Genomic DNA, 60,948 nt, shown 5'->3' with positions numbered 1-60,948 from the left:
TCACAACCATCCACTAACGGTTGGTGTGCTTATATTTGTTGATTGCAAGATCTAGTAAGGCTTACATGATTGGACAGGAGGATAGATTATGCACACAGTTGTAGATAAGTCACCAGGCTACATTATGAAGTCTATACCTCTCACTAATAATTTATCTCAAGGAAGAATAGATACAATGGCTGAAATCGCTTGCAGTTAGATGAGTCCATTTTAATAGGAAATTAATATTTTGTTACATTTTGTTGCGATCCAAATTTTTATGGGGGTGTTTTAGCAAATAGTCAACAATATCATCATATTTTTCCAATTTTAATGCAATTTTCATGATGTTATGATTCGTAAAATGAAGATCGAGGCAATCGAAGGAAGATACTTCTAACATAATCATCCATCTCTAGAGATGTTCGGATTCCAAATTCCACAAGGGACAACGGGAGGAGAATTCATGCAAGGAAAACTACCAGACCTAATAAGGAAGTAAAGTGGACTCCTTCCTTGGGAATGAGATACTAGGATCGTAACAATAAAGTGATCCATTCACAATAAGTAGAGAATTTTAATATTTCAAAATGGGGTCACTTAAAAAATACAAAATGGATCAAAAATCCTTGAAGATGCATATATTTTAAATAGATCGGTATTTTTAACTATACATTGAATATTTTTCTATAATATAACTTATAAGTTATGATATTCCTCATCACTATATATGATGAATAAGTTATACGCGTCTAAAGAAGAGTGTCGTTTTTCATCATTTTCAGCCTAAAAACGGAAATATATTGAGTTCAGAACAAGAAACAGAATCTATTAAAGCATTTGTTTATTATAAAAAACACTTTTACATAAGTTTTATAAATCCTAATTTTAATTTGGAGATTGTTTTAAGGATAAAAATGAGAGAAAAACTGAGATCGGTTTTGGATTTTGCACTCAAAAATAAATTCCTTTTTTGGCTTTAATTCATTTGTATGAAATGAATGTTCCCCTCTGGAATTTTTTCCAAGAGAAAAATAACCCACTTGCTAACATTTTTGCTGTAAAATAGATGGTGAACCATCCATGATAGGTCGTCATCGTTGCTTCATCAGTTTCTTGAAAAGCCGTACCTGGTTTATTTGCAGTACTTTGTGCAATCCACACGCCGCATCTAGTAGCATTCAAATCTTATTATTCGGTTTCCCAAATCAGTTAATACTGTTATCATAGCAGTAAATAAGATCCATGGACATTCTCTCAATTTCAAACTGTTTCAACAGCTTAGTGATGATAATGATTAACAGTTTTAAAATTTATTCCTACAGACAGAAGTTACATGGTAATCAAAGGGAAACTTCCTCAAACTTTTTTATTCTTTTTTCGACTCTAAAACTGAGCTTATTGATGATTTAAAAATATCAAGGACGACATTGTTTATTGTAAGATATATTCACAAAATACAATGAAATTAATTTGCCGTTGCAAGGAAGTTATAACAATCATTTGAAAGTTAGATCTGTTACCTCCTGATTCCCATCTAAGTATAAGTTATTGAAACGAAATTTAGGCCACCGTGAACTTTACCAGTTTGGAAGACGCTGTGAATTGGATAAAGACAATAACATATCAGATTATCACCTACAAGTGTATTGTAATCTCCTGAAAAAATAGCAAAGGTACATGTCTGAACAATATCAGGATTTTCTTAGTACCAGACTGGGTTGTCGATCCATTCTTCGAAGTCAGCAGTGAGGAAATAATAGGGAAATAATTATTTTTAATCATGAATGATGGGTACAGTCTATAAGTTTGCCCGCACGTCATACTTTCTCTTTCTATTTTGAAATGGGAGACAATGACAATGGATAGTTGACATTTAATTACTGCAACCTTTTAATAATAAGGAAATAACTCCGGATATTTTTATTCGCCGTCCCTTTTAAACGAACAAAGCAAAATAAATATTATAGTTTAAAGTTATTGTTTCATATAAGATTTCAAAAAAATTTATCAAAGAGGCCAGTTGAAAAATAAAAACACAAAATAGCCTATTTCATACAGTGTATTCTAGTCGGGGAAGTTAAGTGTCATTGTTTCAAATTTTTTGACCTATAACATCATGACAACACCGTGAATCCTTGATGGATCCATGATTTGACTAAATAATAACTTAAAGCAATTTTTGTAAATGTTTGAATTCAATTCAAACTGTTGAATACATCTCTCTTAAATGAGTACAAGAAGAAACTTTTTTAAATGAGATCTCTAAGGTCCTTCCTTTTAAAACGATTATAAATGTTTGACCATATTAATCCAAGAAGAAGTTCAGTTAAAGCCATTTTTTTATGTGACTCTGTGACAGGATCAGACAAAATAAAGAATAAATCCCTTACAACCCGTTCGAGTAGATTGAATTCCTCTAGACTTGTTTTAAAACATGATGGTTTTTATTAACATGCTCCGAATGAATGGGACTATATATGTAAAGTACCAGATTAATAAACTTAAAAAATATTTCGAGATTATTTATACATTTTTGATGAGTCAAGAGGAGAATTCCATGATTATTATATTTTTTTGAATCAAATAATATTGAATAAAAATCCTAGTCATTCGATATTCGATATTATATCAACACTATGAGTGACGGAGATAAAGTTAAAAATTGGATAAAATGTATACAAGATGGGGAATTTCATCGATTTCAAGAGGAAATGAGTCAGGATCTAAATAGGTGAATGCAAATAATCCTTGGGCTTAAAAGTTGTCCGATATTTCTGATTATTAATTGTTCAATTTGCATCCGTTTCAGAAATCTTTCCATACAAGATGAGTCTGGTCGAAAGATATTGCATTGGGCTTCATCCCTTGGGTCTTTTGAACTTGTAGAATGGCTTCTTCAGAAAGGTGCTGACGTGGATCCCGTGGATGAAGCACTGTAATGTAGCTCCTCCGACAATTTTCATTAGTATATTATTTTTAAGGGCTTCTATTTTAATAGTTGGACTCCGTTAATTATTGCAAGCTCTGCTGGAAATGAAAAGATTGTAAGAATTCTTCTTTCCTTTGGAGCTTTAGTGGATGCTAAAACGGATCAGGGAAGAACTGCCTTATTCTATGCTTGCTCCAGAAATAGAATCTCTATTGTGAAATTGCTAGAAAATGTCAATGCGGATGTAAATGTACAGGATAAATTGGGAGCTACTTCTTTACATAGAGCAACAGGAGTTGGTCATGTAGAGTATGTACATATATATTTGATTCTTTTCTGAATATAGAAAGAGCTTATCTTAATTCTAATTTCAGGTTGATGAACTATTTACTAAACCATTTCTCCAATAAAATAAATGCCAATTTACAGGATAACATTGGAAATACTCCCCTACACATTGCATGTGAAGAAATAAATTTTCAATGTGTTGAAGTACTTTTGAAAATAGGATGTGATCCATCTATAACTAACAAGGAAGGAAAAAAGCCATAGAATTGGCCCCAATCGATATGCAGAGGAAGTTGCAGTCTTATATTGATCGTTTTGTAATACCAAAATAAAAATAGTTGGATTCAATTTTCTTATAATTCTTTTTTATATAACCTTCATATTATTAAGTCATATATTATAAAACATTTACAATTACAAACTGTATGATTTCATTAACATAATGAAATGTCTTGGTTAACATGGAACCTGCGAATACCTTAAATTGAATCCAGCTAAACCATCGGCATCTGCAGCAGTTTTTGCTCGAAAATCAAATCTAAAGGGAGTTGTAGTACCTAATTACGGGAGAAATGAAGACAAGATTAAAATTGGTATTATATTAAATATTTCAACTCACTCCTTGCAACACCATGTTCAGTTTGAAGGGACTGTGTATTGAATTTTCCACCGCAGAACTCTAATAAAGTAGGGGGAGCAGCTGGAACAAGAACAGTTGGGATAACAACTGAAGTCTCTTGCTGAAATGATAAAATCATTGTTTGTAAAAATCCTCTTCTAATTTAATAGAGGAGTACTTACACAATCAATCGCTATCGCTGCGTCCTGTGATTTTATTGCTGTAGCTGCTTTAAGTAAAAAGTCATTATCTCCAACTGCAGAATAATCAATGCTACAAAAGCCCTCTTCCTGTCGAATGCAGTTGGAGTACAAATGCCCATCGTTGATTTGACCACCATCAAAGTTATAGGACTTAATAGAGCCAGAAGGCCCTGTAAAATATTGAGTACATCCTTGAGGGGGTCTGTTCATATCATCACAGGCTATTTGGGTAACTTTAATGTTCCACGCACGATTTGCAATGGCCGCTGTTCCTGCATCGACATTAAACGTGACGGCACCAGCTAAAGTTGTATCGACATACACTAAGAAATAAAAAGATGAGAATAAGAAGCATTCGATTTACACTATGTATTGACTTACTATGCTGTCCTGATAAACCATCTCCACAAAGACCCCCGGGGCCAGGAGGACTAAAACCACTTGGGCTGGTAATTGTAATTTTATCGAAGTTGTTTGCTCCACAGGCTCCGTCAGCAGGCTCGGAGGTAATAAGGTTTTCAAAGTCTAATCGTATGGAACATATGTCTGTAAAAAAAAAAAAAAAGATTATAGCCTCATTAAACCTTGGTGATTCCAAGATAAGACATACTTGACTGACAACGTTGAATTGTGAATGCACAAGCCGTTGCTGCTGTTACAGTAAAGGCAGTTGGAAATCCAGGACTTCTAAAGTAACTGTTATTGCGACTGATGGTTGAACCACACGTATCAACTCTGTGTATAATAAAAATTAGATTATTTTTAATCCAATAATTATGTACTTACATGAATAGACAACAAACTCCAAATCCAGCAGCACAGTTTCCAGCCGCTCTTCCTCCTTTTTCAGCGCATTCAGAGCTGGAATAGCATGTTCCCTACAAACATATTACAAAGAATTAAACAAAAAATCCCTGTATTACTATGTAACTCAACGTACACATCTCGCCGAAGTATCTGATGATGTACACTCTGTGTTATCGAAAGAAACTACGCTGAAGAGAGACAAGCCTTGAGATCAAAAGAGTTGAGAGTTAATCCCGAGTAGAATATAGGGGTAAATAAACTTAAAAAAACTTACGTCCATCACGATCCTTTGACTCACCCCATACCAGAATGATATTCAAAAGAAAGAGTACAAAAATTAATTGAAGTCTTGTCATCTTCAGGACAAAATAGCTACTTCCTTATGGGTTTCTTAAATTATCAAGTACTACTAAAAATATATTTCCCCTTTCGTATAAAAATGTTAAGTAAATTGTTATCCCCCACCCCTTTACTTACTCGTCGTTTTCCCGATGGGTGAGGGTCACAAAAAAAAAAAAAAAAAAAAATGTGCTTTGTAAGGATCAAAGGTACTTTTTGAGGTTTCTTAAAAGGTCTATGAGTGTTTGATTAGTATTTCCTAATCATTTAAACTGAATATGTGTAGGTTAAAAACTATTTTCGATTACTGAAATATATATATTTTTTAACTTGTATTTCTTGCATAGATTCCCCTTGTTCATTTATATCACTGTTGATTCTCTTGTGTACAATCAATGAGCTGGATGCGACAGCAAATGATGTAGTGGAGGATAAGAAAGATGAGAAGCTTCTCTCCATATTCAATGTCGTCACATTCCCGGTTAGTTAATTTTGTGTATATATATATTTCTCTCCTGATATTGATGGATTAATATATGTACGATTCTAGAACACTTTTTGTACAGGTAGTGCAAGTAAAAACGGAACTTGCTACACTGCTGATGAATGTGAAACTAGAGGTAAGTTTCGGATTTTGAATTCAGAAAAGGAAAGTCCTGATATTTTCCATCTAATATCTCATCTCTAGGTGGAACCGCCTCCGGATCTTGTGCATCAGGCTATGGAGTATGCTGCGTCATTACATTGTCCTGTGGTGGAACCTCATCTGACAACTGCACCTATATCGAGCAATCCTCATTTACGAGTACAAGCTCACTTAACTCGAATCCATGCACTTACACCATATGCAAAAACAGTAATATGATTTGTAGGATTAGATTGGACTTTACGGTGTGTATTTATATTAAATACAACTAATATTTTGACTATATTTTACTTCATCTCCAGACCTTTACCATTGCAAATCCATTCACTACACCTGTAGGAGCTGATGCAGCTGGAACTACGATCACAAATGCTGGAGCTACAGGGGATTGTGTAACAGACAGTTTCAGTTTCACATCTCCAGGAAGTAGAGGATCTCCAGTTATTTGTGGTGCTAATAGTGGACAACACAGTAAAAATATCTTCTAATATCAATTCCAGCATTCTTTGCTAGTATTATTTCTACTTACTTTCATTTTGAACAGTGATTTTGGATGCAAGTGACGAGTGCAATGTCTTAAACTTCAACATTGGCTCCTCCGCAGCCACATCCCGTTCATGGATCATTAAGGCAACACAATATACATGTGGAGATTATGACTCTCTTGGTGGACCTCCGGGCTGTCTTCAATACTTTACGGGAACCACTGGTAAAATTTCCTCCTTTAATTATCCCACGTCGGAGACAACAACAACTACATCCTCCTCTCACCTTTCGAATCAATGCTACAGTATATGTTTCAGACAAGAGGCAACTAAATGCTCCATTTGCTTTGCAAGTGCAATAGCAGGACAAAATACATTTGGATTGAGTGTAAGCCCCAATGCCGCCTCAAAAGTGCCGTGGATTCTGAATGTACCTCTGATTACCTTCAAGTAAGTTATTATCTATCCGACTTTTTAGTTCATTATTCCTAATAATTCCCATTTTTTAAAGATTCCAAACGGAGTAGCTAAAGGTGCAGCTGCTGCAGCAGTGGCAACTACTCAAAAGTTCTGTGGTCGTATTCTTAATCTTGAAGGGAATTTGGCAGCAGAAACATCTGTGTGCAGTAAGAGAAACCTTCCGCTCCTTTAACAGGGTCATAATTAACATCCTCTTGTTTCTCACTATTTTTAGGCTTCAGTCTTCCTTTCAGAGTTGATTTCAAAACAGACGCCGATGAGGTTTGTACGGCCAATACGGATGCAAGTACATGTGAAGCTAGTCTTCCTCCAGGTGGCTCAATTGGATTTTTCTTGGCCTTTGAGCAAATACCTTGTGCATGAAGAAATACAAATTCCTTTCCCTTCTTGTTATTGTATTCATATTTTGTTATACAAAATATATTTTAGTAGTAATTTCAATAAATGAATTAAGTAAAAAAAAGAATTCAAAATGCTGGACAATATTAATTTTATTCACATGTTTAGTCAGGGAGCACTATATATCCTTGAGACAATTCCTCTACATATACTTGTTGATATGTGTCTAAAATAGATATTCATTACTCCTAACCGTCTGAGCATACTCTTGAAATGACTCCAGAAAGATTCAACCGTCTGAATATGAGCTCTAGTTAATGGATCCACCAATTTATAGTTATATACAACAGTAACGTGTGCCATATATAAATCATTCCCAAGGTTGCAATAGGCTGCTCAATGGTCAGAAATGACGTTTGTTCCAAGTAAAACGTAAGAACTTTTTCGAACAATTTCGATCGATAAAATTATAACACAATAGTTAATTATAGACCGTAAACTAAGCTTCAATATGATAAAATTGGATTTGTTAATATATCTTTTAAATAAGTAATTTAATTGAAATTACATTATTAATAATAGACATGTTTATTTTTTAGTTATTGCTTATTCACTATCATTGTATAGTTGTTAGGGATAGAAATATACAGTTAAAGCTCCTATGATTGCATAATCCTACCTGTCAACTTATTCCACCAATTAGGCTCGATAAAATCATCACAATAACAAATGATAATTAATATAAGTCATATTATTAGGTACCAAATAATTAAGTTTGAATAAGGATCATGATTATAGACTGTAAACTAAGGGTAAAAATACTTCAATTAGGCATTGAATTCACTCTTATCCAAGTTCATCAATGTCCAAGAAGAAAACGACAGTACGAATTTCCACACTACGACTCTTGAGCCAAGTATTCCGTAAAGTAATCTTACTGTCATGATTCTTGGTATCCATAAGAAAAAGTCGTATTGTCTTACAATGGTCTCATTCCTGGGTCAACAGATGGACTCTGAGAGAACTACATCGGATTTAGTGGATTTTCCGTTGGCGAACTTTCCTAGATATCTAAGAAAGCCGGCCAAAAAACGCACTTGATATATGAATATGAAAAATTTAATGCTTAACTCCACATTGTACTGCCATTGGATATCGACAGTGACAATATATGTGTTTTTAAATCAGTACATTGGCATCCGATTAATCCATCCAACCCCAAAATGTACGTAGAAAAACCCAAATTGAAGTCCCAAGCTTTGACTTCAAAATTATCCTTGCGCATGTTAATTGTACAAATGACATCTAACTTGGACGAAAATACTCTATCATTAATGTCCAATTCATCGAATTTGTCTCATTGCGTTCGAGGCTGGAGACAGCAAGTAAATCAAGTACCTCCAATCTCTGTTGGAAGATGTGGATATTCAATTCCCAATGACTACAGATTCTTGAAAAACGGAAAACAATTAATACAATATGATAGTGGTCCACATGATCCTGAAATAATATTGGTTTTTGGATCTGAGGGTGCATTAGAGAATCTTGCTTCATGTAAAGATTGGGCCCGTGACGGAACATTAAAATGTTTACCATCATTTTATATTACACATAACTCTTGGATATGTATCGGGTCCAAGATTATTTATCTTACTCCCAAATAAGTATACTGTTATAATGTTCTTAAATCCTGTTATTGATCTCCTAGAACACATACATTTTAGTCAGGGTTCTATTTACTAAATGTATGTATATTTTTTTTTTTTTTTCAACATCGTTTATTTGGTTTATATATTATATAGAACATACATAAATATTAAAAAACTGGAGCAATTGTGTACAAAATTACATAAATAAACATTATAGTTTAAACTTAATGCTCTGGGGTAGAATTTCAACTTAATATCAATCATTGAAAAAACAACAGTAAACATGCAAACTAAAAATTATGATAAATATTTGTTAAATTTTTTTTTAAATACTTGGATGATTCCGTGAAGTTGATGGAAGGTACTGGATTTCTTCCTCTGCAAAATTCCATGACTCACATCCTGATTTAGGAATTTTCAAGAGATTTATAATATTTTGTTGTAGGTCTCTCGACTAGGTTCAAAAGGTTTTTTTTTTCGATAAAGCTATGTTTTGATAATTTTGTATATAAATATATAGTTTAAGCCATGTTGATGAAGGCTTAGAGGATGCACTTAGCCTTTTAAGGTATAGATTTCACATTTGTACGTAACAAACATATCTCGTACATAAAATTGTCAAAATAGATAAATTTATAATGCATATTTAATTTAGATGAATAAACAAAAAAATAAAAGAGTTAAAAAGAATTATTTCCTATAAGAAAAATGTATTCGTTTGGAGAAGTTACATACATAAATGAACATTTTAGTGTACATTTTGATTTAAATCCCCAAACAAAAGTAGGTAAGTTAATCAGCACTGTGAGTCAAACGATAGTAAAAATACGCTGTAGTAGTTTATCTCATTTAATAAGAATCTGAAATAAAATAAGATAAGGGAAACGGTAGAAAAGAAATGAATAAAAATAATTAAAATATAGATGTCTAAATACGACTAAAAAAATTAGGATGGACACAAAAAGAACAATTAAATATTGGATGCAGACGAAGGATATTAGTGTATCAGGAATACAATGCTTTGTTGATCCCTTGTCGCTTATATAATAATTTAATAAATATATTGTTCAGCGTATTATTTATATGAATATATTTTGGGTAGTATTATTACTATTAATACTTTTTTATTGCTCTAAACTGAATATGAGCGTCGTCGTTTACACTCAAAAGTTTAATGAATTTTAAATTATAAATACTCTGAGAAATATCTACTCTATATTGAATTTGTTCATTTAGATGGGGATTGTCTGTAAATTGTGCAAATTAATAATAGCCACTCAAAAGCTACAATAGACCTCCTTGAAAAGTTTTTTTATCTTGAAAATATTTAAAATTTTAAGAAGATGAGCTTTTTGTCTTCTCGAAACTTTTCCCTTTCAAAATGAAAGAAAACCTGGATAAATATATTGGTAGCTATCTGAAGTTTTGGTATCTAACGAATGAAGATATAATATACTTATCTATATCAATGAAGTAAATTTTTTTTGTTTATTTGCATGTTTAAAACTCTATAGTTTAAAAATATATATATTTCTATTTTTGAATAATAAAGTTTGTTTAGTTTATTTTGAATAAACTATTTGGCCATCAATATCTGTAGTTTACTTCATCTATAGGTTATAAAAAGAAAAAATAGAATAAGATACTGTACTTGTATTAAATTTCTAACATTCAATAAATTTTTGTGCATTATTTCATTTACAAACGAAAACATTCGTACAAACTTTAAACTGGGGATTCTTCAATTTGTTAAATTTTACTTTTAGTTTAATGAATAATATCTAATAAAATGAAACTAATATTATATAATAATTATTACTGGAATTTATTTTTCTAGAAAAATCTCGTTAGAGAGACCTAGTGATAACGTTATCTGACTTTTTAGTGGTGGAAGATCCCTTGGTAAAAAAAATTAGTGGAACGGCGTTGATAAAGGGACTACGCGCCTGAGTAAAATTATTCTCTCGAACTCAATGTAGGTTAGGTTCGATTTCTTAGGTCAGAAATATATAAGATTTGTGATGAAAATAGGGGGCATTTTTAGCAGGCCTATTTTTTTTATTTTCGAAGTTGGCAAACTGAAAAGGGAATTTTCTTTTGCGAAGCGACTGTCAATATAATTGAATTCCTGAGAGGTCCTCTTTTAATACCTACAACTTATCATTGTTATAAAAGAACCCGTATTGAACATTTGTATGAGCTTATAAAAGACGGATTATAATCCTAAGCATTTGTTGTGAAGTTATTAATCTAAGTCTTTTTTTACTCAAAGGAGAGTTGATGATCGACATCCTAGTAATTTTATCACACTATCTTTATTTATTTAGTTAGTGATAAAAGTACCGTTTTTTTATAATTGGTAATAAAAAAAATGAATTTACTTTTCCTCAGCTGTTGTTCTTATTATGTAACTCCTGAGTAGGGAACATCATTTTCCACTACGTTCAATTATATTCTAAACCTAATGGAACATTTGTATTCATAATCTTGTCATATATGTACTTCATGGTAATTATCAAAATTACTCGACCACTTTGAGGAAAATAGAGTGGATGAAGTAAATACAATTTGATGCTTCATGTTGTTTCTTAGGTGGGATAGACATACTTACGAAAAATTATCAAAATCGGCGATGGTGATGGCAGAAGGGTGTGTACACCCGAGATGGAATGCCCCTCGATACGGAATTTGTGATGGTTTTGAGTAAAGAATGGCATCTTTTCAAATCTTTTTGACTTTCGTCACGCAGCCTTGACCACCATTGACATGGTATTATTACTATTTTTATAAAAATCTAGGTACTAAGCGAAAAAAAATCGCCCAAATGCTGGCAAACTTGGCTAAATATAGCTTGAAATAAGCTAATTTAGAAATACTGGTAGAAGAATCAACAGCAGAGGGTTCATGCAAGAGATCTTGGGGTTTCACACCAGACTGTCGAGAGAGATAAGTGGCTGTCAATGTAAAACCAATTTTGAACCAAAATCAAGAAAATGACAATGTTCTAATTTTTTATCAAATAGTTTTATTTAAAGCCCAATATTTGCTTTAGTCAAATGTAGCCTATGTACTTTTCTGTAGTATTTGATTATCTGTTATATATTGTCCCCAATATGTTCATTCAAATCTAATATCTCAATTTCTTATTCTTTGATTGAGCTTATCAATTTTGGCTGCTTCAAGTGCAATTTGCAGTTCTTCCAAGGGGGTCATAAGAATTATTCGTCAAAAAATACAAATATAATTGAGACTTAATTTTGAGAAAAATTATTCAGACTTGATTTTGTGTATTTGTGTCTGAGCCAAGATATTAGTAATTTTTTCTGCCAAGCCAGGTAGTTGACTTAAATTATGATGGGATGGCAATATTAACTAAATTGCAGTGATTGTAAATAAAAAATAAAAGTATATGATGGTAAAAATTATAAGTGGGGGGGGGGGAATTAAAAAAAAATATTGAAAATATATTGTCATTCACAAAAAATATCAAAAATCCACAGCAATTCATTCACAGAAAATTATTATTATTATTATTTTTTTATTATTATTTGGGGTAGGGGCTACAGCCCCTCTACCCCACCCCTTGCGGACGCCCCTGATCCTTTGACAAGGAGCATTATAGTTTATAGTGATATCCGTCAAGCTTAGGTAACAAAAAATCGAAGGACATACATAGTACAATTATTAATTAACTTTCTCTCTCTCTCTCTTTATTTCTAGCGACGTCATTTGGAACCATAGATAACTATAGATTGCTAAAGTCAGCTATTGTCGGGGGCAGTAAATCAATCAAATTTTTTATTATAAGGAATGAAAACATGAAGTGATCCAAGGAAGTGTTTCTAGGCTTCCTTGAGTGATCCTACAATAATTTATACTTTTATAATAATCCAACGACTTTATATTTTGAATTTATATTTCTACAATTCTAATGCAAAGTATCTTCTATTTTGGAAGACTTGCTGGATAATTTTGCAGCTTTTCTTTGACAATAAGACTTTGATTCTTTGTTCCACTTCAAGCTTAAACAAATTTCTTTTTGTTTTTACCTTAACAGGCAGGGAACACTTTGCATGAAATATTTATGTATAAATCTTGGTACTTTTGACTCGATTCACATTTTGTATCCTAAAGTAGGAATGTTTATTAATGTTTCTTTATTAATTCTTTGAAATCCGCACGATTTTAAATATGGGCAGAAGATGAAGCGTAGAAAAACTTTTCTCTTAAATCTGGTCTCTTCAAAATAATATTTAGAAATTTGTTTATGTAGCAAATTGTCGAAAAGAACACATTTGAAGGTGTAACAAGTCCTCTTCTATGAATAAGTTCAATTAAACTTTATTTGCTCAGCTTTTTCTTCTGCTGCAGCTTGGATATTAGTTATGTCGAAAGATTTCTCTTCAATTAAAATATTTTTGCAGCTGATTTTTTTTAGAGACCGACCTTATAATGAGCACAACGAAGAAGTAAAGTGGAGCATTGAGAGTGGTATCTTCATTTGTTACAGTATTCGTTGTAGATGTTCAAATCAAAATCTTAGTCTCCTTCACATTCCAATTCATTGGCTTCTTCAAATATTCTGAGCAACTCTGTTATTGGAACTTTGTTATATTTTAAAAAGCTCTCAAGCCAAGATATTTTTCTGCTTTAAGAAGTTGTCTTATTGAGATTTCATAGTTCGCCTCTGCCATCATTAGTTATCGTCCAAATATCTGTTCAACGTAATCCAATTGGAATTTTCCAATGAGTACAAAATAAAAACACCAGATATTTATCAGATAAAGTGCCAAAGATGAAATTACTTCCATGGCTCAGTGCGTTTGATGTGTCAGTAAAAAGACTTCTCATCTAGAGACTTTTTCTTTTATTTGGACCATGGTCAATGTGATTTCCCGCTCCCTCCTTGCCTTGAGCAACTCCAGGTAAACTTTTGCTAGTATGTCCAGGGTGAGGACTCAAAAATTAGAGAAAAAATGTATGCTTATGTATGGTATATTCGTGCCCATTGGACTGTGGAACCCTTTTTAAGGTCGAAGAGTTGCTTCCTGTGAAATATAAAGTCAGATTGAAATCTTGGGTATCGTTTGGAATTGAAACAGTGAGGATGAAAAAAACTGGAAGGGCAATTGCTCAATTTGTTCTTCCATGATTATGTAAATAGAGATCCTTTAATCTTCCGAAACGAATAGATCTGTATAATACATTCGTGGTAACTAGAGTTTTATACCAAGCCACATCTTGCCCTTTTATAGGTGAATTAAAAAAATGGTTCAGCACTCTATTTCATAAAATATATATTCCTGTGATTAAAAGACCGAAAAGTCAACATGGAGGGGGCATTTCCATTGGCATTCCTAAAATTTGTATTCGAATTTTAATAGATCTAACAAGAATGTCGCCGAACGTGACACATACTAAGATCTATTGGAGGATCATATTTGGGTCGGACTAGACAAATGATACCACTTCCAGGATATCTCAAGTTTGGGGAGCAGGGTAAAGAATCCTATCCAATTTTGTTCCAGTTTATGAGAACGATACCACCATTGATATGATTAAAAAAATGTTGGGAATAAGTTTTTTTTTTTAGAATTTTACCAAATCCAAAAGATCTAGAAGATACTGACGCCGGGAAAAAAGTTTTCACCTTACACGATTTTAAACAACCTGTACCTTTTCTTGATGGTAGATTCAGATACCCTCTATTATTGTCTCTGAAAGAGCAAAAGTTGCCAGAACTGTTGCATCTTTAAATGTCCAGGCCCTACAACAGTTTCGAAGCTGATAGGATATGCAAAAAATACCAAAAAATACGGAGCATTACTTAGTATCGCTCAAAATTGAAAAAAAAAAAAGGATTGTTGTCTCCTTAGCAAAGATCAATGACAGAAGGAAGTTTACGGCCCAACTCCAGATCTTTGCGGACTGTATCAAATTCACAAGAACGTGTAAAGACTATGGCAAAATTTTCAATTCGACAGTCTATGTTTTTGTGGAATGCTAAGCGGTCAGCATTTTATAGTATATAATCTGAAAGACATCTCAAAATGTGCACCGAATGCTTGGAAGGGTATGATCCTTTTTGGATACTACGGAACACGCTATTATGTTATGATTGACATAAATCAATGAATATTAGCTGCAAATTAATGTGTCTTTTGCTGTTCCCTTTCAGAAAAAAGTTCAGAAATGCGTGGTTTCACCTTGGCAAGTGCCACTCTCATTTCGATTTTATGTTAACCATCCTCGAAAAGGGTTTCTCATAAAGATATGTTGTTACAAGCGGTATGTGTATATCCAGGGCCTTCATTGCAATAAGAGGATACGATTAGCTGACACCAAAACGTTGACTGTATTGTTGTTCTGAAGAGTTGCTGTTGAAGCTGGCTCTACTGAAGTTCAATGATTTCATCATGATATTCCTCGTTCCCATCTGCTGTCGTAACACTAAATGTGAAAGGCTGTCTGACCCATGCTGGATAGGACCCTGGGGGGGAGTATCCCTTGAGAGACTTTGCAAGCTCTTCTAAGTGCATGGCAATTGCTTGATTCAGCTCTCCTGGTACAGAAATATCTCCAATTCAAACCATATCTTCGATCTTACCAATACAGTCGTCCAGCAGGGGAAAGTTTGCGAAGATATCATTCTCTATTCGTCGTTCCCATAAACGTGGTTTTTTTTATTTTAAATGCCTCCAGGTTTTCTTCTGCTTCAATAATGTTTACTCCACCAACCTGCATCTGTTGATTGAGATGATTGAGAGCATCAAAAATATCTGCTATGTACACCAAAGGGAAAATGAACTCAGAATTTGTCTGCGTGACAATGTCTGTACTCTCTCAAAAACAGGGATAATTCCATAAGCATGGCAAAAACACGATGCAGATCCATATACAGGTTGCTTGGACAAAATCTGTCACATTTTAAAGACGACATTGCTCCATCAGCTGATGTCTGATCCGTCTGTTTTTGGTGTTAAAATTTTAAGTGCCCAAGAAAAGTCATTATGTTCAATGAGAGAGATCGTAAGTGCGCTGCTATTCAGGTTATGCTTAGTGATCACATGAAATTAAGCAATGCTGACATCTCTGGCCTTTCTTACATGCCAGTTAGAACGGTCAGAAGTCTCAGGAAGCAGCTGGAGGAGTCATCGGACCCGATGGACGTTATTGACAGGAAGAAGAAGGAGGAGAAGAGCACCAGGATTGTCCGGGACGTCGCCTTCATCAACAAGGTCAGGGACATCATCGATGAGGACCCCCAGCGTTCCATGAAAGCCATGGCGAGGGACCTGGGCGTGGCCGAGTGGATCATGAGGACTTGTGTGAAGGAGGACTTGAGGTGCCAGTCCTACAGGCGTCAGGTAGCCCAACTTCTGACTGAAAAGACTCAAGGGTTGCGGCTGCTCAAAAGCTTCAGGCTGCTCAACATCTTGAAGAACCCAAAGTCGCCCAACTTGCTCAGGTTCTTCTCTGATGGGAAGAATTTTATTCATGATCAAATCCACAACTCCCAGAATCATCGCTGGATTGCTGTGAACAACAGAGACGTCCCCAGGGTCATGAAGACCAATTTTCCGGCCACTGTCATGGTCTTTGGGGCCTTGTCAAGTGAGGGGCATGTCGTTGTGTGGCGGTGGATCAAGTCTGTTGTCAGCGACGGACCGTGAATGTGGCAGCAGGACTCGGCTCCGGCCCACAGCTAAGCGAATGCAAGAATGGCTGAAAAGCAATACTTTTGCATTCGTACCCTTCTCCTCTTGGACTCCCTCATCACCGGATTTGAACCCGTTGGACTACTTTGTCTGATCCTACGTGGAGAACATGGCCAACTGCTCCTCCCATAACACCAAGCAGTCTCTCATCACCTGCATCAAGGAGAAATCCAGTGAGAACGAAGCAGCGCAGATCCAAAATGCCTGTTCTCGGTTTCGTAGGCGTATTGAGCAGGTTTTGGCAGCAGACGGTGGCTACATTGAATAGATAGCTGCTTTATATGCTAATGAAGATATTTGTTTTTATTTTATCCATAAATATTATAAAATAAGCCTGTAGTTGTTGTTCTTAAAAGCAGGTGATTTTGTCCTCGCGCCCTGTATCTGATTAAGAGAGATCCATCCAAATGACTATGAATGAAATGTCTTCTCTTCTCTTTCCTTCAGCTGACTGCTGTGTAACGGAATTCAAAGTCGTACCTACTAGGGTATATAGGTTTTGTAAGTCAAAAGTAAGTTGCAAGTACCCCTTTATATAGTGCCAGTCTGCTGGTACTACACAAGTAGACGAGAGGGGGGGAATAAAAAAGTAATGGCAATTCCAGTTAAGTATTATTCATTGTTGACAACCTCAACAATATGTTTTATTTCTCAAACTGTTATCATTACCATTTCAATCATGAGTAGAAAACATCATAGTATTGAGGAGTAACTGTGTGCGAGTTTGCTCATGAAAAGAGAACTAATCTCTTGCAGATTCACAAGATATACTTTTATATGTAGGCTTACGAGGGTGTGGACAATTTCCATATCTTTAATAATTGTAACGCTTGACCCCCAAGCAACTCAATATAGCTTTAATTCAATTTCCACTGATGTAAAAGAGACCCCTTCAACGTTTGTATCCATATTCAATCTGAGGTATATCCCGCATAAGATGATTGAAGGTAGTCTGAATCATATATCACGATGAGGAAAGTTGAATACTGAAGAGTAAGAGATCGATGGAAGAAAGAATATCTTTTGGATCTTCAGAAGAGAAGCAAACGGAGGACAGAAAAAGGAGATATTGCCGTTGATGATATTGTGGTCCTTTTAAATGAAGGTTAAGATCAGTGATGACCAATTGGCCGAATTGTTGTAGTTTACTTAAGAAAAGATAACTTCATGAGGAGTGTGAGAATACAAATGCCTAATGATGCTTGTTAGTTACAACCGGTTTGTTTTAAAAATGGTCAAAATAGTAAAAGGAAAACCTAAATTTTGCTAATATCTCAATATATTGTTTTGTTCTACAATATGTTCCGTGATTGGTATTGGTCTGTAAGTTCTGTAAATAGTATCATTCCATATATCTTAAGTAAATAGGGAAATGGCTGAACTTTAGATTGTATCTACAGGGGAGGTAGGTTAGTCTGAGTTGATACAACAATTTTTAGTATTTATGGACTCAGAAAGAATGTCTCCATTTCCCCCACTCCTCCCTGTTGCGCTTTTTGAAGAATCTAGGACTAATGGATTCTGAATAATGTATTTATTGATATCTTACAAAGATAAATAGAAACAGGTTTTTTTTTAAATCGTTATCATTCAATCTCATTAACATAATGAAATGTCTTGGTTAACATGGAACCTGCGAATACCTTAAATTGAATCCAGCTAAACCATCGGCATTTGCAGCAGTTTTTGCTCGAAAATCAAATCTAAAGGGAGTTGTAGTACCTAATTACGGGAGAAATGAAGACAAGATTAAAATTGGTATTATATTAAATATTTCAACTCACTCCTTGCAACACCATGTTCAGTTTGAAGGGACTGTGTATTGAATTTTCCACCGCAGAACTCTAATAAAGTAGGGGGAGCAGCTGGAACAAGAACAGTTGGGATAACAACTGAAGTCTCTTGCTGAAATGATAAAATCATTGTTTGTAAAAATCCTCTTCTAATTTAATAGAGGAGTACTTACACAATCAATCGCTATCGCTGCGTCCTGTGATTTTATTGCTGTGGCTGCTTTAAGTAAAAAGTCATTATCTCCAACTGCAGAATAATCAATGCTACAAAAGCCCTCTTCCTGTCGAATGCAGTTGGAGTACAAATGCCCATCGTTGATTTGACCACCATCAAAGTTATAGGACTTAATAGAGCCAGAAGGCCCTGTAAAATATTGAGTACATCCTTGAGGGGGTCTGTTCATATCATCACAGGCTATTTGGGTAACTTTAATGTTCCACGCACGATTTGCAATGGCCGCTGTTCCTGCTTGCACATTAAATGTGACGGCACCAGCTAAAGTTGTATCCACATACACTAAGAAATAGAAAGATTAGAATAAGAAGCATTCGATTTACACTATGTATTGACTTACTATGCTGTCCTGATAAACCATCTCCACAAAGACCCCCGGGGCCAGGAGGACTAAAACCACTTGGGCTGGTAATTGTAATTTTATCAAAGTTGTTTGCTCCACAGGCTCCGTCAGCAGGCTCGGAGGTAATAAGGTTTTCAAAGTCTAATCGTATGGAACATATGTCTGTAAAAAAAAAAAAAGATTATAGACTCATTAAACCTCGGTGATTCCAAGATAAGACATACTTGACTGACAACGTTGAATTGTGAATGCACAAGCCGTTGCTGCTGTTACAGTAAAGGCAGTTGGAAATCCAGGACTTCTAAAGTAACTGTTATTGCGACTGATGGTTGAACCACACGTATCAACTCTGTGTATAATAAAAATTAGATTATTTTTAATCCAATAATTATGTACTTACATGAATAGACAACAAACTCCAAATCCAGCAGCACAGTTTCCAGCCGCTCTTCCTCCTTTTTCAGCGCATTCAGAGCTGGAATAGCATGTTCCCTACAAACATATTACAAAGAATTAAACAAAAAATCCCTGTATTACTATGTAACTCAACGTACACATCTCGCCGAAGTATCTGATGATGTACACTCTGTGTTATCGAAAGAAACTACGCTGAAGAGAGACAAGCCTTGGGATCAAAAGAGTTGAGAGTTAATCCCGAGTAGAATATAGGGGTAAATAAACTTAAAAAAACTTACGTCCATCACGATCCTTTGACTCACCCCATACCAGAATGATATTCAAAAGAAAGAGTACAAAAATTAATTGAAGTCTTGTCATCTTCAGGACAAAATAGCTACTTCCTTATAATATTCTTAAATTATTTAGTATTATCAAGTAAAAATAATGAAAATATATGGTTGACCAATGACCAGTGTTTATGATAACTAATTCAATGAATTAAAAAAAATCTACTATCAAAAATGTGAAGTTTATTTTATTTTTTGCAGGTAAATAAAATTGCAATGTAATATTTAAATTTTGTAAATTAGAAAACCTGTATTACAAAAAAAACTATTTGTATTGGTTTGATATAACATTTTTGCTACATTATTTTAGTACTAAACGTCTTCTTGGCCGGGTATATCTATTTATCCATCATGTGTAAGCTAAATCCCTTTTTTAAAGACAGAAATATATTTATTTTTTAACTTGTATTTCTTGCATAGATTCCCCTTGTTCATTTATATCACTGTTGATTCTCTTGTGTACAATCAATGAGCTGGATGCGACAGCAAATGATGTAGTGGAGGATAAGAAAGATGAGAAGCTTCTCTCCATATTCAATGTCGTCACATTCCCGGTTAGTTAATTTTGTGTATATATTTATTTCTCTCCTGATATTGATGGATTAATATATGTACGATTCTAGAACACTTTTTGTACAGGTAGTGCAAGTAAAAACGGAACTTGCTACACTGCTGATGAATGTGAAACCAGAGGTAAGTTTCGGATTTTGAATTCAGAAAAGGAAAGTCCTGATATTTTCCATCTAATATCTCATCTCTAGGTGGAACCGCCTCCGGATCTTGTGCATCAGGCTATGGAGTATGCTGCATCATTACATTATCCTGTGGTGGAACCTCATCTGACAACTGCACCTATATTGAGCAATCCTCATTTACGAGTACAAGCTCACTTAACTCGAATCCATGCACTTACACCATATGCAAAAACAGTAATATGATTTGTAGGATTAGATTGGACTTTACGGTTTGTATTTATATTAAATAAAACTAATATTTTGACTATATTTTACTTCATCTCCAGACCTTTACCATTGCAAATCCATTCACTACACCTGTAGGAGCTGATGCAGCCGGAACCACGATCACAAATGCTGGAGCCACAGGGGATTGTGTAACAGACAGTTTCAGTTTCACATCTCCAGGAAGTAGAGGATCTCCAGTTATTTGTGGTGCTAATAGTGGACAACACAGTAAAAATATCTTCTTATATCAATTCCAGCATTCTTTGCTAGTATTATTTCTACTTACTTTCATTTTGAACAGTGATTTTGGATGCAAGTGACGAGTGCAATGTCTTAAACTTCAACATTGGCTCCTCCGCAGCCACATCCCGTTCATGGATCATTAAGGCAACACAATATACATGTGGAGATTATGACTCTCTTGGTGGACCTCCGGGCTGTCTTCAATACTTTACGGGAGCCACTGGTAAAATTTCCTCCTTTAATTATCCCACGTCGGAGACAACAACAACTACATCCTCCTCTCACCTTTCGAATCAATGCTACAGTATATGTTTCAGACAAGAGGCAACTAAATGCTCCATTTGCTTTGCAAGTGCAATAGCAGGACAAAATACATTTGGATTGAGTGTAAGCCCCAATGCCGCTGCAAAAAAGTGCCGTGGATTCTGAATGTACCTCTGATTACCTTCAAGTAAGTTATTATCTATCCGACTTTTTAGTTCATTGTTCCTAATAATTCCCATTTTTTAAAGATTCCAAACGGAGTAGCTAAAGGTGCAGCTGCTGCAGCAGGGGCAACTACTCAAAAGTTCTGTGGTCGTATTCTTAATCTTGCAAGGAATTTGGCAGCAGAAACATCTGTGTGCAGTAAGAGAAACCTTCTGCTCCTTTAACAGGGTCATAATTAACATCCTCTTGTTTCTCACTATTTTTAGGCTTCAGTGTTCCCTTCAGAGTTGATTTCAAAACAGATACTGATGAGGTTTGTACGGCCAAAATGGATGCAACTACATGTGAAGCTAGTCTTCCTCCAGGTGGCTCAATTGGATTTTTCTTGGCCTTTGAGCAATTACCTTGTGCATGAAGAAATACAAATTCCTTTCCCTTCTTGTTATTGTATTCATATTTTGTTATACAAAATATACTTTAGTGGTAATTTCAATAAATAAATTAAGTAAAAAAAAGAATTCAAAATGCTGGACAATATTAATTCAATTCATATGTTTAGTCGATTACTTGATTCAGACATGAACTTAAATAACCTAAGACTTTGCTGGAACCAATCCTTTTTGACTTTGTTAAATTTGTGATAGGGTAACTCCAGGAAAAAAAAAGATCAGGAGGGTTCAGCCCATGTCTCAGAATTAGAAAAAAAAAAAAAAATAACAGAATGTAGATACTTTATGTATATATATGAAAATTTTGGAAATTATGTGATCAATTGTTTCATTACGTTTATCTAAAGTAAGCAAAATTGGCTATGGTATATCTTTCTCAGACGGGTTCTTTGAACAAGGATGTTGGAGAGGGAATGAATGATAGATATCTACATATTAACGATTTCGAAATGTTAGCAGTAGAGAAAGCGTTTAGTTTGATTACATATCATTCACATTTATTAGTACATCTTGATAATACAACGGCTTTGTTCTATTTTTTAAAAGAAGAGCGGTACCAAAGTGAAACGCCTGAACGATACTACTCTAAGAACTTGGAGACGATTGATGAAAAATGGTATTCAAGTTATGAAAATCATAATGAGTGACTTATAGGCTCTTTGAACAAACTTTTATGTGTATTTTTCTAGGATGATACAATGACATTTCAATATGTCACTACGTTTGCAATAAATAATAATGGTCTTCAGTGATATTTATCAAAGAATATGAATATTATAACTCTATATGCATATTCCTTTCAATTTAAAATGGGAATCCGTTTTACACTTTATTAAAATGTAAAACAAATATTTAAGTCAATTCCTTTGTCAATGTTTAATTCCATCAATTTATTTATTTATTGAATAAATATATATATACATATTTAATGACGACCAAAACGGCTCTAAAAAAAATTATTCGACACTTATGTAATTATTTAAATTAGTTAATTTAGGTACGTTGGTTGAGGCCAACTCTATGGGAAGGTTTCAGGCCCTCAAAGATTTCAGGTGCCTTATATTTCTCTTAACCGTTTTGCATTATAAAAGTTTGAGATTTGTGAAACTGTTTTGTCTATTTAACTCTAAATTTACCTAATAATTAAACAGAAGTTAATTTTTTCTTTTGCTCAAAGTGGGTATTAGTCCATTTCTGGTGATCTTAAATTCACTAATAATTTTTCAAAGACCCTTAAAATGTTCGTTTTATGAATACAATATATATCATCTAATAGTAATTTTCCTTAGTTTTAAACTGATTATACCATCAAATTCAAATCCAAAATCATACTTCTATCGTTAGAATGACCTCTAAAATCAGTGATTAAAGTTATTCGATAAGTTAGCACCACCTAGTGGTTAAAATTATAAAAATGGCCATATACTGTTAATTAGTTGTTCGATTTTAAAATTATTTTTATGGAAGTGTAAGTTTAATTGCAACCATACCATTTTTAAATATTTGTTTACATAATTCAACCATGGGTATAGTGCATTTGTTGACATATACATGGAAATACCCTTATGGATGTTTAAAAAATGCTTAAATTTCAACTAATTTAGATCAAAAATATTTCCATTGGAAAAAATCAAAAAAATCGTTAAAGAGAATTTAGATAATCATACAAGTTATATCTTTCAACTTATTATAAAATCGATATATTTACTTGGGATTATCACAGTATGAATATGATACGTGTGTTATTATTTTAATGTTGAAGCATAGCAAACATAATTCACACAAACAATTGGATAAATGGAGCGACAAATTTCTAATTTAGATGTGCTTTTTATATGCTTAGACTGATCTTCATTAATTAAAGACATAAATACTTCCATGTTCTATAAGAATTAAGATAAAAGAAAGGATCCGAGATACTTTATGCTCAACAAGAGATGCTCGAATTCCAATATCTAGTTTCAATTATGGCCAATTGAAACTTTATCCGAAGAAGACAACCGAACCTACCTAAGCCAGCCTCAAAAGATTGGAGTCAATCTATATATAAAAATTGAGTAGATTCAAGAATTGTTTAGTGATCCCTTCATGGAGAACTTGAAATTTAAATATTTCAGGTTACATAAAATCTAGAGGATCCCTGTTCCACATCGCACCTGCAATCATGGGCAATGGTCAATAAATCTGTAATTAGTACTGATCACGTGATTCAAGTCTCGGTATTGACCACAGATAAAGTCCAACGACCATACGATAAGTTGTTGTAAAGTGTGAGTGTATACTAAAAACACTTGTCAGACAGTATTGCACTTGGCAGGTTCAGTCGTGAATTATCGTGCGTGTAGTATGGAGGTATCAAAGGAAGAAATTCGCCATATTTTATATTTTTACGAAATAGAAGGAAAAACGCGTCGAAGCCACAGAGATAATTAGCCATGTATATGGGACCAATACTCTTTTGCTTCGTGTTGAACAATAGTGGTTTTAGCGAATTTATTTTCACCTCAATTCTTCCCTGTACTGTGAACAACTCGACTGTTTGAAGCTGTCGATCGAACAGAAGCGGTCAAAATTGGGGAATAGGAGACAACCAGACAACACAAGGCCGCACACATCTTTAACAACGTACCAGAAGCTACGGGAGCTCGAACAGGAAGTTCTTATGCCTCCAACCTAGTCTGGATCTGGTACCCAGTGACAACCACATATTTTGGTCTATGACCAACGCACTTGGGGGTACAAATTTGTTCTCAATAGAGGCCTCTAAAAATTGGTTTTTCAATTTTTTTGCCAATAGGAACAAGGACTTCTACGTGAAGTCATTATGAATTTGGATTCTAGATAATAATAAGTTATCAATCAGAACGGGGCATACTTGGCTTAAATCGGATTTATTTTTCCAAACCATAGTTCATTTATATTTTTTGCTTACAATAGCAGTTGTCGTTTCTGACTTATTTAATGTCTCAGTCATGGAACTCTTGATATCTGGAATCATTTTCTTTTCAATTGTGTTGAGCTTCTTTTTCAATATATAAATTTCAGCAAAGATTAATCTTCCTCCCATTTTTATTACAAATCTAATCTTGAAAATTATTTTTACAAAATTTGAAATTTTACAATTTTAAACAGAAAACTCATTTCCACATCGTTGCCAACAAAAATGTAACTTAAATACAAATTATGCAGTAAACACTATTAGAAGTATAGAGTAGTGATGTGACAATTTTAGAAAAACAAAAAACCGATGCCAATTCCGCTGCGATTCTCGTAAAAATTCCCATGCAGATTCGGATTCCGATTCTTTAATATTTTAAAAAATAGATAAAGAATACAATTTTGTTATCAGGGGCGTCCACAGGATTATATTTCTTCAGGGGGTGGGGGAGAGCTTGGTTTTTGGATTTTTTTTGAAAAAAAATCCAGATTTTCAATTTTTTTTTGGGAATAAATTTGAAAAATTAAGTTTTTTCGAGAAAATTTTCCAAAATCCACATAGAAGGGGTCACTCTGTATTTCTTAAGCAATATTTACTAAATGCAATCCCAAAAATAAGTTTTTAAATTTAATACATTATCAAACAACAAGGATCTAAATGATGATTTAAAATTCTGGCTTCACCAGAATTTTAAATCATTTTTTCTTCAACGAGCTAAACTTCAAACCATCCCTGTACCAAGATCTTTCGGGAATCGGTGGTATTTAACACCTATTGGGTTTTACAAATAGCCACGGCGAAAATTATGTTAGTTTTATTTACTTCATTAAATTAAACATATGAAGAATCAGAAATATTATAATATATTATTTTTAACATGTGTTACATCAATGTCTTAATAATTTATGAAATTTAAAAACTTACTTTTGGCCTTTTATTTAATAAAATATCACTTAAGAAATATCGAATAAGCACAAATTTTTACTTTTTAAATTTATGTAGTATTAATAACCAAGACCGTCCCAATGACGTCACAAGAAATAGAAAGAGAAAGATTTATTTTATAAGTCTGCTGTGCTTTCCCAACCATCTTCTTGTTGCTTAATCTTGTTCTAGTAAGATTGTATCAATCACTCAATAAGGAAAAAAGTAAAAATAAATGACGTTGATGGACTTTTATGTATAGAATTCCATGAATAAGCTTCGTTTTTTATATAGTTGTGCCTGTGTCTTGACCCTTCAAAGTCTTGCAAGGGCGTCCGCGGGGAGAGCATGTAGCTACGCCCCAAAATTAGGGAATTTTTGCTTTTTACTAAAAAATTTAAAATATGGATTTTGTTTCAAAATATTTAAAATTTGAAATTTAATTTAATTTTTTCCCAAGAAAATTTAATTTTTCTATCTTTTTGTTAATAGCTATAGATTTATGAAAAAAATTCTGAAAAATTTAAAATTTCATTTTTGTGTGAACTGCTGTAGATTTTTGAAATTTATTTCCAAAAAATTTAATATTTGAAATTTAATTTTAACAGTATACTATTATCATGAAGGACACGCACAATTGCTAATTATAATTATATAACCTAATATAACTACCCCCGTAGTTGTGATCATTTAAGCAGTTGTTTTTGCCTTTTATGAGTTTTCTGAATACCTTTTCTTGGAGCTTATCAACCACAGCTAATCCTTAAGTGATAAAAAAGTAATATTTATTGACTATGTAATATTGGAAAACCTAATGATCATACCCAAGTGAAGAAACTAATACTAGACAAAGTAGTTGCGAATCATCCAAAGCTACTACCCCCGTTGTTGTGACCATTTAAGCACTTGTTTTTGCCATTTAATGAGTTGTGTATCATCATTCTTGATAATTTTAGCAAAAATAGAATCATATTTTATGATTAGATTTAAAAAAATGAATACTTACTGTACGATGGTACAAAATTCAGAGTTCCATTTCGTAATTTGGTGTGGATGGCTCTAAACATGCTGAAAATTATCTTAACTTCACAGTTTACAATGGGGGTATTTCTATAAATGACATCATTTCCAACATCCTCCATTAATTTAATGATGGTTCCTCGGGAAGGAAAGAATTTACCGGTGTATTTCTCTATAAATTTTTTGAACGTAGGATGATTAGCAATGGATAAGGTTATATTACATGCAATAAGCATCTTTGTGAGATCAAAGTTAAAGTCTGACTTGATGTATTCATCGTTAACTTGATTTTATAGATGAATATCCATACTCTTGTTGTGAGATGAGGATAATGAATAGAGTGTAATTCTAGACAGGGGATTAAGGGATATTTATATCGATAAATCCAACAAGCCATCTGTTTCTCATCCGGTAAGTATTTTCCAAATTCCTGGGCCTCCACTGTCAGAAATCCAGACAAAAGGAAATGTTATTTTAGGCATTTTATTCAGTTCTCTTTCGACTATCAGCATCAAATATTATATTAATATTGAATAATAAAGGCGGGAATGATAACGTTCTTGATAGAAGAAGATATATGTCATTTAATCAATGAAACCATAAGTATTTCTTCCCTTCTCCTCGCACACTTTTGTATTCTTACCAAAATTATCAACCTTACGGCTATACTGCATCTCGTAACATCTCCTCCGAAAAAAAAAAATATATATATATATGTTGGTAGTTAACCATGTCTTCCAACTATGGAGTTATTATCCAATAATAATTGATAATTGTTCACAACATAATAAGAACTCATTCAAATCCAATTAATCTATTTTAAGGACACTGATTAGAGGTAAAAAAGAAGAAACAACGACAGCTAACTACGAATTACAGTTTACATTTTTGTGGGAGGGAGGTAACACCATAGATAATTATAGATTGCTTAAGGCCACTTTCGTTGCAGCATTCCATGTCAGCTATTTTTGGGGGCAGTAAATTAATCAAATTTATTATTATAAGGAAAGAAAACATGAAGTGATCCAAGGAAGACTAGGAAGTGTTTCTAGGCTTCCTTGAGTGATCATACAATAATTTATACCTTTATAATAATACAATAACTTTATGTATGACGTATATATGAATTATGACGTATTATAATTTTGAATGAAGAAGTCGTGGAGGCCATTTTCCTTTATGTTTACCACAATTATCTATTCACTTATTTAATTTTGTATTGTCAGATATTAAAAAGGAAGTCCTTTATCCATCTATGATTGAATTAAATAATTCAAATTAGTGTCCAAAATGGCTCATAGTTGTACCGCTTTTGGCTTTTTTTTTCCCAAAATAAGGCTGATATTTTTTAAAGATTAAAATAACTAATAACTATAAAATTAACTTCTTTTTTTTTATTTTGTTATTATTTTTTAAACATAAATTGTTCAACCAAAATATTATAGCAGGTTATAGCATCTTTTTTCATTCAAAGAAATCATAAATTTTTGCCAAGGACTGGGTAAAAATATTTTTGTTTATTTTAAACTGTAGTTATCTTACTTATGATGTCGCTCAAACCACTATTCAAGATAAATAGAGAAAGTTCGAGTACCCGAAGCTGGTTGAGGTGTCAATTTTTTTGGGTAATAAAAGTTTACTCATACTCTACCGATTACTTCGGATCCGAGTCCATGACCAAATTTCTAAATTTATAGCATGTTTATTGTTTAGTTGTCAAGATAAGGGTTAAATCAGATAATCCAGGTATATTTGAAACTAAAAAGTTATTGACTAAAAAATTTCATGTTTTAATGATAATAATTCAATTATAATCTTTAAATGAAGTAATAAAAAATTAGAAATGTTTATATAGGGCCGTAAACCCTAAGCATTTTTAAAGTGTTTTTTTTTTTTTTTTTTTTGGTTCTTGGTATCCTGAACAGTGTTTTTACTTTCTAAAGCTGTTATCATTAGGTATGTGAAAGTTGTCTAAAGTAAAAAGAAATGCAGATGGTGACAACTTTGTCAAACGCAATATCTGCTGAAAGAAATCATTTTTAAAACCATATTACAGGGGCGTCTGCAAGCCCCCATCCAAAAAAAAATGAATTTTTGGTTTATACTAGAAAATTTAATATTTGTATTTATTTCCAAAAAAAAATTAATTATTGAAATTAAATTTTTAAAATTTTATTCCAAAAAATTAATTTTTTGATTAATGATTAGATTTAAAACAAAAAAAATTCTGAAAAATGTACCATTTTTATTTATTTTTTTTCAAAACATTGTATATTTGAAATTTTTTGGAAAAAAATTAAATTTTTTGTTTAAACTATGGATTTTTGAAATATTTTCCAAAAAATTGAAAATTAGAAAGAAAAAAAAATTCCGAAAAATTTACTTTTTTGGAATTTTTTATGAAAAACGTTAGTTTTTGCCAACCATGCCCCCACCCCCAAAAAAAAAAATTATATATATAATCTTGCAGACACTCCTGTATTGATCCTTGCTCGCTAATGTATTTAAATTTTCAAAATAAGGATAAATAACTCATAAGAGCACTAATATTTTGTAGATTACCAAATATACTTCTTTTTTTTTTCAATGTAAGCCCACAAGGATTTCCACAATTTTCATATCCCTAGTTTTCATTATTACTGAATTATTTTTGAGAAGGGAACATGTAAGTAAAGTTGTATAAAATATGACCAGCCAGAAAGTAAAAATTCAAAAAGAAAAACGACAACCCAGACAATTTGATGAATGTTTGAGAAGGGGGCAGATTAGCTGCCAGCAGCAATGGCAGGATGACAATAATAATCACAAATCCCATTTCTTATCTACAAGCTGAACTTAGACATAAATCAGAGCCATATGAATCCTCAATCCTACTCTGAATCCATCTAGGAATTACGCTTATAATTCCCCAATCAATGCTCAATGTGACTCTCCGTCTATCAAGAGTATTTCACAATTAGGATTTATTTAAATTTAGATGTTCTGTCTTCAAGAATTAAACAATAATATTAATCAGGGGTGGCCTGGACGGGATCCCCTCTAAATTCAGGAACTTGTGATATTTAGTAAAAAAGTTTTTATTCGGCCAAATTATGCAATAGATGAAAAAATATAATATTTGAAATTTTTTTTAAAATAACAATTTTCTGTGAATGTCTAAGGATTTTTGATTTTTTTTTTCAAAAAAAAAATAGTTATCTGTGAGAGTTTAAGGATTTTTTGAAATTTTTTCCAATTTTATATTTTTTCCAAAAAAATAATTTTTTGTGTTTAGCTGTAGATTTTTGAAATTTTTTTCAAGCAATTTTAATTTTTGGATTTTTTTTTTAAAGATCCAAAATCCAAGCCCCTGCCCCCCACTTCCCCCCAAAAAGTATATATATATATAATCATGTGGACGCCGCACCTGTTTGGAAAGCTATGGAAAATTTTAAAAAAAAATTCTTTTTTTTTACATAGAGAAAATGCTTAGAATTTGATACCCTGCCTATATGTACATTTGATGACGCATGTGTTTAAAAATTTCACTCCAAAAGAACTCAACAACTCTTTACTTTTTGTTATCATTTTACTTTATATAAATCTATTATATAAAAAAATCACCTGGATTTACTTGTCACATTTCAGCTCAAAATTAAAATGCTGAGTAACAACTCAAAGTGGAGTCATGACATTTTGATAAATTGTCAAAGAGTGGAAGAAAAAAAGGAAAGAAACCAGATAGATTTAACATATTTTATGCTTATGTAATCTCGTACCAAAAAGATTGAAACACAAAAATAATTATTTAGATGCATCAACATTTTTTTTTAAATTGTCTATCATTTTAAGGCCAAAAAAATTAGCATAATAATGGGGAAATTGATTTAATCACTTAGGAAGATCATTTTTCTATGATGTGGATTCACGTTTTATTATGTAAATACGAATACATAAAAAATACCTAGTCTCGCTTGATACGTCTGGCTATTTTGTAATTTATTCTTTTTGATACATAAAAAAACTATTCACTTATTCCATTTAGTACGGAATAACTCATTACTTCGTCCATGGACCATACATATGCTCCGTTTCCAAAATGACATGAATACAATTTCTTGATGATCTCTCCTCCTTTATAAAATATATATATTGGTCATTTTATTATTTATATGAATAAATTTTGATTATCATACAAAAATACTAATATATAGAAATAAATAGCAGTTGGTATGATTGACTTATTTGGCTAACTACCAGAAGATTCCGGCCTTTTTCTGTTTCTGTATGAATTAAAGGTTGCCTGGTACAATAAACATGACATAGGGACAATCCTTAGTTCAAAGAAGACGATAGCCATCAGGGTAATGACGTTTTTACAATCTCATATTCCTAAATAAATTTTTTGGGATAAATTTAGAGTGGAACTTGAACAAAATTGAATTTTCAAAGTGTTATGAGCAAAAAAAGTCACATATAAAATAATTTTGAATTTATCATATACATACAAAAAGAAATATAGGATCTATCTTCCTCCTCTGTTTTTTCTGCCTAGCAACAGTTTTTGTCTTCTTCTAGCTCTATCTACTATTAAAAATAAGAAGTGAAGGGAAGATTGTATTAGCAAGTTAGTTCGTCTTGGATGAACACTTTTTAGAATTCAATCTGTTCAATAATTTTTTAGGTAGTCACATAAAGGGATATTGTATTAGCCAGTTAATTCGTCTTGAATTGCTGCAATTCAAATTAACACGTATTGCCGTAATTCAAATAAACACTTATGAGCATTCTATTGAAGCATTGCATATTACGCAGGATACCAATTTATTTGGAGGTAAAGTAATTTTAAAGTTTTATGTAGTTGGTGCATGTATTAAGCGATATTTACTTTAGGCAAGTTAAGAGTAGGTTAGTTTATTGACATGGGGTTCAACAGGGTTTAATTTATAAAGGTTATTATAATAAACTTTTTATTTGTGATAAAATACATCAACAAAAAATTTGGTTTAGCTACATTCTGAGAGGGTAGTTACGTAGCTACTGATTATTTGGTATTTTTACAATTTGTTGGGTTGTCTTCAAAGCATGCGTAATGGTGGGAGTATCACCGTACACAATAGTCAATACCTGTTTAAGCGTAATTCTGAAGAACAAAACCTCTTTTTAATCAACCCGGGAGGGTACCAATTGTTTTTTTTTTTTCGTTCTTGGGTTTTTTTAATTATTGTTCTAGAATAAATTAGATACTTTAACATTTGATTCAAATGGACAAACATAAGTTATGAATAATATTATTATTATTATTTAAACTATTTGATCATAGCCATTGTGTCCAAAAACATCCCCGCCCCATTCGTCCGTGGAACGGGCAGGTTCATAGTAGTATTATTAGCTTATATACATATTTTAAAATCTACAAATCTTATTTCAATTATTTTAGTACAAACTTTAGAATCACACATATACAAAATAAAGTCAAATGCTTTTAGAATCTGCATATCTGCATGTATTTTGCATATCTGGCCATATAATAAATAACCTATTCGCAATCATGATTATATTCAACTTTTTTTCCCTTCCAAAAAAGAAAGGCTGGTTTTTTCTGTTCTTGTAATTATATTATTCATTGGAAAAATAGAACTCTACACCAATGCACGTGGGTTATTATTGTCCCGTATTTTATTATAAAGTAAGTAATACAGTCCATTAATTTTATTATCCTTGGTTATTGAGAGAGGCCTAAATCCTCGCGTGGTCCTTCGGCCAACTTAAAACTTAAGTTGGATCGTGGTTTCAATATTTATTTCATAATATACGATTTCGATGTATTTAAGAAGAATTGATTGAAAAACATGGGCCTTGAGGCTTAAAAGGTTCATTATAAAACCATACCGGTTGTATTTGAAGCTTAAAGGTCTCATTATAAAACCAAACGCTGAGGTATTCGAAACTTAAATGACTCATTGTAACACAATACACAGTCAATCGGGCTTCCTTGAGTATAATGAGTAGATTCATTTGATATTATACGATTTTGATATATTTTCGGAGGATTGATTGAAAAACGTGGACTTTCAGGTTTAAAAGACTCATTATAAAACTATATCGGTGGTATTTGAAGCTTAAAGGGCTCATTATAAAACCATACAAGGGTGTACCAATATATATATTTTTTAAATTATATCGAGAGTTGTGTTGAACACAGACGAATTAATATAAATTATTGAACGCCATTTTGAAAGTAGTCAATCTATACGATTCAAATACCGTCAATCTGATAAAATATATTTATTATAAAAATTAATTTGTTTGAAAGTTGAAATAACAATTCAGGCTTTAATTTTTCTTCATATATTATAGAAAATATTAAAAAACAAAAAATGGATAAAGAAAATCATTCTTTTTTTAAATATTAAACAAGATTCAATATCAGTAAAATACATTTTCTTAAGAACCTTAGAAATTTGATAATTGCAACCATTAGAAAAGTAGATTTTATTTGAGACTTTAAAAAAACCTTTTTTTGTTCAAATTTCCAAGTAATTTCTGGATGAATCCCTTCAAATGCTTTAAAAATGATGCAAATAACATTTGTCTGGGTGTGTTCGATCTTGAATGGCAAATTCGGGAAACACTTGAGGATATGTTATATTTTGAGATTTTGCAAATATTGTTGCGTAGATACACTTAGATTCATTACACACAAATATTATTAAAGATGAACTCGTACCTGCAATTTGTACTTGAGTCACATTAAAGTCCCATTAAACTCAAAGTGTAAAGTATACCTCTAATATGATTTAATTATAAATATAGCATATAATGTATATAATTCTTCAACTGCCTTGGTTTTGAATTCTACAGTTTTTATGTATTTAAATACTTAATTCTCTGCGTTTTCTACCTATAATATCTACAACTTTGCTCCAAATTCGTATTCTCATTGTCAATTTTAAGATAAGTTTAAATCATTTTAAAAATCATTAAAACATTTTAAGATCTCTTTTCAAAGAAAATTATTTATAAAAGTGTATAATTAAATAATAATCCTAATTTTATGTTAAAATGGTTTTTACGTATAAATGTCCGGGTCAAAGAACTATTTATAATGCTTTTGAGTCTAATTTAAGGAATGAGTGATTGTTTCGATGAATAAGGGATACTATTTGATGCAGAAATGAAGGAGGTAACCTAACTTTTTTAAAGTCCTGACTTATTAAATGTATACAAGTATCAAGGCAAAATATAAAACTTTATATTTTCAATGTAATTGTGACGTTTATTTTTAGGATCAAAACTTAAACAACAATATAAATCTACCAAAGACCCAAGAAAGCCTCATCACAAGTATCTGTGAAGAAGGAGATGAAGAAATTAGTCTTTGTGACATCCAATTACGCAAAATGGTGGAAGAGAGGAACCGTCAAGAATTGGATTTTAAAAGTTGCGCCAATGAATTCAAAAAAAAGAAAGTCGAAATGAAAAAAAAAGAAATTGAGATTCTTAGAAAAAAAGAGGAAAAGAAAATCCTGGAGAACATGAAAAAACTTAATGAAATTAAAAAAAGTGAAGAAGATAAATTAAACTTGGAGTTTGAGACTCGGCAAAAACAACTTCAGGATCAACATTCAAAAAAAGTTTTATCATTAGAGCGAAAAGAAAAGGAGCTGGAAAATCTACAGAGACAAAATTTACAAACAAAAGAGACTCAGACAGAAAATGATGATGATTATTCAATAGAGATGGATCATTGTTTTGATTCCATCATTCGAGATGATTTTCTACTTGATAAAGTCCCTCCCTGTTTTCCATCTCTGAGATCTAGTGAAGTAAATAACCAAACTTCTTTCAAAGACAACAAAATATTGGGAAATATAAGTAAAATAAAATCAGATATCAATGAACTTTATATTCAAAAAAAAATTAAGAGTGTCCCTAATGATCCAACGAAGGAGGATTCGAATGAGCTTTTGAAATATTTACCTAATTTAAAGACAGAAGTACATTTCCCTCAGAAGGATTCGTGCAATAATCTACAATGCTCAAAAGAAGAAATAATTAATTCTGAGAGTAAGTTTGGGTCTATAACTGAAACAGTCTCTGTTGGAAGTGTAAAGAAGTCAATTGAAAGATGGAACAATATTCTTAATTCAAAGACAGCTAAAGGTTCTCTAAATTATAATAACAAATTGCCGTGTTTGAATGTTGAAAAAGAAAAGAAAACATCCCAGACTCCCACTGAATGTGATCATAGACTTACAAAAGAAAAGGAAACAGATGATGCATTATTTATAAGCTCTGCAAACAAATCAAAGACTCCACTCAATAAACAATACGGAAAATCCAACAATTGGAAGTGTTATCTAGATCCCCCCTTTCCGACATCTTCTTGCTACAAAGAACAATCATCTATGTCCACACTAACTCCAATTGATAAATCATTTTCAAATAAATCAACGTGTGAAACAAAATTGATTTCACCTAACAAGACACGATATATCGAAGAATCGAAAAACAAATCACCTACTAACAATGCCATGGAACTTAAAATATCTTGTGGATGCCAAATTTCAACTCTAAAGATATTAACTCCAAAAAATTCTTCACTGATGTTGAATAACCTTGAAAAGATAACATACGAGAATGCCAATAGTTCAAAGAATATAATCGAAATTGGCTTCTATAAAACTTCTGATAATAAGAGTACATTTGTAGAGAATAACGACAAAAGTTCTTCTTTCAATAGCACGAAAATGACTCAAAATGCGGGTTCCATGGTCAATATTACTTACCCTTCAAAATCAAAAAATCTTTCGAATTTACCAATACTAAGATCTCCATTAGGAATAAATTCGTCGAATACTTCATTCCCTCAACCCAAATTATTTAGCACCCGGAGCATTATTCCAAATTCCAAATATGATGGTTTATCATCTAACGTAAACGAGATTGGAAATAAAAATTCTAATTCTGAGTTTAAATATACAGAATTTGTGCCTGATATGAAGGAAGAACTAAAACAGGAATTAAAAGATTTTTCATGCCAGAGAATTTTTGGAGTAGTTGGAAATGACTTGAATAGTACCTTTATAATAGATGATGAAAGCCAGTACGAATGAGAAACTTATGTAATGAAAGTGCTTTATTTTTTAGCTTAAAAGGAGACAACAAATCAACGAGCTAGTTAGTAAAATAAAAACGAATTTATTTCTTCTACTGCTAGTTGATACCTTTTTTGTCACCGGCTTAGACTTTAAATGAAGCCGCAAATCCTCAGTTAAACCTCCTAACCCAATTGAAGTGAAAAAGTTAATTGCAAATCTTGTGTTAACCGGATCATCTCGAGGGAAAAGTCCTTCGAAGCATTGTATAAGTAGAGGATCACGTATACGCGCATTCAATTTTTTGAGACCAATGTATTCCGCCAGTTCTTGAAATAATAGCTTGATAAATATCCTTGACGACGAGGTTGTTTCGTGTTCGTTTAAATGGATACAAGTTAAAACCTGCCAACTCATGGCGTCAGTAAATAAAAGATGAGCAAATATTTTGGACACATTACGAAGCTTTCCGATTTCCAAGTGATGTACAGTGTTGTAGGAGTCCACAAATATTTTTTCAAATGGCTCAACATATTCTTTCTTAAGTTGACAAAGTCTCTGAGCCAAAAGCCCATAAAACTTTTCATAGGTCCTTTGTTGGGCAAAACAGTCTGAAGGGGTAAAAAGTAATTCATGTATTGATAAAAGAATGATAAAAATAAATAATTTATCTCATTACCTATAACCATGTGGCATAATTCCTGTTCATGTCCTGATTTTAACTCCATTTTCATTAATTTGTGAACAGTTTCTTCAAAATCCAAGGAAGACTTTAGAAAATATTTAGTTTAAGTAGAGAAAGTGAAAAAAATATATAAAAATACCTGAATTGTGAGGTAAATGATATAATATTCAACAAGAATGTGAAAACTGAAACAATCCTGCATGTAAGTGTCAGTAGATATTCGAATGATATTGATCACCTCACGCGCTAAATACTTAATTAGTCAATAAATAAATTATTTTAGGTTTAAAGCATTTTTTTACATTTAATTAAGAATAAGTGTGAATATTTATTTTATTCTATGATTCGTAACTTTTATTAAACGCATCAACATATTAGTCAATTAAAGAAAACCATCATTTCGCATAATAATTTAACAATCATCCACGAATAATCAAGATTTTTCAAAAAGATACTAAATTATTAAAAAAATCCTAACAGATTTCTATTCTATCTAGGTATTTCACAGGTTTCCGATCCATATTCTTAATGAGAATAATGCAGAAGTGTATACATTTATTATTAATAGTGAAAATCTATAGTTTAGTTTGTCCTTTAGGAATTTCTATATTCAATAAAGCTAGCAGAGTGCACCCCAAAAAAGATCCGTCCCAACTCCAAAGAATCATTTTCATAAAAAGAACAAAATAAAAGTAATACATATAGTTTGCAATCAAGTCAAAAATTGCTCATAAATTAAAGTTTTACTGTCATAGCATTGGACAACAAAAATGATCGGAGAATGCACATCCTTTATTAAAGATCCTACTCCAAGAAGACCCATTGATCAAAATGTTTGAATGCCATCTCACTCAAAATAAGCTTACGGAGATGACACAAAACCCGATAAGAAACTCAGTTGCTCCTTCCTGACTTATCTAATTTGATTTTGAACACTGCTCTGGTGAGTGATGACTGATGACGTTGAATAATGACGTAATTATTTCATAATATTTATTTTATGAAAATGTCGCTAAAATGAAGCTTGCCCAAATGAATATTTGCTCTAATGAATGATGCTAAGATAACCCTCGGTGAAATAAAAGTTGCTCAAATGAATGACCCCGTATTTGTGTTTTTAATTATTATGGCCACGGGCCAGTCTATTTTTATATTAATGTAATAATATTTAGATTAATTTTTTAAATCCAATGTAGACTAATAATAAATACTCTCAGCTCACTCCCGTGTTTAAAAATTGTTATTCTTTATCAATTTTTCATGAAGGACTACCAAAGAGTTTACATAGTTTTCCATTATTTTTACTTAAACGTTAAGCATGAAGATATCATGAAGACATGTAACTAAGGCCTGCATGTCATATTAAAAAATAAAATAAAAGTGGAGTACATATCTAGATTAGCATCAAGGTGGATTACCATATCTGACATCTATGTATTATACATTATATAATGTACACGTATGTATACAGTATAAGTAGTGATAAAGATCCCTTGTAGAATAGATATGTTAAAAAAAAATCAACATGGCAACTCTGACAATTTGAACAATGTTTTGGAGGAGAGAAAGAATAATGGTCATGATGTTTCATTAGATCGGTTGTAATCAGCTGTGACAAGAGTGGAAGGAGAAAAGGATATAAACAAGGACATTTGCTAGTAGAATTACTCCGATGTCGATCCTCCATTCTATTCTGAGTTCAACAAGGACTTACAATAATAACTAAACAACAAATACTTTTGAATATAATTGAATTTATTTTGGAAAGGGATGTTCACTCTTTCTCTGTGGATGTTAATTACTCAGGAATTAAAAAATAATGAGAACTGCTTAGGAAAAGGAAATTCCTTTTTTTAATTAGAAATTACAAATTAACGGCCCAGCTAAACAACACACCTGATCTACATCATTAGTCATATGCAAAGGGCTTGGAAATATTTTATGTTTACCCACATGATACATGTGTAGAGTTGTATATAAATATAACCTAGAAGGCGTGCAAGAGTTTTTGTAGTTGCAACATGAAATTATTTTGAAATTGAAGTTGGTACCATCTGCGACTAGGATGACTTAGTTTTTTTATTCCTGGTTTTATATGTCAAAATTGAATTAAAATGGTCAATCTCCATAAAAAAGTTATAAAAAGGTTACTAAGGCCAGGAAAATTAAAAGTTTAATTTTTTTGCTTGAATTTCATATGATTTAAGCGTAATTATAATTTTTCATATTTATCAGTACAATAGTTGGGTTGCCATATGTTAAAGAAATAAATAAAGGGTCATGACATAAATTTCAATCAACTTCAATTGACATTATTTTGAACATATTGATTTTATTGTAAATTTATTAAGCTTAATTTCTTGTTTTTACAAAAAAAAAAAAGCTTTAATTTTAAGTATTTAGACAGTATTCAAGAAAATACTCCGTTTTTCCTTTAGACATGTAAATTTTCAAAACTGTTAAAACTTTTTGTACAGTTGGGAACCATTTTTCAACCTAAGCCATTTACTTTTCCAAAAAAAGTTAACTTTATTGTCAACCTAATGTTCTGCCGGTACCTAAAAATAACAGAAACCGAAAATGAAGGTGATTATCCTCAGAATTTGAAGAATGTTTGGTAGGACAGCTTAGCTGTCATGAAGTTTTATTAAATCAGCTGTAAGCAGAAGTGAGAGGAGGTAAATAAATGCAAATCCCACTCCTTATTTAGCAAGGACATAATAGACTGGAATTACTCTGATGTCGATCCTCAATTCTACCCCGAGTCTAGCAAAGACTTACACTTATAATTCCCACGCAAGTTCTTCATGACCAACCGCATTAGTTATTACTTTTATAAATAGATGCTCCCATCTCTGGAATTAAATAATTATGCCTTGGGGGAAAAAAAATCTGTTCAACTAGAAAAAACTGCTCTGTCTTTTTATAACATATTTTAAACACCTCTGGAGAATATTTAACTTTCCTCTCCAGTAGTTTTATTATGGCGATTCATATAGATCTTTGGACATGTTTAAAAGCTCTAAAAAACTACTGTTACTATTAGGAGCTAGGTAAATTACGGCAGAGGAATAATAATAGATGAGTGATGACTGATGACATATTATCTGCTGACAGAGAGCACTATAAAAATTATATGTACGTTTGAATTTTCAAAATAGAACGAAATAATTATTAAAAGTGTAGGGAAAATATTGTAATTATCTTTAAATTCATATATGTTTATTTTTAAATCAATTTACAGAAAAGATAGGAGAGGATTCTTCTTTTAGATGGATATATTAATCCACCCAATGACTTGTTATTAATGGTAATAATGACTATTGATTGATCCTTTTTAAAAGGTTGTGAGATTCAAGTGAGAGAAGTCCCGAATATTGTTATTCATTTCCCTCTTGCAGCTGCTAACTGCTCCACAAGAAAATAGAAAATATCAAAAGAATAGAAGAAACGATACGACTACATAAAATGTTGTGAGTAGTACTGAGCTCGTCTTCCAGGATTGTTAGTACACAGAAGTGTGTATTGAAGTAATTTTAATTTAGTAAAGTAACTAAGAGTTTCTTGCGGATGTGTTAGATAACGAGCAGTGGTGAAGATTGAAATGGACGGAGTGGATCCCTTGAAAAGCCGGACAGGAGGAGCGTACATCCCTCCAGGTAAATTAAGAGCTCTTCAATCTGAGATTAAGGATAAAAATAGTGTAGCCTATCAAAGATTGGCTTGGGAGGCCCTAAAAAAGTCCATCAATGGATTGGTGAACAAAGTGAACACAACAAATCTACGAATCCTCGTTCGTGAGCTCTTTGGAGAAAATATAATCCGTGGGCGCGGTCTTCTGACACAGTCTCTGATTCGTGCTCAGGCTGCGTCCCCTTCTTTCACTCGCGTCTACGCATCACTCTCCGCTGTCATCAATGCCAAGTTCCCTAACATTGGGCTCCTACTCCTTAAGAGGTATACAAACGTTATTCCATTAGCATTAGTCCTTGACGCAGCTTGTTCTTTTAAAGTTATATTGTATCTCTATCTCTCTTTCTAGGCTTATTCTGTCTTTTCGAAAGGCCTTTCGACGTAACGATAAAGCCAAATGCATTTCATCCACGCACTTCATCGCCCATCTCATCAATCAGAACTTGGCTCATGAAATCCTATCCCTAGAAATCGCCACTCTCCTTCTTCAAACGCCAAATGATGACTCCATCGAAATTGCCATTTCCTTCATTCGACAAATTGGGGCAAAACTTTCCTTATTATCACCTAAGGGGCTTCGTGCCATCTTTGAGCGTCTTCGCTCCGTTCTTCACGAAACGCCGTCCCTCGAAAAAAGGACACAATACATGATTGAAGTTATATTTCAAGTACGTAAAGATGGATTCAAAGATGATCCAATCGTCACAAGTGAGTTGGATTTGATTCAAGAGGACGATCAATTTACACATATGATTTCTCTGGATGATGGGGACGGTCCTGAAGATATTCTTAACGTCTTTAAAGAGGATCCTAGTTTCCTTGAAAATGAAGAAAAATATAAGGCCATTAAAAAGGAACTTTTGGATTCGGACTCTGATGATGACTCTAGCTCTGGATCTGATGATAACTCAGAGGATGACGATGATGAAGAAGAAGAAGAAGCCAAAAATAAGGAATCTTCAGATCGCATCATTGACGAAACACAAACTAATTTAATTGCTCTCAGAAGAACCATTTACCTCACAATTCAGGTATTTTTATATATTTTTTTCATTTTCTCTACTTAAACTAAATATTTTCTATAGTCTTCCTTGGATTTTGAAGAAACTGTTCACAAATTAATGAAAATGGAGTTAAAATCAGGACATGAACAGGAATTATGCCACATGGTTATAGGTAATGAGATAAATTATTTATTTTTATCATTCTTTTATCAATACATGAATTACTTTTTACCCCTCAGACTGTTGTGCCCAACAAAGGACCTATGAAAAGTTTTATGGGCTTTTGGCTCAGAGACTTTGTCAACTTAAGAAAGAATATGTTGAGCCATTTGAAAAAATATTTGTGGACTCCTACAACACTGTACATCGCTTGGAAATCGGAAAGCTTCGTAATGTGTCCAAAATATTTGCTCATCTTTTATTTACTGACGCCATGAGTTGGCAGGTTTTAACTTGTATCCATTTAAACGAACACGAAACAACCTCATCGTCAAGGATATTTATCAAGCTATTATTTCAAGAACTGGCAGAATACATTGGTCTCAAAAAATTGAATGCGCGTATACGTGATCCTCTACTTATACAATGCTTCGAAGGACTTTTCCCTCGAGATGATCCGGTTAACACAAGATTTGCAATTAACTTTTTCACTTCAATTGGGTTAGGAGGTTTAACTGAGGATTTACGGCTTCATTTAAAGTCTAAGCCGGTGACAAAAAAGGTATCAAGTAGCAGTAGCTCAAGTAGCAGTAGTAGTAGCTCTGAATCTAGTTCAGACTCTGAAGATGATCGAAGAAAACGGAGAAAAAGAGACTCTTCAAGGAAAAAAAAAGACTCTTCAGAGAAAAAAAAATCTAAAAAGAGTAAAAGTAAGAAATCCAGAAGATAATAACTATGAATTATACTTATTTTTGTAATTTGTCTGATAAATATACATAATAACGTTTTCTTAAGATATTGTTATTTGTGTTTATGTTAATTTGTCGTGTGTTATTTGAGAATTCATCAAAGAACTTTCAAAATTTGTAATTATCAATAATATTGTGCTTTCATAGAATTATTTTGACTTCTTGATATAGCTTCTCCCTTTAAAGTATGTTTTATTTGCTCCAGAGTATGAATACAGTGCATTTTTTTTAAGGAATGATACAGGATGGCAAATTCAAAAATGACACTTAAAACTAGACCATACGAAACCAATAAGTGGTTTCAGTGAGACAACGAAGGAATCTATTAAATCAAAATGAACATGGAACATAGTGGTAACAAATGAAAATATATTCATATTTTAATAGTTCCAAGTATTGATCAAATTTATTTTCCTTCCTTAAGAGTCCTCTTGACGGCTTGAAAACGAAACAAAATGGTACCATTCCTAACATTGTTATTCATTAATTTATCTACATTCCACATCCTTCAATTCAATTATTGTCAACATAGCTGGAGGAGAGACGATCTTAGTCACAAGAAATAAAAGCAGGAGAGAGCATTCATAATTCGTCTTTTATTTCCACTCTTAAAAAAACAAGACAGTCAATCCATTGAAGGGAGCAAAAGCGATATATCTTTACAAAATATTATCAAAAAACAAAAGCAAAACAAGATAATTTTTCTTCAAACAAATATATTACATTTGTTTTTTTTCAAGCTATAGTAGTTTTTTTTACATTAATCCTTCCGAAGCGTCAATTATTTTTTACACTTAACAGTTAAAAGACTATATTGGAGCCAAATTAATCTAATGAAGGTAATTCCCAACCTGTTGTCCCACTTCTAACTCAAATGAAATAGTTATATTTTCATTAACTTTATTAAGAAAAATATATCACCACTTGTTTGTAAAATGTATCATTACTCCCAAACAGTCCTTGTAATTGTTACCACAGAAATACCAGACTGTTCAAGGATTAAAAATTTGAAAAGTCACATAATTTTGTGAAAGAGGGACTAATACAGATAAATCCTCCTATTTTATTCTATAAGTTGGACCCTGAAATGAAATACCATAATATAGCTATACTCTGGACTATTACTTTATACTTGTCTCAGTGAATATACTTAAATTAATAAGTTAGAACATACCTTTTCCGTAGTATACATACATAGTTAACACTCTTGGCTTCCTCAAACTCTCCTAAAATTTGAATATGAAGCATAAAATATCTCCATGAAATTTATGGTTAATATTTATGAAGTGAAAATATATCTAGGAATTTCTTATTTTCTTCAAGAAAGCTTTTGTGTTGACAGTTAACGCACCCCATATATACGTATTACTTAATGTACAGTTATGAAGAGAAATTGCATTAATTACTCGTATATGTAAGAGAGAAAAAAAATAGGAAGTTCTATAAAAGACATAATTATATCCTAGTGTTTATTGGTATTAATACAGGAAGAAAAAAATTAAAAGAATACAAGTAGTAACAAGAAGTTTTATAGTGATAAATATATTTTTCTAACTCATAAAAAAATTATATTTATTAATTAATTTTTTAATGCTTTAGTTACTGCTGTAAATTATTCATTAAATGATAATAACCACAATTATATCTCTTGTCCTTATTTTTTTGTCCGGGTTTTTTAACTTAATGGACGTTGTGTTAAATAAATATTTTTTTTAAAAATTGATAGAGCAAAATTAATTATTACAACAGGGTTTCTTATTCCCAGAATTCTCTGTGACGGTACTACCAATATCAATGGTGGATCCATCATCAGGCCCTGCTCCAGAATTACCCGAATCAGGAAGACTTTTTTGCGAAACAATCCGATATATTTCTGAAAAACGAAAAACAATTAATCATTAAAATATAAATGGAAAACCATCATCCTTAAAAACTAATTAATAAAAAACTAACAAAAAGATTAATAAAATTATAACATAGATTAATTGCAATGGAATAATAATAACTATTATTAGTAAATCAGAAACAACATGAAGTTCAATAAATCATAATTGACTTTCATCTTGAAATAAAATGAAAGGCATGCAAATTTTGTAACGTTATAAATTATACGCGTATACATTGTTAAAAAAGTTGATGAGGGGCGACTGCAGGATTATATATATTTTTTGGCTTGGTTTTTGGAATTTTTTGGAAAAAAAATCTGAAAAATTATATTATTTTTAAAAAAAAGTTTTCAAAATATTAATATAACAAAAATCTACAGTTTATAATTTTTTTTTAAATTTCAAATATTAAATTTAATTATCCATAGCTATTCACCGAAAACTAAATGTTTTGGAAAAAATATTCAAATATTAATTTTTCTTGTAAAAAACAAAAATTTCTTAATGGGGGAAGAGGGCCACAGCCCACCCCCTGCGGACGCCCCCTGTTGATACACTTCAAAAAGAGTAGAGGGAAAATTAATATTAAACTAAAAATTAAGTAGGTATATTATGAGATACTAAATGTAATAATTGTCCTTTTTTATCATCGTTCTCAAGATTATTTAGTACTACGTATGAAAAATCTAAAATCGGCAAGATGCAAGGGACTAGAGAGTTTTAAAAGACATTTGCATAAAATGTATGTGGTACTACAACAAAAACTTAAATATATGAATATTAATTTAAAAACAAAATAAAAATCAATTAATTAATAATTTACCTTCTTTAAAATAATAATAACTCATTTTGAATTTAAAATATTGAAAGCAATGGTCTACAATGAAGTTCTTCCATATAAAATTAACTGATGCTTCATTAAAATCGAATTTCACAATAATTAGTTCATTCATTTTTTTTTTTTTTTTTTTTTTTTTTTTTTTTTTAGGAATGTTCACTCCAAAATCCTAACTACGTTGTTTTTTTACTACCATATATGTTATGAATAAAATCAATGAGAAATTCACATTATTAGATGCTCTTTTTTTTAAATTATTATTGGGATTTCATACTTATGGACTTTTTTTAATTTGTCCAAAATTATGCATTTAACAAGTATAAATAATCCTTAGATCAGTTTAATGTTGTAGTACTAATAACACAAATCTTAATTCTTCCTTTAATTAACTTAAAAAATGTACATTTCGATATAAGTAGGTCAAAAGAATAATGGAATGATTATTATACTGATGTTTAGCCAAGATACTTTGAGACAAGGTATATAAGTCATCATTTTTTTTTTTTTTTACATCAGTTAGACTTGACGTAAGGAAGATAAATTTAATTTATCTTATGGAACGAGGTAGCTCAGTGGACAACGCGCTTGAGAATATGTTTATCTATTGAAGTCAATGTGCGTAGACTAGACAATCAATTGTTCCTAGATAAAGAGATATACATTTAATATATATATTGTCTTCAATTTCAAAGAAAATATGGATTAATTGTATTGCTAACATGTTTACTTGTATCTATTCGATGCAACTCTATCTAACCAATAGTAATAAAAAATATCTTCACCCATAGGTTGAGTGTCCGATATATTTAGTCCTCTTATATTTTTAAGATTTATACTTATTATGTGAAGAAATTTGACGTCCTTTTCAATCTTTTATTCATGAAAACAGAGTCTCTGATATACCTTGTCTCTGGTTATTTTGAGTCTAACAAGCTTGGCTCTTTTATTAGTAGTATTTTATATTTAAAAAAAAAGCTATTTTACGAACTAAAAAAACAACTTTTGTATCAAAGTTACATTGTTTCTAGTTTATATAGATCATATCATATATACGCTGAATAATAACAAATAACCATAGAACAACTACTGGAGAGAGGCGTCGTCTTATATTCACACTCTCATGAATCATCAGGTTCATTCAACAGTGTACACCCACCACACATATAAAAAATAATAATATTATGTATTTAAGAGGAACATGGTTCTTAAAATGTGGTCAAAGGAAGCCATAGACAGCTCCGTAATAAAGTAAAAATTGTTACTTTTGAAGGATATGGGTGGCGGGCTTTGGAAGCAAAATCAAGATAAATGAGAGGAAAGAGTTAATTTATAAAGTTTAAACATTTTGAGAACCACTAATAATACACTGAGGAAATGGTCACAACTATGGCAAATGTCAATAGTCGCCATACGTATTGGTGACCCAAAAATCAAAATAAATAAATATATCCGTAGTATATATTCGACATTACGTATTAAAAAGCAAGCAAACCAAAATATATAACAATCACCTTTTAAATGCAACCGGTCTTTTCGGTGCAATCACAATGCTTGGGGAATAGAACCAGTCATGACGGATTTAAGGTACATCGACTAATTATAATGTAGATCATCAACAAACATAATTAATCATAATTTTAATACGTATACAAGAGTATGTACACTGATAACGAATTATGCTTATTCTTATGATGCACTATAGTGTTCTCACACATAGCTAATTAGTTAATTGTTTATGCCTCAAAAAAGAAGGATTAAATCTTATTTAATTACACTCATCTGACCCATGTTATAGTTAAGTAGTATGTAGTCCTATGTAGTGATACAGAGATATGTGCATAATAAGAAAAAAGTGTTGACTGAGACACTAAATGGATTTGCCTTCAATTGATTTGGAGCAGCAGAGTTTATGTACACATGTATGTTGATAAACAAAATGAGTTGACCTAAGTAGTACTATACTGTATTTTTTTCTTTTTCTTTTTTTAAAACAAATTAACAGCAGTTTTTTTCTAAAGGAATATGAAGTTTATACAATATAGGAATAAATTATAATTAAGAGATATTGTATTTTCTATTCTTTTAATTTTTTAAGAATTGCAACATTGTCGCCTGACATTTTCGGTGCTAACTGTTGGTTTAACGTTAATTGTTTCTACATTATTAGGTCGGATTGTAACCTCATCCTCGGCCGGTTCACGAAGTTGTCTTTGACTCACGATTCGATATATTTCTAATCATTTTAAAAATAGAAATAATACAAAAAAAATCAATTAATCAATTGAAAACATGAATTCCTTGTCAAAGTTAACCCAAGTAAGTTTGAATTCACAAATGAAATATTTTTAATATCGTTAACTTCATAATATCCCAAACAATGTTCCCAACAATAGCATTAACTAGTATAACATTAATAAAGAAAGTAGAAACTCATAATACCTGTGAGAATGTTATGAAAAGCAGTTTCGACATTTGTAGAATCCAAAGCCGAAGTTTCAATAAAGGAAAGATTATTTTGTTCAGCAAAATGTTTAGCTTCATCTGTGGGAACGGCTCTCAAATGACGCAGATCACATTTATTTCCCACCAACATGATCACAATATTAGAATCCGCGTGATCTCTTAATTCTCTCAACCACCTATCCACGTTTTCGTACGTTAAATGTTTAGCAATATCATACACAAGTAAAGCTCCGACTGCACCTCGATAGTACCTATTTTTTGAATAATTAATGAATAAAAAATAGATTACGCCAACGCTTAGAAAAGTCAAATTATTTTACGCAGATGTAATAGCACGGTATCTTTCCTGACCAGCAGTGTCCCAAATCTGAGCTTTGACAGTTTTTCCATCAACCTAAAAATTCAAAAAAAGGTATCTCTTTACATATTTCAAAGTATTAATAGAATTGAGGTAATATATCATATATTTTTAAAAATGACGCAATTAATATAAACAACAAACAGTAAAGCAAAGAAAAAACAAAAAACCACTGTACCCCTTTGAAGAAATCCTAATTCCAGATTTAACAAATTCCACACATTAAAAAGTTATTTTTCCTATTTACTTTCAAATACTTATTGATATAATTCTTACTAATATTGCAATAGTTATTCAATTTTCATGGAACTTAGTTGAAAAAAAAAAAAATCTTCTGTTTACATCAAAATATAGATACTATTTTTTCCCCAACTGTATATGTACAAAGTAGAAGCACTAAAAAATTATAGTACCGATTTATAAAAATAAATGTGATAACCCCATTCTATATTTTGAAGTAGGTTCACTTCATATATATGTTAATTCATTCATCTAATAAATTGATTCATTTTTGAATGAACTGAATTGAAATATAAATTTGTTTATACGCATATTTAAAAGTGATCTTAAGAGTGATTAAACAAAAACTTGAAAATTACTAATTGTAAAGCAAAATTAATAAAAATTAAAAGAATAAATATTAAAAAAAATGGAGGAATGGAAATAAAGGAAATTTAGTTAACACCCAATACTTGATGGAAAAGTAAAGAAATTAAGATTTTTTCAAAATAAATGTTGGGTGGAAAAGACGTTAGAAGTAGATAGATAGGTCATGGACAGGATGGTCAGTACCTGTATACTCCTGGTAGCAAATTCAACACCTATGGTGGATTTGCTCTCCAAATTGAATTCGTTACGTGTAAACCGTGAGAGTAAATTACTTTTTCCGACACCGGAGTCACCAATAAGAACGACTGTAAAAGAAGAATGTTTTGATTATAGTCGGGATGGGAGGATCGAAGAAGGGAAGCAAATCCTTACCCTTAAAAAGATAGTCATACTCTTCATCCCGATTCCCCATGTTGATCCGTGAATTTGATTATTGGAGGATTTGATGGATATTCAGAGATTATTCCAATATTCCAGGCAGGTTCAGGAATATGAAATGTATTACTAATCTTTCGGAGAGAGAAATGGCAAAAATCGTCGTCTCAGAATCTCTTTCCCTTAGTTCAAGACGTGATTATTCAAAAAAGGGGGGAGTAAAAAGATCACAATGTAGGTATTAAATGTTCTTATTCATATGCATTGATATCTAAGAAGAGGGGCAAGTCAGTCGAGGATTTTTTTCTTCTAAGTCACAAAACGAAAAGAAGAAAAGAAGTGGCCCTGCCTGGAATTACTTTAGCGCCTCCTCCTCTTCCTCTCATCTCACATCGCCCATCAGCCCTCGCCCATCAACGATCCCTCTGCCATTTCATAAGAAGCTTTCACTCGGGTGACCAAGTTCTTATCTTTTAGCTCTGTCATGACCTCATCATATTCTCCTACATAAATATTTTATCATTTTTTTTTCATTCATTTTCGGATCCACACTATTAACCTTATAGTAACTATATAAGTTACGTACGTGCTGACTTATGTATGCGAGTTTAAACACTACACTTACAGTGTTACGGACTCCAAATTGATAAATAGAAATGAAGCTCTCCCCTAGATCCTTCAGTGACTGATAGCCGATACGCCATCAGTAATACTAATGGCCAATAGGTTCATGGATGTACATTTTACACTTATTTCTAAATTATAGTCATAGAATCACTTGTTACAGCTGACAATATTTTTTCTCAATTTGTGGGACATATGCGATTGTCGATTGGATACGCCGGCACGATTCATTTCGGCTCCTAATTTTTGATAATTATTTTATATTAATTACTTCATAGGGATCGAATTGAATATTTATATCGTATCGTTACAATATTATTGCATATTTATTTATGAATTCTAGCGCACTAATTTCCTGTAATAAGATAAAAATATGAGAAAGTGACACATCATCATTAATGTTGAATAATAATATTCTCCTTAAATCTGTTATTTGATAATTGATAGGCTTTAATTCTTATAGAGAAAGAGCAAGGATAATATTATGAGAAATTGTTTTAGTTTTTCATTCAACAGAAATATAATAAAATATCATTTGTCATTTCAAATTAATATGTACGGAATTAAAGAATGGACATCATTACAAAAATTATCTTCTCATCATAATAAACATCAAAAATACAATAGTAATAGTAATGATTGTTTATACCTTAGTCTCATGAATGACAAGAAGATACAGATATTAGTAATCGACACTCGTCATGAATATTCTCCCAATGTGTCAGGACGTGAACATTGATGAGGGAGGTTATAAAGTTATGAGTTGTTGTATATTGAATGTGTTGCAATTTCTAATTTGGTAATCAACACTTTTAAAAATAAGGACTTTTAAGAGATTGCGTGATTCAAATAGTGAAACGTCATCTACAACTTGTAATTTCTATGTAAGCTGAATACGTAAAATTAATTTAAGTACTAACTAATGACTTCTCCCATCCCAGACTCTCGTGAGAAGACAGATAGTCTTATTCAAATAGAACCAGAAATGGATTCATCAACTCCTGCCTCCCTTGAAATTTATCAAGATGAGACTCGTCGTGAAGAGGATGTTGTTCTGAGTGGGAAAATCACAACAAGTCAATCATATGAAGGAATGCGATTCGATACCTTGGACGAACCAGTTCGAGTTACACTTATGAAAGATATCAATGCTGTTGCACTTAAATTTCGCTATGTTTTGTATCCCCGGGGTGAAGAAACGAAAAAGAATTTATTGCGGGACTGGGATTTGTGGGGTCCCTTGATTTTGTGCACACTTATGGCCTCTCTTTTACGAACACATCATCATGGCACAGAGTTTGCAAGGGTCTTTCTCCTTGTTTGGAGTGGATCCTTTTTGGTTACCTTTAACACAAAGCTTTTAAAAGGTTGGATTTTTAGAGATTGGAGACTTTTAAATTCAAAATGAATTATCTTTTTTATTTCTCCATAGGAAAAATTTCTCTTTGGCAAAGCCTTTGCGTTCTTGGATACTGCTTGCTTCCTCTCTCGAGTGCACTCCTTATTTCAAAGAGTATATCCTTAATAATCAGCATAGGGATCCGTCTCTACTTTCGAATCCCTCTAGTAGCTTTTGGATTTGTTTGGAGTTTCTATGCTTCCTCCATTTTCTTAGGAGATTCAGCTCCAGCCAAACGTAAAGGACTTGCTCTCTATCCCATCTTTCTATTTTATCTCATCATTTCATGGATGGTCATTTCAGACTCTTCGAGTTAACACAATTAGAGTACATATTGTTTACCTAAATATATCTATTAAATTGGGCGATTTTTAATTGTTAATTATTTTTCTATTTGTTCTAGATTTTTATGTTTTGGTCAAATCCGTATTATTAGGATTTTTTTTTTTGTTAAATAACTTTGCTTATTGTAATAATAAAATGTTTGTAAAGAAATGAAGTCAAGTCTTTTGCTAGGTGTTCTATATTATTTTATTTACATGTCAAATTATTAATATACAAAGTAAATCAATAGTAACTCTTTCATATCACTTAATCAATTCCCTAGTACTATTATCTTTGAGTGATAAAAGTATATGGTGCAGGTGGATAATGATAATGAATAAGGAGCTACAAAACAGATGTCAAATTTATATTTTATTTACGAAGTATATAGGTTGCGTGTCTGGATTCTAGTGATGTCCAATATAAAGTTGTAGAAGAGGTCATTATATGGCTTAAAATTAACTAATTATACTATATAAAATATATTATTACTACATACACATTGAGATTATAATACTAATAATGAAGCCACTGGCTTTTATATTAAGTTTTGCGTATTTTGCTTCGTCATTTTTGTCGTTAAATGTAATGTTTATTTACTATTTAGAGATGACGTCATGATAAACTCAATTGGCGGTGCATTTGAGCCTTGAGTTGTTGTGGGGTTCCCTTGGCTTTTCACAGTTCTCAATTCACTTTTGAGTTCTGTCGACTAGGTTCTTTTAAGTTTTGACTCGTCGTCATCCTCTTTGGGTTCATTTAACGTATTCTCGTCTCTAAAATGAAATTCTCGGAAAACGAAAAGTTGTTGTGCTATCATGGGCCACTCTTATACGAGGCCAAGTGTGTAAAGACTAGAAAGGAAGGATCCGGTGGATATTCCTACTATGTTCATTATCAGGGATGGAACAAAAATTGGGACGAATGGGTCACGGAGGGACGCATGCTAAAAATTAACCCTGAGTCTAGGGAAATGCAAAAAAGACTTCTGGAGCAACATCTTGCCGCCACAAAGGAATCAAAAAAGTCAAAATCCTCCAAATCGAGTAGCAATAAAAAGACTCCTAGTAGTCGAGCCTCAACTCCAGGTGAAATTATATTTTGCGAAATCCAGGACGGAAAACTTACTACTCTATTTCTTTTATGTTATATTACAGATACATCAGGGACATCCGGTGCTTCTTTTATTAAGAAAGAGGAGGCGACCCCCGTTTCTAGTAAAAAGAAGCGAATGGATGATGATGTTGCCAATAGGCATGATCCTTCTCTCCTCATTTATCTCTTAAATTTAGAATTTAATCTTAGGCAACCCTTTTCTTTCTTTATAATTAACTTTTGTAATCTAATAAGTAAAAATGCCTATATTATGTGAGGAAACAAACATAAAAGAAGTAATGTACCTCCTCAAATTTCTACGGATTCAAAATCTACTTCTGTTTATGTTCTTTAATCATTATTAGGTTCATTTTTTGGTTAACTTTCTGTACTCTGATTATTAGGGTTATTTATTAATCATGAATATATCACAATAATTAATAAGAATGAAGGAATGTAATTATTGTTACATTTAACACATTAGATAATGTAACGTCTAGTCTTATTTATATTCCTTGTGTTCTTTTGATTTTTTTAAATTTTAAATCCAATCAGATAAAACTAAGTTTTGGATTTCAGTAATATTCATTTTTTAATGAAGTTTTTCGGTTATGGTTGTTCCTCACATATCTAAAAGACTATTGCATTAAGAGATAAATGAATACTTTTCTCTTATTAATTAATCTTTTAAAACATCAGCCCACGAACTACTTCGACCTCATCCACTTCCTCTTCTACTGGCTCCAGATTAATCAGATTCAAAATTTCTATTCCTGAAGAGTTACGCTATGTACTGGTAAACGATTGGGATCTAATTACTGTTAAAAAGAATCTATTTTCCCTTCCTGCCAAATACTCCATTGCAACTTTAATTAAAGACTATCTTGAGAATAAAAACGTTTATCAAGGACGGAACTATTATATAGTGACAGAAGTAATGAAAGGAATTCTTGATACGTTTAACCGACTCATTGGGAAGGAATTACTTTATAAAGTCGAATGTAAACAGTATAAAGAACTCCGAATTGGGAGTCAAGAGTCTTATACGGATATTTACGGAACAGCACATCTTCTAAGACTTCTTTCAAAGATTGACACGGTTCTTAATCTGACAAAGATAGAAGTTGATTCGGATGTATCTCTTATAGAAAGTATTATTGGGGACTTCCTCAAGTATCTTGAGGATAATATGAACAAATTGTTTACCTCTAAAAACTACAAAGACGCCGGAGATGAATATATCAAGCATTCCGTCTAATGCTTTGTCAAATGTATTAAAACATTATTTGTAATAATATCTACTATAAATTTTATATATGAAAATATAAAAAAAGATAGCGAGTCTGTTGTGGTTTTGAGTGCAAAAATTGTACCATTTTTAAATAATTATTTATGTTTCCTAAACATAACTTATAAAAAATCAGCCAACATGTAAAGTCTATTAAAATCTATTATACAGGATTCCTATGTGGTCCTTATGTTGTTGTTTTTTCAATATTATTTCATTTTTTGGGAACAAGGGGAAGGCTTGTAAATTTTAAGCATTCTAGTATGGAATACTAAAACGACTGGAAAGGAAAGAAAAATATTGCTATAGAAGAAGATTCATTTTCCAGCAACTTAAAATAATTTTGGAAAATTGTATTTTTATACAATTCACCTCACTAAATTTTTCTGCCTGCGTCCCCTGAAGACTAAAACCGCTGAGGAGGTTGCTCATCATTTACTTCACATCTTTAGTGACAAGGGAGCACCACAGATATTACAAAGTGACAATGGTAGGGAGTTTGCTAATAGAATAATTATAGAACTGGTTACGATGTGGCCAGACTGCAAACTTGTGCATGGAAAGCCCTGTCACTCACATCTCAGGGATCCGTTGAGAGAGCCAATCGAGACATCCAGGACATTGTTATGATGTGGCAGCGTGACAATATGACAAATAAGTGGGCTGACGGATTGTGGTTTGTGCAATATGCAAAGAATCGCCGCTTTCACTCTGGTATTGGGCTAACTCCATTCGAAGCAATGTATGGCCATCCAATAGAGGTCGGACTTGAGGGATTGCATTTATCAAATGAGTGCAATATGACCACAGAAGAACAGCTGTTGGAGATATGTGGAAATGAAGACAAGCAAAGGCCAAAAGTGGAGGGCATAGAGAGAATACCAGATATTGACAATAAATGTATATTCTGTCAGCAGCTTGTAACTGGACAACAAAAGTGTTTCATCTGCGACTATAAATACCACTCTTCAGCACCATGCAGCGTTGCCATTGGGGGAAATGACGATGATTTGACAAATATAAAGTGCTCGCATTGCCAATCACCTGAGGACCACCAAGAACAACGAAAATGAGCTAATAATAAGCCAAAAGAGCAAGCGAATCGAATGATGCAACTCTCCTCACGGCGGTTAAAGGAGGCTGAGGTAGGACAGTGTGTCAAAGTTCCAAGCATGGACCGTGGAAAAACAGATCCCCGCAACGTCTTGGCAGTTGTGATGAATGTAACAGAGACAAGATATTATAAATTAGCCACAAAAAATGGCATCTTTAAACAACTCTATATAAGAAGCCAATTTGAGCCATGCAAAGAGTCATTCCGATGTTTTAATGAAGTTCCCAAAAGAAGAGTCATGACAGAGCATCAGTTTGTCAGGAAATTGACAAATTTAAGCTGTACAATTGCACAAACTCCACCCGGTGCAAAAAATATGTGCATTTGCAAAAAAAAAAAAAATGGCAACCTCTTTAGTAGCAAATGCCATAATAGCAATTAATGTTGCAACAAATAGTTTATTCCGTTATTGTTAAATGTTTATGAAAAAAAAAATATTTAATAATAAAAAAATCCATCTTCTGAAGGATGATTTTAGAAATTATTATATTAGATGTTTAGGATTATTTTGAAATAAGTTTTTTTTTTTTTAAGTTTTGAAGAATATAATAAAATATACAACTGTGTAGTTCGAATATTATTAGGATTATAAAACGATTGTAATGTACATTTTTATTACTTGTTGCTGTAGTAATCCTGATATGCCCACATTTTATCACGTTCATTCAAATTGCTCACCTGTTTGGTATATATTATATTAGTTAAAAACAACTAAACCTTTCGGTTGTGGAGAAGCTGCAAGAGGGTCATTAACCACAACAAAAATTTCACATACCTTAACAGAGCCCTCTAAGTATAATAGCAAAATAGTTAAGCCATTGAGCAATTTAGAATAACTAGGGTCCTTGATGGTCATGGGAAGAGACGGTGGGGTTGGCGCACGTACAAAGTATTGAAGAACAAAGACATGCAAAAATGATTTTTCCATGTTTTATTACAGTCCCAGAAATATTTAAAAAATGTAGAAAGAGTGAAAACACTTTGGAGTACATGTATGATTAAACAAAGAATGCAATTTCTTTGTTTTCAATCATATCGTTCTTTTGCGTCATATTGATACTCAAGGAAGCAGTGGCGGTGGGTAATAACCCACAATTTGATCATAAATGAGTTTGATTGTCCGAATACAGTATAAATTTCAATGAAAATGCACACGACTATCGAATTGCTTGCAATGAAAGTGGATCCTTATCAAATCCTTAATGATCAAATTGCTTGCAATGAATCGTTTAAAAATCCAATTTTCCAAAATTATTTTACTGACAATGAATATAAAAGTAACTTGACCCCTATATTGGAAATTTTATAGATTGCCCCCTCTAACGGGCATTTTTCAAAATGCCCGATTTCCCACATTGCCCGTAACAACTACATATATAGGTGAGGCAGCAAGGAAATTCTGAGCTTTTGTTTTTTTTTCATTATCAAGAGAAGAAGGAAAATTTAATAACGTCACTGTTGATCCACATAGTCAAGGTATATCAATCAATTAAAGGAAATCTTAGCTATAGACTTCCTTGATATATAAGTAGTCACCTTGTAGTGAACCTCACTTTATCCAGGGAACACTGAATGAATATATTTCTTCTGTTAAGTAATTATGAAATATGAATATATTCAAGTATCGCACGTTAGTTCATTAGCTTGATAATTTGAGTGCACTCTAATTCGCGCACACGAACGACTGCTCAGTCCCCAACAGGGAAACTGAATTGTTTAAACAAAAGAAGATTCACTGAAAGAACGAACCATTAAAAGAACGAATCATCTAAAGAACTGAATCTTTAACCTAACGAATCTTCAAAAGAACTGATTCACTAAAAGATATCATTGTAATATCTTAAAATACACCCTGGTGTACGGGTTGTGCAGGTGAAGTGCATGGCCCCAAGGCAGGTTAAATTCCCTCGCCGCTTCCTTGAGCATCAAGGACCTCTTGTAATATCCACGTGTGGTTAGGTGATCTTAATTAAGAATTATTTATCCACAAAAATGAAGGCTTAAATTAGTAGAGGGGTAACTAGAGGACAAGTTGAAGATATTCAATTCACGTTATATCTTTCCGTTACAACTTAAATCTTTAAAAATTTTAAGATATTGATTCAATACAGGTTTCTTAAATATCTGTTTGAATTGTTGCGAAATATTTTTTTTGTAGGGGGGATCTTAGAACCGAATCGGTGAACGAATCTTTTTAGTCAACTAATTCAAGTGATTCAGTTCATTAAAAGGAATCACAATTCCCAGCACTAGGGGTTTGTAGTTCTCAATTCTGATTGCCTTAAAATTAGAAGCTGCTACATGTTCCTCCAGCTAGGCACGTATCCACAGGGGGGGTGAAGGAATGAGTCTCCCCCTTGTGAAAAGAGAAGAATAAGAGCAACTACATTAGGAACATATTCTTCATTGTTTTTAGATTAAATTGTTTATTTTTCACTTGACTGCTCTTTCTCTAGAGTCATTTAGGTTCACTGAAGTTCTACGCACTCATGAAGCACGCATAATTTTTCCCTTTTAATTATTATTACACTTCACTTCATAAATTATTTTCGAAAATAAAAAGTACATAAAGACAATAATAATAATTAAAAGGAAGAAGAAATGCGTGCTAAATTGTACGTAAGTACTTCATTGAACCCAAAGTTAATAGAAATATGTATTTCTATTAACCATGAGTGAGCCCACCTTTAATGAGAAATATCATCGGTCGTTAAAGCTACGTAGATTTTAAATGATGAGTTTATTTATGAAGAATATCAATAATGAATAATAATATCAACCCAATTACCGCTTTACTTGTAAGTTTGACTAGTGTTGAATATTTAAGTGTCGATATCAAGCTAGACCCATTCATAACCATATTAAACATATTTTAGATAAAAATCCAGCGTACAACGATTAGCAAATTCAGAGGAAACAATTTAGAAGAGAACATACCTATTGTAAATTGTGATTTAGAGAGGATTTTTAGCATTCTTTGCTCTGAGTATTTGAAATCATATATTAATTATACATTTTTAAACGATAAACATTAAGATAGGGCAGAGTGCTAACACCACGACGAACTATTAAATAATGAACAAAAATGAAGAAAGAGCACACGCAACGACCATTTTCTTGTCTAATATTTAAAGGTAGTTTTTCATTAACAAATTACTCAACTCCATAAATTTTAAGTAGTGATGAAATTCTTGTTTACAATGGGCATGTTAAAAAAGAAATTAAAAACCAACATGGTAACCCTAACAATTTGAAGAATGTTTAAGAAGGAGAGAACGAATAATGCTCATAACGTTTCATTAGATCAGCTGTGACAAGGGATGAATCAGAGAAGAAAATACGCAAGAAAATTAGCTAGAATTACTCCAATGTCAATCCCCAATTCTTCTCTGAGTCCCAAAAGTACTTATAATTATAACTCTGCACCAAATCCTCAGGGTTATGCTCTGTCTTTTATGAGTACACATGAATGTTCAATCAGGGTTTTGAATATATTTGAATCTATTGAGGATAGAATGTTCAATTCTAAAAAAAATAAACGGGGTAGCTAAAAAATTTACAGGATTTACACCATTGTTTATAAGTATAGAGTTGACATTTTTGTAAGGAAAAAAAGAGTGCGAGGAGTGGGAGGCGATAAATTTATATTAGTTTTTAAACGGAGTTTTTCCAGAACAAACTTGTCAACTCTAGTAATAACTTATAACTAAGCATGTCATTTTTATAATGAGAAACTAAGTTTATAAATTAGAAAAGTAAAAGTGGTTGTTGCGTGTGCTCTTTCTTCTCGCTTGCTCATAATATAATAAAATAAAAATAATAAGGATACCGACTTATCTCTCTGAAGTACACATTCTTGCCTATATTTGGTGTATTTAAAAAAATAAATATAAATTATAACTATAATTTTTCCCTTACACTAGTGTCTTTTAAATGTAGAACGTTCTCCTCTTTATTGCAAGAATTCATTTTTTTCCTCTAAAATCATCCTAACAGGCAGCTGATACAAACAAGGGCCCTAACACGGTAATACCATATGTCTTGAGCCCGAAAAAAAATTGCCAAAATTTGAGTAAAATTAGGAATGACAGATGCATCTAATAAACCCCACCTGTAGTTCTGAATAATCCTATTTGGTGATTAGAGACCAAAATATTTTATGTTGAATTGATTTCAATGAAGAAAAAAAAGAGCAGGGAAGATTTCAAGCAACGTTTGATTATGTCAATATTTGATTTGATATCTTTTAAGTCCCTAAAATGGACCGAAAAGTTTTAAAAAGATGAGTTTATTATTTTTTACTCAATCTTCTAAATTCACTTGATACTTAATTTTATAACAGTATTTTTTATTAAAAAATATAGATGACGTCTACAGGCGTAGTTCCATCTTGTAGAATTGGAAAAGTTCCTGGAAAGGATGTTAAAGAGCATAAATAAGCTTTCGTCATCAATTTCCTAGCAAAAATGGAGAGCTTTTAGAAAAATTGAAATCTGTCACACCTCGAAATTATATTTTACTATATTTTTTTAAACAGCTGAAAGGAAAATAAACAGTATTCTTGTTTATTTTAAAAAGCAAGTCGGGAAAAATTACTAAGGTTTACCAAGGAATACTTAAACAACTTGAAGTATCATAAAATCAAGCTTACTGTTTTCCCCACACACAGAGGCCCTCATTCTACCTTTGTTTTATTACAAACGTTGTACGAGGGAAACGTGTTTCACAATAGTTAATTAATTTGTTTGGTTATTACTTAATCAATAATTCATCATGGTGTACAGGTGTTCTTGTAACTGTATCCAATCAGGACTTTGTTAGCATTTGAGGGGACCTGGTTGGAAGCTTTCACAGATTGGGAATGAGACAAGTAGCTCTGGGGTATACAATGTTTATGGAAGATATATTTCTGTCAGCACAAGATCTCTTCCGAGTCCCTCAGAGTTATCGGAGCTCAAAATTTTGAAAGTAGTTCTTGTGGAAATCATAAACTCAGATAAGAAAGGAATAGATATTGCAGCGTGTCTGGAGGTGAAAAGTAGATCAATATGATATGAAAATTGTAGGTCATATAAAACCATTAGGGAAAATATTCTAACTATAAAACTTTCTTTGCAGGATCTTTAACAATGATAATTTAGTGACTGTATAAAGTTGTACTATAGTGAAAAACTTTATTTAACTAATAATAATATGAATTGTCAAGAAATGTCCCTTATGACTAAATATTTTAGATAAAGCTATGTATACTTTTTAAAGATTTAATAATATACATTGTTTTCTAAACATTACATGATTCTCAAACCTTCGTCAATAAAAAACTCTGAGTAAAGTACAAACATATATACAAAATTTTATATATTCATAATTAATAAACTATTAGTTTAATATTTTTACTTTTTATTAATACTTTTAAATACTTTTATTAATAAAAGTATATTGTTCTGTTGACTCGAACAATTATAGACTCGAATCAAATGATCATTCGTTTTTTAGTTTTGTGGTGTTGCTGTCCGTAAGGGATTTTTTAATTAATCACAACATCTAACAGACAGACTAGAGATATATATTATACCAAGGTTTTGTATTACACGATCTCATGTCAGCTAAAAAACATTGACTCATTAGTGTTTATAAACCAAAAATAAATAAATAAATCGCCAAAGTAATAAATGGGTAGTGGGGATGTCCAGTTACATAATATTTTATCTTTGTTTCTTAAAGTATTAACTTTCATCGTAGAAATTTGAATGCAGATATTAAAAAATGTTAAACAATTTCTGATGCAATAATTTCTTACGATTGCATCAGAAACAAGCATGAAAAGGCTGAGGAAGTAACTATTATCATCACTTGAATTTGATATTAGACATGGGGAAAGAACACTCCTTAGAGACAAAGGCTAAGGCTGTTGGCATGATAGAGAGTGGATCATGTCAGAAAGACGATACAGATAGTTTAAAGATATCCCAGGACCATTGGAAATTGCTAGAGATAAGTTAAGGCTGTGCAAAGTCTTGTTCATCAAGATGGTCGAGTGAGGGATTTTTTTTCTCCACCAAAATTCCCAAAATATTAAATGTAAAATCTTTGACTAGACAAAGACAATCCACAAGGAAACTTTCTGCAAGATTGTCTGCAAAGAGTAATCCAATAACTCTTCGTCATCTGTGCACACCTACTTTAAACACTTTAAATGTTTTCCCCTACAAACCTTGTCTGCTAGGGAATCTTTAGGAAAGTCAAAAGAAAAGCTCGACTTCGTAAGCACTGGACCGCGGATGATTGGAAATATGTCCTCTTTGGTGATGAGGGTTCATTTTAGCTATTTCATGTACCAAATCCTCAAACAGGGTGAGTATGGGCAATGTGGAACTAACCTCTGCTATGAAATCTCCTCTTAGAATTCAGGTTTAGGAAGTTATTAGGCATCAAGTCAGATCAGAGTTGCACTTGTTTCCACAAAAACAAACTGTAGCAGCTTAATACTAGTTGTGTTCAACAAGTATTTTAAGGAAAAGTATATATTTATTCATCAATAATTATGTTGTCTCCTTCAAGGTAATCCTCCTCAGATACAATACAATTGTGCCAAATTTTATCTCCTCCAACGTTGCAAATATTCATCTTTTCATAGTC

The 60,948-nt window shown here is 32.1% G+C and overlaps 11 protein-coding genes across 16 annotated transcripts; 7 read left to right on the top strand and 4 right to left on the bottom strand.

Moving 5' to 3' along the window:
• Positions 1–2,557: 2,557 nt before the first annotated feature.
• On the top strand, positions 2,558–3,558 carry LOC121114769 (uncharacterized). The gene is made up of 4 exons (XM_040708829.2): positions 2,558–2,713; positions 2,792–2,917; positions 2,981–3,220; positions 3,286–3,558. The coding sequence occupies exons 1-4, from the start codon at positions 2,619–2,621 to the stop codon at positions 3,461–3,463; spliced, it is 639 nt and encodes a 212-aa protein (XP_040564763.1). The 5' UTR covers positions 2,558–2,618; the 3' UTR covers positions 3,464–3,558.
• On the bottom strand, positions 3,543–5,227 carry LOC121114742 (uncharacterized). The gene is made up of 8 exons (XM_040708795.2): positions 5,103–5,227; positions 4,962–5,032; positions 4,808–4,899; positions 4,632–4,756; positions 4,403–4,567; positions 4,001–4,344; positions 3,819–3,939; positions 3,543–3,756 (listed from the first exon to the last, which is right to left on the bottom strand). Exons 1-8 carry the CDS (start codon positions 5,182–5,184, stop codon positions 3,656–3,658), a joined length of 1,101 nt encoding a protein of 366 aa, XP_040564729.1. The 5' UTR covers positions 5,185–5,227; the 3' UTR covers positions 3,543–3,655.
• A 116-nt stretch (positions 5,228–5,343) lies between these two features.
• Positions 5,344–7,241, top strand: LOC121114751 (uncharacterized). The gene is made up of 8 exons (XM_040708807.2): positions 5,344–5,449; positions 5,515–5,648; positions 5,718–5,787; positions 5,856–6,058; positions 6,116–6,284; positions 6,358–6,748; positions 6,810–6,924; positions 6,993–7,241. The coding sequence occupies exons 1-7, from the start codon at positions 5,446–5,448 to the stop codon at positions 6,823–6,825; spliced, it is 987 nt and encodes a 328-aa protein (XP_040564741.1). The 5' UTR covers positions 5,344–5,445; the 3' UTR covers positions 6,826–6,924; positions 6,993–7,241.
• A 10,762-nt stretch (positions 7,242–18,003) lies between these two features.
• LOC121114734 (uncharacterized) lies at positions 18,004–19,766 on the bottom strand. The gene is made up of 8 exons (XM_040708785.1): positions 19,551–19,766; positions 19,410–19,480; positions 19,256–19,347; positions 19,080–19,204; positions 18,853–19,017; positions 18,451–18,794; positions 18,269–18,389; positions 18,004–18,206 (listed from the first exon to the last, which is right to left on the bottom strand). Exons 1-8 carry the CDS (start codon positions 19,630–19,632, stop codon positions 18,106–18,108), a joined length of 1,101 nt encoding a protein of 366 aa, XP_040564719.1. The 5' UTR covers positions 19,633–19,766; the 3' UTR covers positions 18,004–18,105.
• Positions 19,767–19,831: 65 nt separating this feature from the next.
• On the top strand, positions 19,832–21,760 carry LOC121114759 (uncharacterized). The gene is made up of 8 exons (XM_040708819.2): positions 19,832–19,956; positions 20,022–20,155; positions 20,225–20,294; positions 20,363–20,565; positions 20,623–20,791; positions 20,865–21,257; positions 21,319–21,433; positions 21,502–21,760. Exons 1-6 carry the CDS (start codon positions 19,953–19,955, stop codon positions 21,233–21,235), a joined length of 951 nt encoding a protein of 316 aa, XP_040564753.1. The 5' UTR covers positions 19,832–19,952; the 3' UTR covers positions 21,236–21,257; positions 21,319–21,433; positions 21,502–21,760.
• Positions 21,761–33,265: 11,505 nt separating this feature from the next.
• On the top strand, positions 33,266–36,331 carry LOC121114705 (uncharacterized). The gene is made up of 2 exons (XM_040708752.2): positions 33,266–33,731; positions 33,835–36,331. Exons 1-2 carry the CDS (start codon positions 33,723–33,725, stop codon positions 35,662–35,664), a joined length of 1,839 nt encoding a protein of 612 aa, XP_040564686.1. The 5' UTR covers positions 33,266–33,722; the 3' UTR covers positions 35,665–36,331.
• On the bottom strand, positions 35,670–37,399 carry LOC121114713 (pre-mRNA-splicing factor CWC22 homolog). 3 transcript variants are annotated; one of them, XM_040708764.2, is made up of 4 exons: positions 37,079–37,399; positions 36,471–36,577; positions 36,326–36,416; positions 35,670–36,257 (listed from the first exon to the last, which is right to left on the bottom strand). In XM_040708764.2, the coding sequence occupies exons 1-4, from the start codon at positions 37,152–37,154 to the stop codon at positions 35,695–35,697; spliced, it is 837 nt and encodes a 278-aa protein (XP_040564698.1). In that variant the 5' UTR covers positions 37,155–37,399; the 3' UTR covers positions 35,670–35,694. The 3 variants fall into 3 exon arrangements, with proteins under 3 accessions (XP_040564698.1, XP_040564702.1, XP_040564711.1); XM_040708768.2 differs by having other exon boundaries at positions 36,471–36,584; positions 37,079–37,396; XM_040708777.2 differs by having other exon boundaries at positions 36,634–37,385.
• Positions 37,400–39,730: 2,331 nt separating this feature from the next.
• Positions 39,731–42,524, top strand: LOC121114650 (pre-mRNA-splicing factor CWC22 homolog). Of its 2 annotated transcripts, none has more exons than XM_040708687.2 (6): positions 39,731–40,288; positions 40,374–41,055; positions 41,110–41,200; positions 41,268–41,897; positions 42,170–42,290; positions 42,361–42,524. In XM_040708687.2, exons 1-5 carry the CDS (start codon positions 39,936–39,938, stop codon positions 42,205–42,207), a joined length of 1,794 nt encoding a protein of 597 aa, XP_040564621.1. In that variant the 5' UTR covers positions 39,731–39,935; the 3' UTR covers positions 42,208–42,290; positions 42,361–42,524. The 2 variants fall into 2 exon arrangements, with proteins under 2 accessions (XP_040564621.1, XP_040564627.2); XM_040708693.2 differs by having other exon boundaries at positions 42,142–42,290.
• Positions 42,525–43,391: 867 nt separating this feature from the next.
• On the bottom strand, positions 43,392–49,444 carry Rab11 (RAS oncogene family member Rab11). 2 transcript variants are annotated; one of them, XR_005863316.2, is made up of 6 exons: positions 48,463–49,444; positions 48,274–48,395; positions 47,444–47,517; positions 47,100–47,374; positions 46,172–46,893; positions 43,392–43,809 (listed from the first exon to the last, which is right to left on the bottom strand). XR_005863316.2 is itself a non-coding variant. In XM_040708739.2 (5 exons), exons 1-5 carry the CDS (start codon positions 48,500–48,502, stop codon positions 43,670–43,672), a joined length of 651 nt encoding a protein of 216 aa, XP_040564673.1. In that variant the 5' UTR covers positions 48,503–49,444; the 3' UTR covers positions 43,392–43,669. The 2 variants fall into 2 exon arrangements, 1 of the variants encoding a protein (XP_040564673.1); XM_040708739.2 differs by lacking the exon at positions 46,172–46,893.
• Positions 49,445–49,956: 512 nt separating this feature from the next.
• Positions 49,957–50,987, top strand: LOC121114685 (protein YIPF6 homolog). Its single transcript, XM_040708723.2, has 2 exons — positions 49,957–50,456; positions 50,522–50,987. Exons 1-2 carry the CDS (start codon positions 50,012–50,014, stop codon positions 50,803–50,805), a joined length of 729 nt encoding a protein of 242 aa, XP_040564657.1. The 5' UTR covers positions 49,957–50,011; the 3' UTR covers positions 50,806–50,987.
• Positions 50,988–51,202: 215 nt separating this feature from the next.
• On the top strand, positions 51,203–53,368 carry LOC121114667 (mortality factor 4-like protein 1). 2 transcript variants are annotated; one of them, XM_040708711.2, is made up of 3 exons: positions 51,203–51,900; positions 51,970–52,066; positions 52,607–53,368. In XM_040708711.2, the coding sequence occupies exons 1-3, from the start codon at positions 51,594–51,596 to the stop codon at positions 53,163–53,165; spliced, it is 963 nt and encodes a 320-aa protein (XP_040564645.1). In that variant the 5' UTR covers positions 51,203–51,593; the 3' UTR covers positions 53,166–53,368. The 2 variants fall into 2 exon arrangements, with proteins under 2 accessions (XP_040564645.1, XP_040564639.1); XM_040708705.2 differs by having other exon boundaries at positions 51,441–52,066.
• Positions 53,369–60,948: the final 7,580 nt, after the last annotated feature.

Source organism: Lepeophtheirus salmonis, chromosome 1 (genome assembly GCF_016086655.4).
Source record: "Lepeophtheirus salmonis chromosome 1, UVic_Lsal_1.4, whole genome shotgun sequence".
NCBI lineage: Eukaryota > Metazoa > Arthropoda > Copepoda > Siphonostomatoida > Caligidae > Lepeophtheirus > Lepeophtheirus salmonis.
Note: the sequence above shows the minus strand (reverse complement) of the source record. Positions and strands in the feature narration are given on the sequence as shown.

Coding starts and splice junctions, on each gene's coding strand:
- LOC121114742 (XM_040708795.2), bottom strand. CDS start 5,184: ATGACAAGACTTCAATTAATTTTTGTACTCTTTCTTTTGAATATCATT. Junction 4,757..4,807: donor GGAGTTTGTTGTCTATTCAT/GTAAGTACATAA, acceptor TATTATACACAG/AGTTGATACGTGTGGTTCAA. Junction 3,940..4,000: donor CAGCGATAGCGATTGATTGT/GTAAGTACTCCT, acceptor TTATCATTTCAG/CAAGAGACTTCAGTTGTTAT.
- LOC121114769 (XM_040708829.2), top strand. CDS start 2,619: ATGAGTGACGGAGATAAAGTTAAAAATTGGATAAAATGTATACAAGAT. Junction 2,714..2,791: donor ATGAGTCAGGATCTAAATAG/GTGAATGCAAAT, acceptor CATCCGTTTCAG/AAATCTTTCCATACAAGATG. Junction 2,918..2,980: donor GATCCCGTGGATGAAGCACT/GTAATGTAGCTC, acceptor CTATTTTAATAG/TTGGACTCCGTTAATTATTG.
- LOC121114685 (XM_040708723.2), top strand. CDS start 50,012: ATGACTTCTCCCATCCCAGACTCTCGTGAGAAGACAGATAGTCTTATT. Junction 50,457..50,521: donor TAACACAAAGCTTTTAAAAG/GTTGGATTTTTA, acceptor ATTTCTCCATAG/GAAAAATTTCTCTTTGGCAA.
- Rab11 (XM_040708739.2), bottom strand. CDS start 48,502: ATGGGGAATCGGGATGAAGAGTATGACTATCTTTTTAAGG. Junction 47,518..48,273: donor TTGCTACCAGGAGTATACAG/GTACTGACCATC, acceptor TTGAATTTTTAG/GTTGATGGAAAAACTGTCAA. Junction 47,375..47,443: donor TACCGTGCTATTACATCTGC/GTAAAATAATTT, acceptor TTCAAAAAATAG/GTACTATCGAGGTGCAGTCG.
- LOC121114759 (XM_040708819.2), top strand. Junction 20,295..20,362: donor TGATGAATGTGAAACCAGAG/GTAAGTTTCGGA, acceptor TCTCATCTCTAG/GTGGAACCGCCTCCGGATCT. Junction 20,566..20,622: donor GGATTAGATTGGACTTTACG/GTTTGTATTTAT, acceptor CTTCATCTCCAG/ACCTTTACCATTGCAAATCC.
- LOC121114713 (XM_040708764.2), bottom strand. CDS start 37,154: ATGGGTCTTCTTGGAGTAGGATCTTTAATAAAGGATGTGCATTCTCCG. Junction 36,578..37,078: donor TGTTGTCCAATGCTATGACA/GTAAAACTTTAA, acceptor TTAAGTATTTAG/CGCGTGAGGTGATCAATATC. Junction 36,258..36,325: donor ATTATGCCACATGGTTATAG/GTAATGAGATAA, acceptor TTACCCCTTCAG/ACTGTTTTGCCCAACAAAGG.
- LOC121114650 (XM_040708693.2), top strand. CDS start 39,936: ATGGACGGAGTGGATCCCTTGAAAAGCCGGACAGGAGGAGCGTACATC. Junction 41,056..41,109: donor CCATTTACCTCACAATTCAG/GTATTTTTATAT, acceptor TATTTTCTATAG/TCTTCCTTGGATTTTGAAGA. Junction 41,201..41,267: donor ATTATGCCACATGGTTATAG/GTAATGAGATAA, acceptor TTTACCCCTCAG/ACTGTTGTGCCCAACAAAGG.
- LOC121114667 (XM_040708705.2), top strand. CDS start 51,594: ATGAAATTCTCGGAAAACGAAAAGTTGTTGTGCTATCATGGGCCACTC. Junction 52,067..52,606: donor GATGATGATGTTGCCAATAG/GCATGATCCTTC, acceptor TTAAAACATCAG/CCCACGAACTACTTCGACCT.
- LOC121114751 (XM_040708807.2), top strand. Junction 6,059..6,115: donor GGATTAGATTGGACTTTACG/GTGTGTATTTAT, acceptor CTTCATCTCCAG/ACCTTTACCATTGCAAATCC. Junction 6,285..6,357: donor TGCTAATAGTGGACAACACA/GTAAAAATATCT, acceptor CATTTTGAACAG/TGATTTTGGATGCAAGTGAC.
- LOC121114734 (XM_040708785.1), bottom strand. CDS start 19,632: ATGACAAGACTTCAATTAATTTTTGTACTCTTTCTTTTGAATATCATT. Junction 19,481..19,550: donor GTCAAAGGATCGTGATGGAC/GTAAGTTTTTTT, acceptor TTTGATCCCAAG/GCTTGTCTCTCTTCAGCGTA. Junction 19,205..19,255: donor GGAGTTTGTTGTCTATTCAT/GTAAGTACATAA, acceptor TATTATACACAG/AGTTGATACGTGTGGTTCAA.